The 71097-nt window shown below is 45.6% G+C and overlaps 3 protein-coding genes across 4 annotated transcripts; 1 reads left to right on the plus strand and 2 right to left on the minus strand.

Moving 5' to 3' along the window:
- Positions 1-461: 461 nt before the first annotated feature.
- LOC134407803 (very-long-chain 3-oxoacyl-CoA reductase-B-like) lies at positions 462-26313 on the minus strand. The gene is made up of 11 exons (XM_063139750.1): positions 26121-26313; positions 23192-23238; positions 20378-20453; positions 17944-18054; positions 15670-15734; positions 13327-13371; positions 11445-11479; positions 8265-8346; positions 6047-6112; positions 2899-3045; positions 462-605 (listed from the first exon to the last, which is right to left on the minus strand). Exons 1-11 carry the CDS (start codon positions 26299-26301, stop codon positions 462-464), a joined length of 999 nt encoding a protein of 332 aa, XP_062995820.1. The 5' UTR covers positions 26302-26313.
- Positions 26314-37334: 11021 nt separating this feature from the next.
- Positions 37335-38915, plus strand: BLOC1S3 (biogenesis of lysosomal organelles complex 1 subunit 3). The gene is made up of 2 exons (XM_063140225.1): positions 37335-37393; positions 38090-38915. Exon 2 carries the CDS (start codon positions 38133-38135, stop codon positions 38703-38705), a length of 573 nt encoding a protein of 190 aa, XP_062996295.1. The 5' UTR covers positions 37335-37393; positions 38090-38132; the 3' UTR covers positions 38706-38915.
- On the minus strand, positions 38916-62565 carry LOC134408119 (galectin-9-like). 2 transcript variants are annotated; one of them, XM_063140223.1, is made up of 12 exons: positions 62488-62565; positions 60122-60210; positions 51496-51691; positions 50937-51056; positions 49399-49464; positions 47977-48024; positions 44447-44470; positions 44266-44295; positions 43239-43327; positions 40710-40875; positions 39936-40044; positions 38916-39034 (listed from the first exon to the last, which is right to left on the minus strand). In XM_063140223.1, exons 1-12 carry the CDS (start codon positions 62515-62517, stop codon positions 38958-38960), a joined length of 1044 nt encoding a protein of 347 aa, XP_062996293.1. In that variant the 5' UTR covers positions 62518-62565; the 3' UTR covers positions 38916-38957. The 2 variants fall into 2 exon arrangements, with proteins under 2 accessions (XP_062996293.1, XP_062996294.1); XM_063140224.1 differs by having other exon boundaries at positions 38916-40044.
- Between the last annotated feature and the right edge of the window lie 8532 nt (positions 62566-71097).

Below are 71097 nucleotides of genomic sequence, written 5' to 3' on the forward strand. Positions count from 1 at the left end.
AATTAATGAATAAATATTTACCAAAACAACAGCTTTGGGTGTCTTGGCAAAAAAAAAAAAAAAAGGTAAAGAAATATATTCAATGAACAAATGCCCAGCTCTGTGCTGCCATCATTTCCAGAGCTGCAAATCATGTTCTGGCCAGCAAGTGAAGAAGCTCGAAGTCCTTTGCATTGCAAGTACCATTGTGACAATTCCAGACGTGAGGGTAAGAGTCCAAGCAAGGCAAACAACTGCGGAAATGTAAAGTTAAACGGTCAACGTTTCCCCAGTGTCAAGGTATTTAGTGTATTAAAAATTGCGCAAATAGCCAGTAGGTTAATCAAATTAATCCATTAACGAAGATGCATTATGATTTCACGAAGTCAGGTGGTTGCACCCCTATTTGCAGATCGTGCGACGAAGGATCAGGTTTCAAGGTGGCCGTTCACCTGCTTGCTGTGGCTCTGGTGAAGGCTCTTTCAATCCGGGAGAGGCTCCTGCTGAATCTCCAGTCGCTCAGTCTTCTTGTGATAGTCCATCATCTTGAGTAAAACCCACTGTGCGTTGAGTCCAACAGACGTTAAATGAAACCACTTTGGAAACAGCAAGTCGTAAAAGATCCACTGAAGAAAAAGAAAAGGAAGCCAAAAAAGAACAGATAAACTTTTTAAGGTGACAAGTGTGATCTCCTCTCAAACGGTTATAAAAATAGAAGTGAACTTTGGGTGCAGGGCTATACCACAGAGCGGAATCCATTTCGATCATTCCCTTTCCCTCTGGAAAACTTTGACCATTGTTGTGTGAGGGAGGCAGCGACCAGGGACCTACAAGCAGGACATGGTGCCACAGCACCCTCCTGCCCATGTTCCCCACCAACTGGTGTACAGTATATAGGCTTACTGCCTCTGATACTGGAGATCCATGCACTGTCTCAGCTGCCAAGCAATGGGGAAAAAGGTGCATGGGAGAAATGGGTTTTAGAATCACGGCATTAGATAAGGTAAGAATATAAGAGCCCTGCTGGATCAGACCAAGGGTCCATCTAGTCTAGCACTCTGCTCACACAGTGGGCAACCAGCCATCGGCCGGGGACCAACAAGCAGGACATGGTGCAACAGCACCCTCCCACCCATGTTCCCCAGCAACTGGTGCACACAGGCTTACTGCCTCAAATACTGGAGATAGCACACAACCATCAGGGGTAGTAGCCCTTGATAGCCTTCGCCTCCAGGAATTTATCCAACCCCCTTTTAAAGCCAACCAGATTGGTGGCCGTCACTACATCTTGTGGCAGTGAGTTCCATAATTTAACTCTGCACTGTGTGAAGAAGTCCTTCCTTTTATTTGTCCTGGATCTCCCACCAATCAGCTTCATGGGATGACCCCGGGTTCTAGTATTTTGAGTGTACGTTCTTCCCTGCCCTCGTCTCTTCATCCCAAGAAGCTTACACGTGTCCACCGAGAAAAACACACATGCAAATTCACATTCTTCCATGGCTACCAGAAGACAAATTGCATTAATCTGTACATTTCCGCTATTTTGACATGCTCAGAGGGTTTGTTTTCCAAGTCCTCTTGATGTGAATAATAAGCTACCTTTACAGACCATCCACCTGTAAAGGGTTGTCTGTAATAAGCATGCTTGGATCTTTTGATCAGGCCTGGGTGATGAAATCAGGTTTATAGGTGGATAATTTTGTCCTTACTATGGCAGATCCTATAAATGTCTCCTCCAATGTGGCACCTACAGGCACCTGCCTTGGCTTCCAAGGCCCCCCCTGCCCTCTTCATTTTATTTATATAATATAACATAAATATCCCACTGGACTAGGCCACTGCGAAGTAAACCGCTGGCCTCCAATCCCCCCTGCTGGTCACTTTCTTTCATATTCTTAGGAAATGTATCTGGCAGGCAGCTGAATCTTCACTGGTGCTTCTCTTAGGAGGGTACTTAGCTGCCCGCAACAAACTTTTGGACTGGGAACTTAGTGGTTCTACACTCGCTGCCGGGTAAGCAGGAGGTGGGGATGTGAATTGGGGAGCGGAAAAAGAGAGGGACATGGGTGTGCAGGCCTCCATCTATACGACAACGGGATTGCTCCTCTTTGAATATACTGTAAACCCGAATTTTCGTTGATTCAAATCTAGGGAAAGGGCGTCACACTGCAGCAGCAACAGCGATTTATGTCCTGAATTAATTTTATTTATTTTTTTGTAGTGCAGTTATAAACACGCACATGAGCATCTATGATGTTACGATGCATGGAGGAGAGACTACGGAAGCTATAAATTTTATATGCGGAGCTCCGCAGTTTCATATAACAGACAAACCGGGAGTGAGGGGGGGGAAGGAATGAGGCAGCAGAGGAGGATGAGAGAGGGGCACTGAACATGTCTCCTCCCTCTGGCTGCCTGTTCCCCCCTGTTTGTTTTAATATCGTCTCCCTGCGGAGCTCCGCAGAACCAGAGAATTCAAACTAAAAACGGTGTGAAGGAATGAGGCAGCCGATTGGTGGGAAAGCGGCCAGTCACGTTGTCCTACCCTCAAAGCTCTGCCCACATGTCAAAATGCTATTTACCTCCCCCAAGGACGCATAACCATAACGCGGTGCAAACTCGGACATTGATCCAAAAGTCGCGGTAAATCGCAAATGAGAATATGCACCTTATCGGGTTAAAAACCCGCGCAGCGGCGAATGGACGGCAGCATCATGTGTCCTAAAATGCAAATATGCGCATTTAGGTCAGGGTAAAGAGGCTGTATAGAAATGCCCCAGGTGTGCTTGTATATATGGGGTGGAATTGGCCTGACAAATAATGTGTTATTTGATAAAGGAGTTCCACATATACGTTGGTGCTGTACAATGTTTATACATTTGGGGGGGGGGGGGGAACGATGCACGTTTGTCAACTTACCTGGATGCTGTGGAAAAGGCAGCCGACGGTTCTGTTTGTGATCCCCACAGTGTTCAAGGCCTGGTGCACAAACGCCTCAGAGGTTATCATGTAGCGTTGGTTGAGCATACTCATAAGGTCGGTGGCAACAAACATGGGCAGGACACTCTGTGGAGGGAAAGAAGGCCACGGCCAGGTGAGGACTGAGAACAGCCATACCTGAATCTAGGCCTGCCGGGCGTGTCATAGAATGATAGAATCATAGAATAGCAGAGTTGGAAGGTGCCTACAAGGGCATCGAGTCCAACCTCCCTCTCAGTGCGGGAATCCACCCTAAAGCATCCCTGACAGATGGTTGTCCAGCTGTCTCTTGAAGGCCTCTAGGGTGGGAGAGCCCACCACCACCCTAGGTCACTGGTTCCATTGTCGTACTGCTCTAACAGTCAGGTCGTTTTTCCTGATGTCCAGCCAGAATCTGCCTTCCCGTCACTTGAGGCCATTATTCCGTGTCCTGCATTCTGGGATGATCGAGAAGAGATCCTGGCCTCCAGCTCAAGGTTAGGAACTGGGCCCGATCTACACTAAGCAGGATACAACACTTTCAAAACGTTTTGAAAACTGTATATGTAATGTGTCCTGGTCTTGAACAGTTGTCAAAACCATTATAAACCGTTATAAGCAGTAGTGTCGATCCTGCCCTGGAGGAGGAGGGTTAACCCTGAGGTGCAACAGGCCGATAATCAGGAAAGAGCAGAAGACTAGGCTCCTGGATATTAGTCAGGCTTGCACTGTTCTGAGGCTCCATATTGACTGTAAGTTGTTGAGGCCTGCTGTTGCACACTGCTGTTCCCTTCTGGGCCTGACGAGCGCTGCAAGGCCTGAGCGCAGGCTGCCCATGGTCACTCACTAGTAGGGTGACCATATGAAAACGAGGACAGGGCTCCTGTATCTTTAACAGTTGCATAGAAAAGGGAATTTCAGCAGGTATCATTTGTATATATGGAGAACCTGGTGAAATTCCCTCTTCTTCACAGCAGTTAAAGGTGCAGGAGCTATACTAGAGTGACCAGATTTAAAAGAGGGCAGGGCACCTGCAGCTTTAACTGTTGTGATGAAGAGGAAATTTCACCAGGTTCTCCATATATACAAATGATACTGGCTGAAATTCCCTTTTTATGGATTTCATCGTTGTGGAACTCTGTAAATTAGGGTGACCATATGAAAAGGAGGACAGGGCTCCTGTATCTTTAACAGCTGCATAGAAAAGGAAATTTCAGCAGGTATCATTTGTATATATGGAGAACCTGGTGAAATTCCCTCTTCTTCACAGCAGTTAAAGGTGCAGGAGCTATACTAGAGTGACCAGATTTAAAAGAGGGCAGGGCACCTGCAACTTTAACTGTTGTGATGAAGAGGGAATTCCACCAGGTTCCCCATATATACAAATGACCCCTGCTGAAATTTCCTTTTCTATGCAACTGTTAAAGGTACAGGAGCCCTGTCCTCCTTTTCATATGGTCACCCTACTCACTAGTCTAGGCCCCAGCCTTAGATCCAGATTTTGACAGGGAGGAAGCTTCATCCCGTTAGCAATTCCACTTTGACAGGAAAACTATGGGCATGTCTACACTATGGGCATGTCTACCTACATAAAACTATGGCCAGCTGAAGACCTTTTTATTTTCCCAGTATTTTAACACTTAATTTTAACTTAAATTTAAATTTTACTGTTTTAACTCTGTATTTTAATTTTATATCAATTTTGCTGTGTGGTTTTTATTCTGGTTGTGCTTTTTATATTGTATTGTGTATTTGTGCTTTTAACCTGTTGGTTGTCTTACTATGATTTTAATTTTTGTGAACCGCCCAGAGAGCTTCGGCTATTGGGTGGTATAGAAATGTAATAAACAAATAAATAAATAAATAAATACACCTATGGGTGTAGAGGGCTGGAGAGGGGGCGATCCCGGACTTACCTACTACTTCCGGGATCGTTGCCCTCTGTCTACACAGCCATGCGGCATCCTGGATGGGAGGAAGGATGTCACATGCGTTGTGGGCGCCATTTTTTTTTTTAAGGAGAAGGAGCTGGAGGGCACTCGCGCTCCAGCGAAAAATAAGTTAAAAAAAAAGAAAGAAAAGAAAAAACCTCGTGCTGCCCCCTACCCCAATGAGCACGGAGCTCCATGGCCCGTGCCCAGTTCCCAGTTCGCGAGGAGCCAGGACAAAAACAGGATGCCCGGCCACACCTCCTGCGGTCTCGGGATCATCCTGGGACCGCAGTAAAAAACAGGATTAAAGTGTAGGGCCATAGAATCATAGAATAGCAGAGTTGGAAGGGGCCTACAAGGCCATGGAGTCCAACCCCCTGCTCAATGCAGGAATCCACCCGGGGCATGGGAAGAATCATCCCTCCCTGCTCCCGGGATCCCCTGTGCATCATGTGGATGCACAGGGACGATCCCGGGACGATCCGCCGCCCCGTCTTCTTCCGCCGAGCTCTCCGACCCGGGTGGCTCTTTCGCCGGGGGGGGGGGGGGCGGTGTGGGAGGCAAAGAAGAACAGAATTATGAAGGTGGAGGGGCGGTGGCGGCAAGGATGCGGCCGGAGAGCCCGGAAACTTTTCGCCCCGTCCCCGCGGGGGGCGATGCGGGGCCGTCGCCGCCGCCTCTTCTGGCCAGGATCAGGATCTACACTAGGAGTTTCGGGGCGCCCTGGAGGCACACGCAAGCGCCTTCAGGGCGCCCCAACGACTCTGTGTAGATCCGCTCCCCATCAAGCCATGCCCTATGTCTAGGTTTTTCTACATGAGGTATTTAACCTGCACCTTTAATGAGGCTTCTGCTGCTGGATTTTTTGCGGGATTATGTGTGTGTGTTTTCCCCAGGGGGGTTTTCCTTCTCTGCCTTTCTATACACCATTACACCACTGTGGCGTAGCAGAATTGTGCAAATCCACCAGGTTCCATGCCAGGATCCAGAGATAATACCAGTCTTTCTTCGTTAGGGGGAGCCAAAATGGTTGCAAAGCACAGGAGAGGGTGTGGTGTGTGTGTGTGTGTGTGTGTGACAACCCGCAAACTACTGTAAGCGAGGAACCATGAGCGCACAATAAAAGCCTCATGTATATCGCCTTTTTTATTCCTTGGGATGAGCTCAATGCACGGTACCTGCACAATGATGCCTTTGGAGCCGTATTCCACGTCCAAAGCTTGCGAGAAGAAGTCAAGAGCTGCCTGAAATGGAGGCAAAAAACTATGAGAAATAGGACAAATATCTTCCAGTCAAAAAGGGTGGGTGGGTGGGGGATAGACCACCAGCTGACGAATCAGAAGTAAGGTGTTTTTATCTATCTCTCTTTTGCCAGAACAGGGGTAATAAAAGCACAGGTAGTAAGACTTATGGCGGCTGCATCAGCTGCCTCTTTCAATCCTTTCTGCCTTGTCAGCAGACCCAAGGATTTGGGTAACCGTGGATCTCTTTAGACTCTTCAGACTTCAGAACTTAAGATTTTCGGAGGTTTTGATCTGGAATTATTTCTGCAGAGGGGACTTCAGAATGATTTCTCCAGTCATTCTAGCTTCTACCTAGATTCTTCCCATGCACAGAGAAATCATGTTTTTTAGCCTGCTTTCCATATCCAAGTAATTTGCAAGAGGAGGCAAAGGGAGAGTTAACCATTTCAGTTTAGGGTCTTTCAGTTTAGCTTTCAACCGCAAGTAGTAAAGCAGGGGAAGGTTAGAAGGAGAAGCCGTAACCAGGGCTGTACAAGATTCGGATTCAGCCTCGGAAGTCCGAGGCTTTGGCGGATATTTCGGAGAGTGGCTGCCAGATCTTGCGTCCAGCCACAAAATGCTTACAACCCCCCAGGGTGCCTTGGCTGAGAGCGCGGACTTACCGGGCCCCAGGAGCGAAGGGTCACTTGTGGCTTCGCTGCTTCTGATCCTGGAGGATCGCCCACCTGGCCACTTGACCAGGGCCACATGAGGCCCTGTATCGTTGGCCGTAGGGTCCGTGAGTGCCCCCACAGGTCCCCTGAGAGCCCCATGGTCTCTGTGGGGAGCAGCAACAGCGAGGAGGAGATGCTGGCAGCTGCCGGCCACTCGCAAGCCACTTCCCTCTGCTCCTCTGATGATGCTCCTCTTCGCTGATGCCGAGGCCGCTCCTCACCAAGAGCAGGGGGCTCTCAGGGGATATGCAGGGCCTCACGCGGCTGGGTGGGCGGCCTTTTTACGATGTAACTTCCCCTTCCGACAATCACCGCTCCAGCCTGCACCAAAGGCAGCGGAGGTCACTGAGGGCTCATCGACACCAAGCAGGATATTCCGCTATAAAAGTGGTATGAAAACGGTATATAAAAGGCAGGAGCCACACTGCTGCTTTATAGCGGTATTGAAGTGCTCTGCAGGATCTACACTACTGCCTTATAGTGGTACTGAAGTGCACTGACAACTGTTGGGGCCCATGACACATCTACACCAAGCAGGATATTGCACTATGAAAGTGGTATGAAAGCAGTATATGGTAGGTGTCATGGGTCCCAACAGTTGTCAACGCACTTCAATTCCGCTATGAAGCAGTCGTGCGGCTCCTGCCTTTTATATACCGCTTTCATACCACTTTCATCGTGGAATATCTGCTTGGTGTAGATGAGCCCACAGACTCCCAAACTGCATGGAAGCTGCTGTGATGGGGAAATCCATCACAAAACTTAGGCCGTAGCTAGACCTAAGGTTTATCCCAGGATTGTCCTGGGGTCAAACCTGTTCATCTAAGTGCCACACTGGGCATCCAGCGCTCAGGCAAGGACGAACCCGGGATGATCCTGGGATAAACCTTAGGTCTAGCTACAGCCTAAGTTTGTTTAAAAAAAAAACCCACCAATGAGCTCTACTGCATGAAAATCGGCCCTTGCTAGGGAGCGGGGCACACGCAAAGTGGCACGATCGTCTTTGAGACGCAGAGGGATCCCCATGTAGGTGGACCTCTGTATGCCTCGTGTAGATGGAGAAAAATGGCAATGTCTCTTCTTGTTATTCTGTGGTTTCTTTTATTCTCCAGAATTACTCGAAGTAACAGAAATCACAGAAGCAGGAACTGACCTCTCGGTTCCAGGAGCCCAGAACCAGTGAAAGGCTGTTGCATCACGCTCCGCCTGGGAATTTTTGAGTGTCATCTCAGAGACCTTTGGTTTACTCCGTCAGGCCTGTTCTTAGGCTATGATCTGCTAGCGGGGGTCATGCACCCACTGGCTTGGCCATCTCATCCCGCCCTCTGCCTGCCAGGAGGGAGCCTTCAAAGTTCGTACTGTGTTCCTTTGCAGCAAGTAAACCATGTGAAGCTTTGTAGTCTTCCTTTAAGTTTACAAAGGAACATTATTTTCCTCACCTTGGTTGGGCTGTATATCCCATTCAGTGGCAAGGGACGGCGTCCCGCTGATGAGCTCATATTGATGACAATCCCCTTCTTCCTACAAAGAGAGCCATGATGGTGACTTAGAGGCAACATCTGCTTTTCACTTAGGAATAAAGTCCAAACCAGGATTAGACTATGATAGAAAATAGAACAGAGGAGGCCTCCAGGTCAGGCTTTTGTGCCAGCTCCAAGTGTTGAGAGCCAGTGTGGTGTAGTGGCTAAAGTGTTGGACTGGGAGTCAGGAGATCCGAGTTCTGGTCCTCACTCAACCCACTGGGTGACTTTGGGCTAGTCACAGATTCTCAGCCCAGCCTACCTCACAGGGTTTATTTATTTATTTATTTATTTATTTAAAACATTTATATCCCACTCTATATCATTAAGATCTCAGGGCGGCGTACGGATAAAAGCATACAGTATAAAACAGTAAATATACACAGCTAAAAACAAATTAAACCGTGAACCAAGTTAAAACAATATATAATTTAAAAGCAGTAAAACGATTAAAACCGTTAAAACAATGTCCCATCTTAGTGAATTTAACCATTAAAGGCTTTGTTAAAAAGCCATGTTTTCACTTGGTGCCGGAATAAAATCAGCGTTGGCACCAGTCGGGCCTCCTAGGGGAGGGCATTCCACAGTCGGGGTGCTACCACAGAGAAAGCCCTCTCCCATGACCCACCAAAACCTATGTGTTGTGCTGGTGGGATGCGGAGAAGGGCTCCTCCAACAGATCTCAAGTCTTGGGCAGGCTTATATAAGGAGAGGCGCTCCTTCTAATATCGAGGTCCCAAGCAGCTTAGGGCTTTAAACGTCATTACCAACACCTTGAATTCTGACCGGAAGCGTATAGGCAGCCATTGCAATTCCTTTAAGACCAGTGTTATGTGGTATCTGTAAGATGTACCTGCCAGCAGTCTAGCTGCTGCATTTTGCACTAGCTGCAACTTCCGAGTCGTCTTCAAGGGCAGCCCCACATAGAGTGCGTTGCATTAGTCTAATTGGGAAGTTACCAGTGCATGCGGTACTGTGGCTAGGTTGTCCCTGTCCAGGAAAAGCCGTAGCTGGCGGATCAGCCGAAGCTGACCCCCATGAGGATAAAATGTTGTTGTGAGGATAAAATGGAGAGGAGGAGGAGGATTGGGTTCCTTGGAGGAAAAAAGGCGGGATATAGATGCAATAATAAATAAATAAATAAATCATTCACACATTCCAGATGATGTTGTCATCCAGTTTTAATCCTCCCGTATTTTCCCTTGGCTTCTTTAATCTTTTTTCTTGCCAAAGAAAATCAATTAAAAAACAACAATAGCAGAGTAACAGCACAATTTCTTTACAGTTGTGTGAATAGCAGGATACATGCACTCTCCTCCCCCACCTTGTTTTCCCCTCCCCTCCCCTGCCTTGTTTTCCCCTCCCCTCCCCCGCCTTGTTTTCCCCTCCCCTGCCTTGTTTTCCCCTCCCCTCCCCTGCCTTGTTTCCCCCTCCCCTCCCCACCTCGTTTTCCCCTCCCCTGCCTTGTTTTCCCCTCCCCTCCCCTCCCCCGCCTTGTTTTCCCCTCCCCTCCCCTGCCTTGTTTCCCCTCCCCTCCCCGCCGTGTTTCCCCTCCCCTCCCCTGCCTTGTTTCCCCCTCCCCTCCCCGCCTCGTTTTCCCCTCCCCGCCTTGTTTCCCCTCCCCTCCCCCGCCTTGTTTTCCCCTCCCTTTCCCCACCTTGTTTTCCCCCTCTTCCTTCCCATACGTTTCAATTCTACTGCCAGCAGATGGCGTTGTTTTAAAGCGCCTTTTCAATTTATTACTGCATTTTCAGGTTTTTATAAAAGGGTGGATTTCCTCTTGAAAACAGCATGAGAAGCATCGGAGGTTGATGTCATGAAACAGACCTGCAAACGTCTGTGAGTGACCATTCACAGGCAGGCAATATATCACACGTGTGGAGAAGCTCATAGAGGCCTGGAGTGTGAATGGTCAAGCGCAATTCTGCTTGGAGCTAACGCTGGAAGAACAATTGTAGCCAGTCCCCACAATCTTGAGGCATCTACAAGATTTTCTTCTGCCTCCTGACAAGAAACTGCCACCCTGGTCCGAAACCTTTGTACATTTGTGGCGTTTCCTCATGCCACTCGCCATCTCCTTTTGCGAAATATGGATTGTGCATCCCTGGAACCGTAACATTTTTGTGTTCCACACAGCCCCTTTCACATTCTGGCCTTAGCTAGACTTACCGGTCTAGTGGGACGGAGGGGTGAAGATCTCACAACTTTTTTATCATGAGATCTCCCCCTCTGCTCACACGTGGCGTGTGACGACCTCAGAGGGAGAGGGGTTGCAGCCACCATTTTGTGTTTTTTTCTTAAAGGGGAAGATGTGCACGAGCGCTCGTGCGCAAATGGTAAGGGTTTTTTAAAAGAAAAATATCCCCCCCCCCCTGCCCTGCTCACCCCACCCCATGCGCGGGTCCCAGCTCCTCGCAAGGAACTGCGAAGAACCGGGACAAACCGCAACACCTGGCCACACATTCCGCAGTCACAGGCTCAAAGGGTAGGGCGAGATCCCGGGGCAAGGGAGGGATCATCCCTCCCTGATCCCGAGATCCATTGTGGATCATGTGAACGCACAGGGACAATCCCAGGGATCGCCCCAGGATTTCGACCCGTCTAGCTAAGGCCTCAATGGCATGAAATGAAATATACATAAAACATTAAACAGAAGTAGCAGTTAAGATGTTAACTCCATTCCATTGTCAATGCCCTCCTGAGGAACTCTAACAACCACACTCCCTGTGAGGGCATTTGAGAACCCTCTCCGACGATTATAATTTGGGTTCTGAAATCAAATCCAGCACACGGGTGAAACCTAGGAGCAGAACACAGCACAAACCTTTTCTATCCACCACTGGTGCATAACATCTTTCTTCAACCTGATGCCTTCCAGATGTGTTGGACTAGACTTCCCATCATCCCAATGGCTGTGCTGGTAGGGAGTGATGGGGGTTGTTGTCCAACAGACTGAATAAGGTGGAGAAGGATGGTGTGCAGCTCAACAGAAATCCAAAAGACAGCTAAAGGGAGGGCGGAGGCAGCCTTGCCCCTTGTTTTCCTCACAAGTGATTCATCCAAGCCCTCCAGGGTGAAGGACCCCCCCTCATCTCCTACCTGGCAAGCATCTGAGGTAGGACGATCTGTGTCATCTAGGAAGAGAAGATCAGGTGAAAGCGAGTCAGGGAGAGGAAACTAGGCCAAGGCCCCATCCATTTCAGTGACAAGGTTCGGACGACCATGCTTCAGCTCATTGTGGGTTATTTCAAACATGTTGACAGGTGCCATGTTGCGCATGCAACCCCCAAGCAGGACTTGTCATATCATATGAATTTGGCGAGCATGGGTTAGGCAAGGGTTGAGCAGCCCTAAAATATACCATGGGTTATTCAAGGGTTGTTTAACCCTTGCATAACCCATGCTTGCCAGATTCACACAACGCAACACCCCGAGCAGCGGATGCATATTCAACATAGGACCCACATGCATCCCACACACACTGCAGCCTCACTGCAGGTTAAACAGCCCACAGTGGGACGTTGCGTCATCTGAACAACCCCAGTGTCTGTGCGGCCATCACCAACTCCCTTCAATCACACCCTGCCATTTCCCAGACCCAAAAGGAAGCATGCCCACACAGCGGAGAATATATATTTCAAGAACGTCCTGGGCGGGGGAGATCTACACATCGTAGTCGAGGCGCCTCCTCACGCAGTTTTTTTAAAAGGCACCACAACGTAGCGCGCCACACTTATCTCTCCCTGTAGTGGTATCTGTGCCTTTACTGCATTGTATTTCGTTTCCCCGGGTCACACATCCTCCAAATCCTGTCCCCTTTCATCACAACAGGGTGTTGCGTATAGGCGGGGGGTTTTCGTCGTCACTAACGACATCCTCAAAAGTCCCCGTATTTCCTTTTTTTTTTCATGTTTAACTGTTTATGCGCATGTGCGTTTGTGCGCAGAAATTAAATTTTAAAAGAATAATAAAAAAGAAGGATTATTAAGGGAATAGTACTGATTAATCGGGAAATGAAAGGACTAACCTCAGCACAAGCATGAAAAGCAATGAATCAAAATGGCTCCAGTTCGCGCCAAAAATGTACTGAGCAGTCATTGGTTAAAAAGTTCTAACGGACAGGTAACAATATATAGTCAGCGATCAAATTAAGACGGGGCAGGGAGGAAACAGCGTGGCAGTGCGACAATGGAATCAGTTACCTAGGGAGGTGGTGGGCTCTCCCACACTAGAGGCCTTCAAGAGGCAGCTGGACAACCCTCTGTCAGGGACGCTTTAGAGTGGATTCCTGCATTGAGCAGGGGGTTGGACTTGATGGCCTTGTAGGCCCCTTCCAACTCTGCTATTCTATGATTCTATGATATACACTTTGTAAGTAGAAACGGCTTACCATCGCCTGAAGACCGGGGGGGGGGGGGGGGATCTACACTGCTGCTTTAAAGCGCTTTATAACAGTTTTGACAACTGTTGGGGCCCAGGACACACTCCATATACAGTTTTCAAAACGTTTTCAAAGTGCTTTAAAAGCAGTAGTGTAGATCCCCCCCCCAGGTAAAAACCCCCGCTCATTCAGCAGACGTGCAGTGGTTAGGAGTGCATTTAAAGAAACATTACGTGAATCAAGAGGCTTCCATGCACACTAGAGGTGCAATTACGCACCTCGACTGTGATGTGTAGATCCCCCCGCCCTGGATGTTAAACCTGTTTCTCCTGTTTCCTTGTGTCTCTTTTTAGTTCGTACGCCCCTCATGTAGGAAGCTGTCAGATCTATTCTTTGTAAATAGATTGATGATACTATACAAAAAAACAAATGCATGTACTCCCCTTCTTTCCTCAGAGATTCAGCAAAATGCCCTGTGCGTACGTGAACAAACATACTCCATGTATGAAAGAGCACACATGCGCACGCACGCGCACACACACACACGCGATCTGGGCGGTTCAGATACCCCACTCAGATAACTAAATCCATTTCACTCACCTTCACTGCCGAAAGCAAATTGCAGTTCACCAAGTTGGTTACATGCTATAAACGAGAAGGAAGAAAAGAGGGTGTTAACAGGATTAACTGGCAGTTTTGACTGGGCCGGTCACAACAACTCTGTGCCGCAGAGAACAGGGAAAACACGGTTTCACAATCTTAAGAGCTGGAACTCTTTCTGTAGCCTCTAGACTGCCACGGGAAACTTCAGCAAGTGGGAAAGGCAGAGAAACAGCAGTTTGAATTTTCAAACACAGAGTAGGAGGAGGCACAGGGCAGCGCTGAATGCTCCTTCCCTCCCAAACAGATTAGAGTCCCAAGTCCCACATGATATTTGCACGAGACAAGGGAGTCTGCATCCTGAAGTAGGAGGTGAAGATAGACTATTTCTCTGTGAGCCCCTGCCAAAGGAAGTGAGGTGCGTGGCTACTAGGAGGAGGACCTTTTCTGCTGTGGCACCTTGGCTGTGGAATGAGCACCCCAGAGAAGATCACCTGGTGCCTACACTGTACTCCGCGCATCGCCGGCTGAAGACTTCTGTATTGTCCCAGTGTTTTAGCATTTTACTATCCTAGTCCTCAGCTAGACCTACTGGGTCCAGCGTGACGGAGGGGTGAGGATCTCGCGTTATTTTTATCGTGAGATCTCCGCCTCTGTTTACACGTGGCGCGCAATGACCTCGGAGAGAGAGGACGTCAACCCGCCATTTTGTGTGTGTGTGTTTTGTTAAAGGAGCAGAGCGCAAGAACGCTCGTGCGCAAAAGGTAAGTTTTTTTTATTTTAAATCATTTTTCCTGCTCGCCCCACTCCACCCCTGATGGAGCTCTGCACCCCATGCGCGGGTCCCGGCTCCTCACGAGTAACCCAAGGAGCCAGGACAAACCGTGACAACCACCCACACATTCCGTGGTCTCAGGATCAGCAAGGGCGAGATCTCGGGGAAAAGGAGGGATCATCCCCCCCATGCTCCCGGGATCCCCTGTGTGTCATGTGGATGCACAGGGATGATCCCGGGGATTGCCCCAGGATATCGCCCCATCTAGCTATGGCCTTTGTCTCATAATTCTGCTGTTTGAAATCTGTATTTTAAATCTCTACTTTGCTGTTCGGTTTTATTCTGGTTGTACTTTTACAGCGTGGTTTTACACAGCGGCTTGAAGCTGCTACAGTATATTTTAGGCCGTGCATCAGGGTTTGCATTTTCCAAACCACCCAGACAGCTTCGCTATAGAAATGAAACGAAATCAATGAATCATACTTGCAAGGGTGGAAAGGTCTTTTCTTATGGAAGTTGAGAAACGCCCCTTTGCATCCTTGTATCAACTGTATGACATAGGTCTGGGTTTTTACAAGAAAAAGTGGGCTGTAAATAATAGGGGAGCCTCGTGTGGCGCAGAGCGGTAAAGCAGCAGTTTCTGCAGCTGAAACTCTCCCCACGGCCTGAGTTCGATCCCAGCGGAAGCTGGTTTCAGGCAGCCGGCTCAGGTCGACTCAGCCTTCCATCCTCCTGAGGTCGGTAAAATGAGGACCCAGTTAGCTGGGGGAAAGGTAATAACAGCCGGGGAAGGCAACGGCAAACCACCCCGCTGTAAGGCCTGCCAAGAAAACGTCAGCGAAAGCTGGTGTCCCTCCAAGAGTCAGTAATGACTCAGTGCTTGCATGAGAGGTTCCTTTCCTTTCCTAAATAATAGGACCGGTTGTGTGCATTATGAGCTTTGCGTGGTGAGCAGTGAAGCAGCCATGTAACTTTAGACCCTGAATGCTCTTATAAGCGCTTCTCTTTAGATGGCCGTGTGCGTTAATTCATTCGTGAAGCCCACAACAAAGTTTTCTCTTCTCCCCCACCGCCGCCCACGTCACCACTGTCCCATGCTTTACAAAAGCTTCAACCGCCTTGATAAGTTAGAACGACAATGCAACTGTTTTGACCACGCGATTTAAAGACATACTTTGAGCATGTGCAGTTTCGCATTTTAAATTCACGTAAAACAGCCTTCCTCAACCTGGAGTGCTCCAGATGTGTTGGACTGCACCTCCCAGAATACCCCAACCAGAGCTGGCTGGGGCATTCTGGGAGTTGTAGTCCAACACATCTGGAGCGCCCCAGGTTGAGGAAGGCTGACTTAAAACATAGCGCCATGACTGCTGGAACAAAATGGAGTCTGCTTTCGATGCCCTCATCGGCCGCTGTTCTCTGGGTTGTCATGTGGGGTGGGGGCTCGGCGGAACAGTCCAGACCTAGCTACACCAGCGGGGAGGAGGGCGAGTCTTTGACCTCTGTGAGCACATGCTACACCTGAGAAGACACGTCCAGCTACGTTTTACGGCTGAAACGGAAAGTACCTTGTCGACATTGGGAAAACTCAGGAAACGGCCTTGCTTGCGTTCTGCCATGCCAACGTTGTTCACTGTGGAAAGACCAAATGGTACATCAGTATATTATCAAACAATGCAAGCAGGTACTAAACATGAATGACCAAGCTCTCCTCCAGTGCCCAGATATGAATAAGCGATTTAAATCAGACTTAGGCCACAGCTAGATGGGGCGATATCCTGGGGGTGATCCCCAGGGTCATCCCTGTGCGTCCACATGACACACAGGGGATCCCGGGAGCAGGGAGGGATGATTCCCTCCCTTTTCCCAGGATATCACCTTACCCTTTCAGCCCTCTTTTTCCGTGGTCTCGGGAGGATCCTGAGACCGCAGAACATGTGGGCGGGCGTCGCGGTTTGTCCCAGCTTTTCGCGGTTACTCGCGAGGAGTTGGGAACCACGCACCCGATCGGGGAGGGGGAGCGGGAAAAATTGTTAAAAATAAAAAAAACTCAGTTTTTGTGCATGAGCACTCATGCGCTCGTCTCCTTTAAGGGGAAAAAACCAAAATGGCGGGCGCGACATCCCGTTCATCCGAGGCCGTCGCGCGCCACGTGTAAACAGAGGGGGAGATCGCGCAATAAAAATATTGCGAGATCCTAACCCCTCCATTGTGCTAGACCTGTAGGTCTAGCTGAGGCCTTAGAGCTAGGGTGACCATATGAAAAGGAGGACCGGGCTCCTGTATTTTTAACAGTTGCATAGAAAAGGGAATTTCAGCAGGTGTCATTTGTATAGATGGAGAACCTGGTGAAATTTCCTCTTCATCACAACATTTAAAACTGCAGGTGCCCTGCCCTCTTTTAAATCTGGTCACTCTAGTACAGCTCCTGCAGCTTTAAATGTTGTGATGAAGAGGGAGTTCCACCAGGTTCCCCATATATACAAATGACACCTGCTGAAATTATTTTCTATACAACTGTTAAATATATAGGAGCCCTGTCCTCCTTTTCATAGGGTCACCCTACTTAGAGCTCCATTACACATTAAAAAAAAAAAAGCCCTGCTTTTTCTCCACTTTTTTTTTACCTCCGATGCATTAGCGCATCAAGCTTATGGTCCCTTTCATTTGAATATGTTGTTCTTTGGCTTGTTGGCTCTTCCATTCCACTCCACCCTGCCCCACCCCTTCTCCTTCTCCCTCCATTGGTTGCTCCTCCCCCCCACCCCATTTCACAAGACACAAACAAGCAGGTCCTGTCAGATGAGTACTTCAGCCAGACTGTCTTTCTTCCCAGCAAAAATGGAACAACCCTTTAGTCTGGCTCTTTGGGGGCATCGAGAGAGTACAATCCTGTCTCTGCAGAGATTCGGGCGTTGTACAATTTAAAAAAATGCTTTCGAGCCTCGGATGCAAGGTTTGGGTTTTCTATTGAGGCTTCGAGCCGGCTGCTGAGAGAGATCGCTTTTCCCTGCCAGGACCAGATGCAATCCATTCAAGCCAACGGCAAGACTCCCATCACAGCACATGTCGCCAACAAAGGAAAACGTGAGAGTACAGAACCACTTGGAGGCTTAAGGGCACATTAAACGCACTTGGGGAAATAATCCCAACTTCACGCGTTCTAGGAAAAGACGGAAAAGGCTGGGGAAGAGGCGGGGTGTCACCAGGACAGGCACGGCGTCATGTGAGTTCCGTGCTGCAAATCCGCAAACCAGGCATGGCGACAGTGCTCTAAATCGCTGGTGCGATGGATCCCTCAGTCTCAAATAGTTATAAGAAGAAGCAGGTTTAGTTTGCTGGGGAGAGGCTCCAGAGTTGAACAGGTAAGAGACCTTGTGCTCTCTATGACTGCTTGCCCACTCTCCCAGTCCTCCCATTACTTTTCTCTTGCACCCATCAAGACCGTCCTGTCCCTCTCTTACCGCTACACATTTTTCTGTTTAAATTGCAAAAACTCAGTCCAGAATAAAGCATGCAAATACAAATCATGTCAATAAACAGAAACATTTGCATATTTTGAAATATTTGCATAAGAGGCTGCACAGAATCTTTATATATATATATATATATATATATATATATATATATATATATATTAAAATGTATCCCCCCACCTTTTAAACTTTGTTAAAAATGGGCCACCCTCACAAGATGTGTGATTTTTGCATGCATGTGCATTCACTTGCAGCTGATACTTTATTAGCGGAGATTTGTGTTATGAGGGTTTAAAAGTTGGAATACTCAACTACAGGCTCCAGTTCACGTCGATGTTGCTCGCGAGGACAAAGCTAAGGACTTACCGAGAATGCCAATCTCCAAACCTTGAAGAGCAGTCTGGATGGGCTCATAGATTTCTGAACCTGAGGTAAAGTCTGCCTGGATCACCCTGGTGCATCTGCCATGCAGTTGCTCTGGCAGAGAGAGAGAGAGAGAGAGAGAGAGAGGTTCCAATTCATGACGTATTTAGCAAAAAATTGTCAAATTCATTAAAAAAATTAAAAGACTGTCAAATCCAATGCAAACAAAAAACAAATATCCTCTTCTAATTATGTCAGGAACAGTGTTCTATCAAAACTACTCCTTTTATTTGCAGCATTAATTACATGAGTTTTCCATGCCTCTATGTGTAGACTCCATTTATGTATCCATTTCTAAAATATCCAGGTATATAACCCACCATTCCCAGAGTGGGGACACATAAAGTCCTTCCAGGATTTTGCCTAAATATTTTTTGGGACAATTAATACATTCATAATCAATCATTTAATGACTTCAGGATCTGCCATAAATGAGAAGTGTTATGTAAATAATGTTAAATAATAATACTTTAAATAAATTTTGTTTGCAAGTGATATCAAGATCAATAATGTTAAACAAAATTAACAAACAGGATAAACCCAAATTCCCACCCACAAACTGAGAGGTAGTACGTACAATAAAGTTTTATTTTTAATATCAAAAAATGTCAAGTATAATTAACTGCAAATTGGAGCAAAATGAAATATGAACACAAAAAGGAAGGCCTCCTCCCATATGTACCTACCCGGACCTTAAGATCATCTACAGGGGCCCTTCTCCGTGAGCCCCTGCCAAAGGAAGTGAGGCAGGTGGCTACTAGGAGGAGGGCTTTCTCCGCTGTGGCACCCCGGCTGTGGAATGAGCTCCCCAGAGAGGTCCGCCTGGCGCCTACACTGTACTCCTTTCGTCGCCAGCTGAAGACCTTTTTATTCACTCAGTATTTTAACACTTAATTTTAACTTAAATTTAAATTTTACTGTTTTAACTCTGTATTTTCATCTTATATCAATTTTGCTGCGTGGTTTTATCCTGGTTGTGCTTTTTATACTGTATTTTGTATTTGTGCTTTTAACCTGTTGGTTGTTTTATCATGGTTTTAATTTTTGTGAACCGCCCAGAGAGCTTCGGCTATTGGGCGGTATAAAAATGTAATAAATAAATAATAAATAAAAAAGTCTCTGTAAACCCTTATAAACATAGGTGCAGGCCAAAGTACAATGATATGCTCGTAACATGGACTGTAAACAAATCATGAAGGGATTAAGAGACACCTATAGTTAAAAGTAACCCAGTCAAAGTTTAGTTAAATATTTCTTTTGATTTTATTTTTCCCCATGAGCTGTATTAATGGAATCCAATTGGTGACAATAAAAAAAATACAAAGAAGAGTAATATGGAAGAGTACATGGTTAATTGTAATTAATTGCAATCCAGAGAGAGCCGAGGGTCATGGCTAGACCAGGAGGTCAGAGGGTGACGATCTCGCGATTTTATAATCGTGAGATCGTCACCCTCGTTTACATGCGGCGCACAGCATCACGGCCACCATTTTGTTTTTGTTTTTAAAGGAGAAGAAGCGCACGAGTGCTCGACTGCAAATTGTGAGTGGTGGGTTGTTGTTTTTTTAAAAAAAATCCCACTCACCCCACCCCACCCCAAGAGCTCCTGAGTTGCTCTGTGCCCTGTGCCCGGCTCCTCACAGTTACTCGCGAGAAGCCGAGACAAACTGCGACGCCAGCCCACACATTCTGCGGTCTCATCCCGAGACCGCGGAAGAACCATGAAAAATGGTAGGGCAAAGGAGGGATCATCCCTCCCCGCTCCTGGGATGCCCTGTGCGTCATGTGGACGTACAGGGACGATCCTGGGGGATCCCCAGGATATCGCCCCATCTAGCTATGCCCTAAGGGAACTTGTGTGTTCTTGGGAGGTGTTCATATGGAGCCATTCATGAGCCCTCCCTGATTGCTAAGCCAGCTATGGATCCATTTCAGTGGTACTGTGTACCCACATTTTACCATCTTATCCTCAAAGATATAATGGGAAACCTTGCGATTGCCATGTTGCTTCCAAGATAACGCTACATCCTACCCAAACTTGTAACCCTGTTATTAAAAAAGAGAGAGATGGTTTGTCAGGCATCACCTTCAATGAGGATTTTTCCAGGCCAGAAATTCCTCTCAAGAACAAACAACAGCTTAATTTTTATGGGCTTGAGCAACATTTCACAACCCAGCTGGATGGTTTTCAACATCTCCATGATGAGGCGCCACATTAGCAGAATCTACGACAATCTTTCCCAGTATTCACCCACGTCCTGCCATTCTGCAACACCCCACCCCACCCCTTTAAGAGATTCTATTGTCAGGCCTTACTCCCGAAAACTGGACTCAGCGCCCTCACCCTGGCGTAACCCAGATTCAGTTTCCTGCTTACCAATTTCAGCAGCCACTTTCATCAGTTTTTCCAGGGAGCGGCTGATGAGAACCACATTGAGACCTCTCTTGGCGAGCTGCAGGAGCGAGAGAAATGTGTTGTGAAGAGAGAAAAGCAAAGTCAGGTGCAAAAGGTTAGCAGCAGCCATAGAAAGAGTGTGCAAGGGTCATGCAACAAGGCAAATGTATCTCATGATTCACTAATGCAGGGGTCCCCAACCCCCGGGCCATGGACTGGTACCGGTCCGTAGCCTGTTAGGAACCAGGCCACGCAGGTGAGCTGCTTTCACCCACCCCCACCCCAGCAAACCTGGGCGCAAGGCGCCATCTCGCCTGCCCAGCCAAAGCAAAGCCAGGATGCTGGGGTGGGGGTGGGGGCGGCTTTGGAACAGCACGCCCAGCCAGAAGCTGCTCTGGGAGAGCGACTTCCAGGCGCGCCGTTCGGAAGCCGCCCGCCCGCCCCAGTGTCCTGGCTTCGCTTCGATCCTAGCCGAAGCGAAGCCAGGACACTGGAGTGGGGGTGGGGCGGAGGGTGGCTTCCCAAAACCTTCCCCTCAACCACCACCCCCGGTCCGTGGAAAAATGGTCTTCCACGAAACCGGTCCCTGATGCCAAAAAGGTTGGGGACCACTGCACTAATGGAATAACTAGATCAGCCTTCCTCAACCTGGGGCGCTCCAGATGTGTTGGACTACAACTCCCAGAATGCCCCAGCCAAGCTGGTTGGGGCATTCTGGGAGATGCAGTCCAACACATCTGGAGCGCCCCAGGTTGAGGAAGGCTGAACTAGATGAAGCTGCTTACCTGTGAAAGAATAATCAGTTATGCTGACATGTTTTTGAATCGGTGCCTATTCCCCCGTAAATGCTACAACTAGGTGAAACTGCTGACATGTGAAAGAATAATTGGTTATAATGACATGTTTCGGAACCGGTGCCCATTCGGCCATATTGTATGTGAAGCGTTTGTTCTTCCAACATAACACAGGTTACTGTACCTAAACTCACAAGACTGCTGAGTGTTGTTGTTGTTGTTTTGTATTTTATAAAAAACAATTAATGTTCCAAATTCGGAGAAAAACAAACAAGCAACAAATTGCATCAAATTGAAGTCTACTTATCAACAGGGGATAGTACATGATTTTTTTAAAAAAATTAATTTAATATTCTCCCCTCTCCTTTCCTTGCAGAAAAAATGTATTGGTGGAATTCATTGGCTACTTCGAGGTTTTCTTTATGGATCGTCATAACAAATTATATTCCTTCATATTGTTAATGGGATGGGGTTGGTCTGAATGATGAGCCTCGTGTGGCGCAGAGCGGTAAAGCAGCAGTTTCTGCAGCTGAAACTCTCCCCACAGCCTGAGTTCGATCCCAGCGGAAGCTGGTTTCAGGCAGCTGGCTTGGGTTTACTCAGCCTTCCATCCTCCCGAGGTCGGTAAAATGAGTACCCAGTTAGCTGGGGGAAAGGTAATAACGGCCGGGGAAGGCAACGGCAAACCACCCCGCTATAAGGCCTGCCAAGAAAACATCAGTGAAAGCTGGCGTCCCTCCAAGAGTCAGTAATGACTCAGTGCTTGCACGAGAGGTTCCTTTCCTTTCCCTGGTCTGAATGACCTTTCAGAGGTCCCTTACAACCCAGTGCCTCTGACTGCACAAAGATTCATGATCCCTTCCAATTATATAATCCTATAAAGCCTTACATGGCTTGGGACCACAATACCTGACGGAACGCCTCTCCCGACATGAACCTACCTGTACACTGCACTCAACATCTAAGGTCCTCCTCCGAGTGCCTGCTCCGAAGGAAGCTTGGAGGATGGCAACAAGGGAGAGGGCCTTTTCAGTGGTGGCCCCCCAATTATGGAATGATCTCCCCAATGTGGCTCGCCTGGCGCCAACATTGTTATCTTTTCAGCGCCAGGTCAAGATTTTCCTCTTCTCCCAGGCATTTAACAGCGTTTAACAACATAGGATAAGTTTGTTTGTCTTTTAACGGACCCCAGAAATGTTGTTTAGATGGATACTGTTGTTTTATACTGTTGTTTTTATATTTTGATGGTTTAAAATTTTGTATGCTTTTTAATGTTCACTGTTTTTAACTTTTGTAAACCACCCAGAGAGCTTCGGCTATGGGGCGGTATATAAATTTAATAAATAAATAAATTATGATGTGAAAAGGACAGATAATAGTCTGGTGATGTGTTTCAATGCTACCTAGCATGGCCCAAGAAGGTATTGGTTAAAGGCGGAGCTGAATGATTTTTCTTCCTCCTACGAGAGCCTTTCTACTTGAGGCTTTTATTGTGCACTCATGATGCCCCACTCACGGCAGTTTGCGGGTCCTTTACACAGTGTTGTCATCCTCCAGAACCTCTCCCTCGCTTTGAAACCATGATCATGTCCCCCGCCCCCTTAACAAGGAAAGTCTGGTATTTTTCTCAATGGCGTTATAGAAGTCTCATGTATTTGCGCCGTTCCATTATAACACAGTGGGTACCTAATAGTTGTCTAATGGAACGTATAGAATCATGAGAAAGAAAGAAAAACATGGGGGTGGGAGAAACATGTGTAAAAGAGACAATCTAAATCCCGCAAAGTATCTAGAAGTAGAAGCCTCAGAAAACGTGTAGGTTAAAAAAAAAACCTCATGTAGAAAAGCTCCTAGACAAAGGGAAAGCATGAGAGAAGTCTATGCCTGTAGCAGGAAGGCGGTCTGTGCTGGAACTAGGTTTGAAAAGGAGCCAGAGATCCCACATTGTACTCTGCAGTGAATCCTACGGCACTATTGGTTTCCCTGGACACAGTTTACTTACCTCATGTGCATAGATTTTTCCAATACCAGCTGTGGCTCCAGTCACCACTACAAAGACAATACAACAGAAGGCACAGGGTATGAACAAGAATTATGAATTCCACACTGATGTGTTTCATGCATAAATTCTGTGAGAAGCCTGAAGGACCTTGCTCATCTTAGGTCACTTTAAAAATTGCTTTTGCACAAAGCAAAACAACAACAACAACAACAAACAGTGTGTGACCTATATAACATCTGCACTAAGGTGCAAGAGATTATTTTGCCACAAACAGGTGGACTCGAAAACTGCTCAGTGAATGAATGAATGAGCCCCCATCTATACGACAACGGGATTGCTCCTCATTAAATATAAAGCTGAATTTTCGTAGATTCGAATCTACGCAATGAGTGTCACACTACAGCGTCAACAGTGAGCGAGGGAAAGGAACGAGCAGGGGAAAGGAACGAGTGGGGGAAAGGAACAAGCAGGGGAAAGGAACAAGCAGGGGAAAGGAACGAGGAGGGGAAAGGAATGAGGAGGGGAAAGGAACGAGGAGGGGAAAGGAACCAGCGGGGGAAAGGAACCAGTGGGGGAAAGGAACGAGGGGGGGAAAGGAACGAGGGGGGAAAGGAACGAGCGGGGAAAGGAACGAGCGGGGAAAGGAACGAGCGGGGAAAATGAACCAGTGGGGAAAACGAACCAGTGGAGGAAAGGAACCAGTGGGGAAAGGAACCAGCAGGGGAAAGGAACAAGCAGGGGAAAGGAACGAGGAGGGGAAAGGAATGAGGAGGGGAAAGGAACGAGGAGGGGAAAGGAACCAGCGGGGGAAAGGAACCAGTGGGGGAAAGGAACGAGGGGGGGAAAGGAACGAGCAGGGAAAGGAACGAGCGGGGAAAGGAACGAGCGGGGAAAGGAACGAGCGGGGAAAATGAACCAGTGGGGAAAACGAACCAGTGGAGGAAAGGAACCAGTGGGGAAAGGAACCAGCAGGGGAAAGGAACCAGCGGGGGAAAGGAACCAGCGGGGGAAAGGAACCAGCGGGGGAAAGGAACCAGCGGGGGAAAGGAACCAGCGGGGGAAAGGAAAAAGCCGGGGAAAGGAACGAGGCAGCACAGGAGGATACGAGAGTGGAGGGAAGCAGAGCATTGAAAACAACACATCTCCTGCCTCTGGCTGCCCATTTCCCCGTTTGTTTTCATATTTAATATAAGCTCTATCTGCAGAGCTCTGGAAATCATAGAATTAAAAAATGAAAGGGCGCGAAGGAACGAGGGAGCCAGAGGAGGATGTGATAGGTGGGGAGATGGAAGCTCAGCCAATCAGTTTAACTCCCCCGACGACACATCAGTTTAACATGGTGCACATTCGAACGTTGCTCAAAAGTCGCATTAAATCACAACTGTAAATATGCGCATTATCGGGTTAAAAACATGGTGCTGCTGCGAATGGACGGCAGTGTCATGTGCCCGAAAATGCGAATCTGCGCATTTGCTTTGGTGTAAAGAGCCCATGTAGATGTGCCCTGAATGAAATCTTCATTTCCAAAAGTGATAAGCCATCGCAATTTAATATAATTAGAAAGATAGAATACAAGTAAAAAGATGAGCTTGTGTAAACACAATTAACAATAACGAGTCTGTGTTTGTGGGACAAAGGAGGGGAGATGAACCAGATTGTAGAGTTGGATTGACATAAAAACTCTTGTAATGTAACTCTTGTAACTCTTGGGCCGTAGCTAGACCTAAGGTTTATCCCAGGATTGTCCTGGGGTCAAACCTGTTCATCTAAGTGCCACACAGTGCTCAGGCAGGGACGAACCCGGGATGATCCTGGGATAAACCTTAGGTCTAGCTACAGCCTTGGTCTTCCAAGCAAGTAGATACGGATTTTAAAGAGTTTTGTGCAAACTTTGAAATTCTTTGCATTAAAGAAACTTGGGTTGCCTCACCAGACTTTCCCTTCCAGGGTATGTAGTACACTGTTTTCCCTCTGTCAAATCAGATGCTCTCAGCTGATTCTAACCCAACTATCTCACAGTTAGAAGTTGGGTCTAGTAGTAATATTTTAACTCTCCAAATTGAGTTGCCCAGTGATGTGAAACTTATTTTGATCAATGTATATTGCTCCCCTCAGAACTCAAAGTAGGAAGGGGTTTTTAAATGGACTGATTTGGACCAAGTGCAGCTCACATCTCTATTTGACTGTTCACTGACCCGTTAAGCTTAATAGCCAGAGACATGAATGCTAGAGTGGGCCCAAAAAATTATAAAATGGCTGAGAAAACTGCTCAGTGAATTTGCACCGGATGTCATGCCCGCTATTACTAAATTTTAAAAAGTGTGCTGCCCAAAAGGTTTAGGGAGGGAGACTTTGCAAAGGGGGTTATTATGAAGCCGGTTTCTTGAACCTAGAACTATACAGTTTTAGCTTCTGGTGACATTCAGAGAAGGAGTGCAGGGACAAAATAGTGATTTTGTCCCGCCCCATTTTTATAAGTGCATACTCTTTAAGAACACATCTTTACTTATATTAATAACAAGTAGCATGTTTTTATTGCTGCCCAGATTGATCTGGGCATCTTCCTATTTATTAAAAGAGTTGAACTTCATTAGGTTTTAAGTTATTGACCCCGTTCAGAAGACACGTAAAGCAATGGTTTAAGGTGTCTTCTGAACAGGGCCATTAAGTGACTGAATAATGTTGCAGTCCTACTCAACGTATGTCCTGCTGTTGCGTCCCCCAAATATAAATTGTGGGAGTAGAGGGTGGGTAACTCCCCCTCCTTATTGTTTTATTATGATTTTATTAGAATGTAAGCCTATGCAGCAGGGTCTTGCTATTTACTGTTTTACTCTGTACAGCACCATGTACACTGATGGTGCTATATAAATAATAATAATAATAATAATAATAATAATAATAATAATAATAACCGCATAGCACTCACCTGCCCAGGGTCCATAATGGTTCAGATCTAGCCCTTTCCACACCTCAGAGAGCACGTAAGTCCTCACTCTGTATCCAAAACCCCAGGCAGCCTTCAGAAGAAGCCAGAGCAAAGTTAGGCCTCCCACAGCAGGCAGTGCCTGGTCCAGGATGGAAACCCCTTGGGATGCCATCTCTCTCATCCCTTCTCCTGCTTTCCCTACAATGAAGCCGTGCAAGGTTTCCACCTCTTATCACACTGGGATAAACATGCTGGGACACACCCAGGGATGTCATTTTTATGTGGGAGTGTGTGTGTGTGCTTGCTTAGTGGACGATCTGCTTCTTGCAAATTCCTGCATTTTTGAACCACGTCAAGCAATATGACTCCTGAGCCAGAATGGCCCTGGGCTGCTGGTGCTTAGCGTAAAACAGGTAATGCAGCAGCTTTTAAACTGAGCCAAGGGCAGGGAGCGGGGAGGAGAGACCGACAGGAGCTGGGAAGCATCCAGTTTGGGTTGAATTGCTAGTACATCCTGACCACTTAGTAGGGTGACCATATGACAGGAAAACCCTGGATTTGTCAGGATTTTTGGTAACAAATCCATGAAGGGGGGATTATGAAATTTGAAGAAAAATCCTGAAAAAGCCCACTCTGGACCCGAGGGTATTAAACAACTACCGCCCAGTCGCAAACACCCATTTTTAAGGGAAAGTACTTGAGAGAGTTGTGGCGGAGCAACTGCAGACACTCTTGGAGGATACTGATTATCTAGACCCATTCCAGTCTGGGTTCCGATCTGGTTACGGGGCTGAATCAGCCTTGGTCACTCTGATGGATGACCTTTATCGAGAGAGGGACAGGGGGAATGCAGCCCTGTTAATCCTCATCAGCTTTAAATACCATTGACCATGGTATCCTCCTGGATCGACTCCGTGGGATGGGCATTGGAGGCACTGTGTTAAAGTGGTTCAAGTCTTACCTACGAGGTCATTTTCAGACAGTAGCATTGGTTGACCACTCCTTGGCCCCTTGGCAATTGAGCTATGGGGTGCCACAGGGCACCATCTTGTCCCCAATGTTATTTAATATCTATATGAAGCCGTTGGGAGCAGTCATTAGGGGATTTGGAGCTAAATGCCATCAATATGCTGATGACACGCAGCTCTATCTCCCTGTGACAACTGAATCAGGTGAGGCTGAGCAGGTCCTGGACCAGTGTCTAGACTCAGTAATGGGCTGGATGAGGGCCAATAAACTGAGACTGAATCCTGGAAAGACGGAAACCCTGTGAGTGAGTGGTTCCCGAGTCCGGGAGACAGGCTCATTGCCTGTTCTGGATGGGGTTGCACTGCCTCTGAAAGAACAGGTTCATAGTTTGGGGGTACTCTTAGACCCATTTCTGTCATTGGAGGCTCAAGTAGCCACCACGGCTCGGAGTGCCTTTTACCAGCTTCGGTTGGTTCACCAACTACGGCTTCTCCTGGACAGGGACAGCTTGGCCATGGTTGTATAGGCATTGGTAACCTCAAGATTGGATTACTGCAAATATGCTTTATGTGGGGCTGCCCTTAAAACTGCTCCAGAAGATGGAGATACTGCAGAATGCTGCAGCTCGGCTGTTGTCCGGAGCTCCCCTTTCCAGCATGTAACTCCTCTGCTGAGGGAACTGTACTGGCTCCCTATTCGCTACCAGGCCAGATTTAAGGTTCTTGTACTTGTGTACAAAGCCCTAAACAACTTGGGACCAGGTTACCTGAGAGAGCGCCTTCTCCCCTACCAACCTGCCCAGTCACTGAGGTCATCTGAGGGCCTGCTCCTGGTGGTTCCACATAGACCCATCCTCTGATTGGAGTCCACCAGGGGAAGAGCCTTCAGCGTGGTGGCCCCCCTCCTATGGAATTCCCTGCCTCTGGAGGTCAGGCAGGCACCAACTTTGTATTCCTTTCAGCACCTCCTGAAAATGTCATTATTCCAGGAAGCCTTTCCTTAATGTCCAGCCACGGTTCACTGTACATTTTGCTTATTTTAAAATCTATTTTAAAGTGTTTTATTTTGTTTTTATTTTATTTTATCTTGTACACTGCTCCGAAATTTTCAATGGGGAGCGGTATAAAAATATTGTAAATAAATCAATAATTTTTTTAATTGTATTGTGAATATCAACAAACAAAACAGAAAATACATCGTGAAAACAGAAAAAAAAACATAGATTGTGTATACAGAATTATCATCACTTCCATCATATAAACTGTTAAAAAAAAAGGAAGAGAGTTATACAAAGGTTACAAGAAAAGCAGACCAAATATCCGTATATTTATCCTCTTGCAAGTTGCATCTATATAACACGCATTCAAAAGTTGATAATGTTATTCGGTCCTCAATCCATTGCATTATTGGAGGTGTAGATTTGTCCTTCCAATGTGATAATATAAGTCTTTTGGCTGTCATAAGGGCTCTGAAGATCCATCTGCGCTGTCCTTGCGTTAAATTCCAGGAAACCGGTAAATAATTTAGAAGGACATGCACATTCTTCCATATTATAGATTGTTTCAGTACAAAGTTCATCCTTATTATAACCTCCTCCCAAAAGGGGCCAACTACTGGGCATTGCCAAAACATTTGAGTTAAAGAAGCATTTGATGCATTACATCTCCAACAATTATGTAAGTTAGACAAACCCTTATTGAAACGGCATTGTGGAGACCAATAAACCGGAAACAAAACTTTTGGCTGAATAAGAGGTAGCCTAAAGATCCATAGAAGCTTCAGAAACAGATGTTAGAGCAACCGTCCATTGGTTAGGCAAGATAGGACACTCCAATTCCCTATTCTAATCCAGTCTTAAACTATGGGTATCATATTTACTTGCTGCTATTAAATATTTGTATATGTGAATTGTGGATCTATGTGTCATTTCAGCTATTGGAAGTGTTTTTAATAATGCTGGAGGCTCTGAAGGAGCAGCTGGGCCAAACCTAGATTCCAACAAGTGTTGCAATTGCAAGTACTGCCATTGAGCCGTAGCAGGTAAATTGTATTTAACACACAAATTGATCCAAAGAAAAAATCATCTTATCTGTCCGTGTCCTCCACAGAAATGTTTTCTTTCCAATTTTTAAATTTGGGTTTCCCCATATTGTCAATTTAGCATGAGAGAATGGATCAAACTGTAATTGATGTGCTATTATACGCCATGTCTCTCTAGCTCTGGGTCTGGTCAGGGTTTGGATAGGTGACCAAATTGAAAACTTTCAGCAGCGCAAAAGGTGAGGCCTGTTTTTGGCAGCCCCAGCTGTTTAGATTATTTCAAACACACCATTTAAGCCCCACTGGTTAGAGTTTTGGACTGTGAGCAGAGACCCGTGTTAATTTTCCTACATGGAGCTACAGCGACCCTTTGCTTACCAGGAAGTGAGTTTAGCACTCCTCAGCTCCTTTGCAAAAAGGGGGAAATGTAAAAAAAAAAATCATAAAAAATCAATGGATGACCCAATTCAATTCAAATTTGGTATGCTGTCCCTGTATCTTGCTGTTGCAATTCCATATATAGGGCAAGCATTTGTCTATGTGCAAAGCTTTCTTGCATATGTTTTATAAACGCCATTAAACAAGGTAAACAACATGGTACTACTAAACAAGCTATTAGCATTACAGCGATTACCATAACAATTCCGTGTAGCCATCTAATATTTGGCAACCAAGATGTTAACCAACCTGTGTCCCATCCTTCCTATGTTTGCACAGGAACATGGGCAACTTCTTCTATTTCGTCAGCAAACACTCTTACAGCATCCCCGTTGTCAGAAATATTGAAGCAACATTGTCCTGGGCCAGTCCAATTCATGGCCCTACATAAGACATCTTCCTTTGCCAATACATAGTCAAGCCCTAGTTTTAATTGAAGGATGGCATTTCGGCTTTCATCTAATTGTTGGGCTGTCTCAAGGCTTGTGCAGTCCTGTTTGTTACAATTTCTACAACAGCTTGCAACCGAATTATGCGATTTAAATTATAGATAGGTCCTCGAGCTCCATTACCTCATGCTTATTCCATGAAGCAGAGCCATAGTGCTCGATGATTCTCTCAGGGGGCTAGTCATTTGTATTTCTCCATGACTGAGCTGACCCCCTGCAATTTTCTCAATTTCTCTTTTCTTACACTCTATTTTGGGCTCTTCAGCTATCCACACGGGGGGTATCAAGGTTCCTAAATAACAACTTCTACTCTATCTCCAGGATAGGTGTTTATACGCATACTTTCTGCATATCTACTAAAGAAAATTAGGCCCATAAGCTATATATCTGCGGTTTTCAAGTACTTGAATAGTCAAGCTATATTTCTTAGGGAGCCCTATCAAGTTTTTGTTATAGTCACAGTGAGTACCATTCCATCCTGTGCTGCTAGAAACATTCCAAACTTTCTTCCAGGGATTGGACAGCCCTTTTGAGCACAAACATTTTCCAAAGCTGGCTTCACTTTCATTTCCACATATCCATTTCCCATATAAATTTACAACTTTAATCTCCCATGTTTCTTCACACGTTGATTTTCCCACACGTGATATATTGTAACCGGTCCCTGCTGATAGGGTTTGCTTTATACATAGATGCCCTTGAGTAGGCACCACTCGGATACCTTGAGATCCATGATACAGGGGGGGCCAGGCTGTTAATTCAGCCTTGGTAAAGCCTACGTTAGTCCAAGCCCCGGTGGCGTTCAGGAGTATTGGCAAAAATGGCATTCCTCCAGTGGCGTCAAAGGGAGGCAATGTACACACGAAGCACTTGGTTTTATTCCAAGCTTTAGCTACATCTTCAGCCAACTCTGCCCACTGGTTCTTTGTTTTACCCCCGGATGGGCCCAAAATGAATATGGCCCACCCTATTGTTAACATTCTAAGGAAAGGAAAGGAAAGGAACCTCTTGCGCAAGCACTGAGTCATTACTGACTCTTGGAGGGACGCCAGCTTTCGCTGACGTTTTCTTGGCAGGCCTTATAGCGGGGTGGTTTGCCGTTGCCTTCCCCGGCCGTGATTACCTTTCCCCCAGCTAGCTGGGTACTCATTTTACCGACCTCAGGAGGATGGAAGGCTGAGTCGACCTGAGCCAGCTGCCTGAAACCAGCTTCCGCTGGGATCGAACTCAGGCCGTGGGGAGAGTTTCAGCTGCAGAAACTGCTGCTTTACTGCTCTGCCCACAGATATTTCATCTTTCACTCAAGTAGTTGATACCACTACAGTATAAATGCTGCTACTCTAATTCCAATCAACAACAGAACAGCTACTACTTCTTGCTGGTCCTGTTCAGATATTAGCTATGTGTATTTAGCTATTTTTATTCGGGCCTTGCCTAAGTGTTGTGACTCATAACATACAGGCGATTGTGGCTCCTTGCTGGATTCTTCCCCCGTGTCCAAGGCGGCTTCCGGTGCACCAAGGAGCAAGGGTGTCTTCAAACCTGTGTCCTCCTGTGCTTGGGTTACAGGAGGAGGCAGAGGTCCTCTGTATTTTTTTTTTAAAGTCTACTGCAATGTGTCCATTTAGATGAACCCACCAATTTCATACAAGAATGGCTCACTAGCCTCACAATATGTGGTCTCTCTCAACTAGCTTTTAATGTCTCTTTATTCCACTTTCTCAGGAACACCTCATTTCCGGGCTGGAAGGGATGGATGGGTGCGTCCAATGGAACTTGCTGCTGGGGCACAGTATACACAAGGAGATGCAAAAGAATAAGCTGTAGGGCAGTTAATCGCTCCTTCAACATTTGATCTCCTATTCCCATTTTCTTCTTCTCTTCTGGAGTATATAACTCTTGGGGGAAACCCAAACATCAATTCAAAGGGAGACACTTTCAAAAAAAAATTCGAGGCATCCTTCTAACTTTGGATAGTGCATCTACCCATCTTAAACTAGTTTCTATACTGATTTTTGTCATTGTTTCCTTCAAAGTCCGATTTATTCGCTCAACCTGCCCAGAGGCCTGTGGGCGCCAGGGGGCATGCAAGTGCCAAGTGACGCCTAATATTTTACAAAGATTTTGGGTCACACTAGCAACAAAATGAGGCCCCATATCTGATTCGATGACCTCTGGCATAGAATATCTTGGCACTATCTCTTGCATTATTTTACACACCACAACTTTAGCTTGACATGTTCGACACAGAAATGCTTCTACCCATCCAGTAGCTTGACATACAAAAACAAGGAGGTAATTATACGCTTTGCAAGGTGGCATGTCTGCAAAGTCGATTTGCACCCGCTGGAAGGGGAAATAAGCCCATGGTCTCCCTCCCATTGGTGCGGGGGGGTCTACGGGGAGCATTTACCTTTTGACATGTCTCACAAGATGCCACAATTCGCTGGGCTTCCACTGGAAGTCCTGGACACACAAACAACTTTTGACAGTAGTCTATCTGTTTCCTTCTTTTACATAGCTAGAGCTATCTACATACACATCTTCTGCATCACTCAAGGGCTCATCTTCAAGGTCCTGTCTAGATTTAGTGTCCAGATCAAGTACTTCCAGGTAATCATGCTTTATTCTCTCTTTGGCTTGTTCATCAACAGGCAGGAAGGCCGCCAAATTAAATGAGGGACATGGCCTAAAAGTCAGGTTCTCATTCAGGAGAAGAGCAATCTCATATCTCGAATGTCGAGCTGGATTCAAGAATTTCGTACCTCCTCCAGATCCCAGGATCTGGGGGACTCCATGAGGGACCCATATTTCTGTGGGTGCTCCTAAAAGCCATTTTCTCAGCCTCTTCTTCTAAGAAGGCTATGGCTACCACTGTCTGCAAGCAGGCAGGCCACCCTTTGGCTACTGGATCTAAAACTTTAGAATAATATCCAATTGGTCTCCAGGAGGGGCCACATTTCTGGCACAACACTCCTGATGCCACTCCTTTCTGCTCATGGACATAGAGTCGGAAGGGCTTACATGGATCTGATAAAGCAAAAGCAGGTGGACTTACAAGAGCAGCTTTAAGAGTCAGAAAAGCTTTATTCATCTCTTTTGTCCACTTCTATTCCTTTCTTCTCTCCTTCTGGAGGCTTTCATAAAGGGGTTTGGCAACTTCTCTATACTGAGGTATCTATAATCGACAGAAGCCTGTTAACTTCACAAAAAAAAAAACATCTTCAGGGCTCCAGGGTTTGAACCCTTGAGGCAATACACATCAGGCTAGTTGAGTCTTTTCCCCTGTGCAGGGGTCATCCTACTCAAAGGCAAACAGTTGTTGGCCTTTCTCATCCAACGGGATGGAGGAAAAGGCATCCCTTATATCTCGAACAGTGAACCAACCGTGCCTCCCATTTTCAGCTCAGATGTCCTGATTCACAGTATTTAGCAATAGTTCTTCTTAAGAGGTTCCTTTTCTCATCAAACACTGCTGCAATGAAGCGTGCCTGCCTCCTGGTGGCCGCTTTTTCATAACTTGAACAATTTCTAAAATTCCACTGATGCACGTCTTCTACACTCTATCTATTTGCTTTCGTTGCAATTTCAATGAGTCTCTCAATTTTTTAGCTCATGACACTTCTAACTTTCTGCAACTTTGGCAAATTCACAATCTTCTGAATACACTTTCTCGTCTTTTTAACAATCAAATGCGTGTGTGCCAAATGATTTCCCTCCAATATCTGGCTGTGCCCTCTCTATGAACCGGTTCACTATCACTTCCCGGCCGGCACCATCCGAGGGATCCACGCCAGAACACACTCTAAAAACATCCGTCAGCCGCTCTAAAAAGGCGGAAGGGCTTCCAGCCCCTCTCCTGTCTGATCTCAAAAACTCTAGACAGGTTCACCGGTCTACCAAACAATCCATCTTAAACCTGCCACAATACAGCTGCAATGGGCGGTGACGCCCCCCCCCCCTCCTCTCAGCTCCTCCTGGGGCACAAGTTGAATTACTCAAACATCCGCTGAGCCCCTGCGAGCTCTTATAGATTCGAACAGACTTGTCAACTTCTCTGGGTCTAAATGAGGGGTTCTGATTCTTCTAATTATACAGACTGACGTGGAGAAGGGAGAGTAAGCAAATGGAGCGGCATTATTCATGACGGGGCAAACGCTCCCTCCTCTTAATCGGAGTCAGAGGAGGGGGGGAGGGGCTTTGTTAACTTCTCTCTCATTTTAATCTTAACAACTGCAAGCGACGCCCTGCCAACTGGCTTCATTTCAGTGCCAGGTTAGGGAAAAAGGAAAGGAACCTCTCGTGCAAGCACTGAGTTATTACTGACTCTTGGAGGGACGCCAGCTTTCACTTACATTTTCTTGGCAGGCCTTATAGCGGGGTGGTTTGCCGTTGCCTTCCCCGGCCGTTATTCCCTTTCCCCCAGCTAACTGGGTACTCATTTTACCGACCTCGGGAGGATGGAAGGCTGAGTCGACCCAAGCCGGCTGCCTGAAACCAGCTTCCGCTGGGATCGAACTCAGGCCGTGGGGAGAGTTTCAGCTGTAGAAACTGCTGCTTTACCACTCTGTGCCACACGAGGCTCATGCCAGGTTAAGACATGTTTTAATAAATAAATATAAATAAATAAGTTTTATTTATTTATTGCATTTTTATACTGCCCAATAGCTGAAGCTCTCTGGGCGGTTTACAAAAATTAAACCCATGAAAACCAATTCAAAATCTAAAACAAACAGTATAAAAGCACAATATAAAATGCAATACAAAAACAACCAGGATAAAACTGAGCAGCAATGCAGAGATTAATAGAGATTTAAAATACAAATTTCAAACAGCAAAGGAAGTTGACAGACTGTTAAAATACTGAGAAAGTAAAAAGGTCTTCACCTGGCATCTAAAAGAGTATAATGTAGGTGCCAGGCAAACCTCTCTAGGAAACTCATTCCACAGACGGAGTGCCATAGCAGAGAAGGCCCTCCTCCTGGTAGCCACCTGCCTTACTTCCTCATGGAGAAGGACCCCTGAGGATGATCTTAGGGTCCGGGCAGGTGCTCCTAGGTAGGGTGACCCTATGAAAAGGAGGACAGGGCTCCTGTATCTTTAACAGTTGCATTGAAAAGGCAATTTCAGCAGGTGTCATTTGTATATATGGAGAACCTGGTGAAATTTCCTCTTCAACACAACAGTTAAAACTGCAGGTGCCCTGCCCTTTTTTAAATCTGGTGACATTATAGCTGCAGTACAGCTCCTGCAGCTTTAACTGTTGTGATGAAGAGGAAATTTCACCAGGTGTGACATGCATACAAATGTCACCTGCTGAAATTCCATTTTCTGTATACTGTTAAAGATACAGGAGCCCTGTCCTCCTTTTCATATGGTCACCCTACTCCTAGGTCACTTTACAAAAGTAAAATTTTAGAATGTTTGTAAACCGCCCAGAGAGCCCTGGCTATGGGAGCGGTATAGAAGTGCAATAAAAAAATAAAAAAAATAAATTTATACATGACAATTGCTTCTGCATAAACCACAAGGAAGATTGCCCCCATGTAACACAGGAACTAAGGTACAAGAGTGCAATTTGTCACTGAAAAGGTGGATTTGGCACCAGCTGAGTGAATTTGCACTAGAGTGCATGCCCATTCCTGCTAAATTTTAGGAGATGCACTGAAGCCAGGTTCTTGAACCTGGAAGTAAACAAATATAACTTCTAATGAAATCAGAGAAAGAGTGAAAGTGAATGATGATGCAAATGCAGCGTTAAATTAAAAAACAACTCACAGAACAAGGATGTCATAACGTGGGAGGGAGGGAAGGAAGGAGAAGGGACAGTGGGAGTTAGAAAGGAAAGTGTGTCCTAATTAATTGCAAGTAGGCACGTATCTCTTCATCTGCTGGTCTTAATTAGATTGAAACTTGAAACATATTGAAACCAACTTGTTTAGCAATCACACCTTTTAGGCGTGGAGTCTAGAAGGTTACAACAACTGGGATCGTTTAGCTTGGAAAAAAAGAGTCTATGGGGAGACATAATAGAGGTGTACAACATGATCCATGGTGTAGAGAATGTGGATAGGGAGAAATTTTTCTCCCACGCCCAAAATACTACAAGCCAACGGGGTCATCCCATGAAGCTGATGGGGGAAGATTCAGGACAGATAAAAGGAAGGACTTCTTCACACAGTGCAGAGTTAATTTCTGGAATTCACTACCACAAGATGTAGTGATGGCAACCAATTTGGATGGCTTTAAAAGGGGTGTGTGGATAAATTCCTGGAGGTGAAGGCTATCAATGGCTACTAACCCTGATAATTGTTTGCTATCTCCAGTATTCAAGGCAGGAAGCCGGTGTGCACAGTTGCTGGGGAACATGGGTGGGAGGCTGCTGTTGCACCATCATCATCATCATCATTTAGATAAAACTGAATTAAGAACGTAATATACATTGTTAAAACATCCTAATAGCATCCTAAAATTCCACTGAATAGGCCTGCCAGAAGAGATCAGTCTTGATAGCTTTCTTGAATGCTACTAGACTGTCAAGTTGACGAGTCTCCTCCGGCATGCCATCCACAGTCTGGGAGCAGCAGAAGAGAAGGTCCTCTGGGTAATGGTTGTCAGCCTAATTTTGGCAGACTGAAGTAGATCCTTCGCAGAGGACCTGAGTGTGCGGGGCGGATTGTACGGGAGAAGGCGATCCCGCATGTAGCCTGGACCCAAGCCATGTAGGGCTTTAAAGGTGATAACCAAAATGTAATAAATTTTATTACATTTAAAATTATATAAAATATGTTTTATATAATATAATGTAATATATTTTATTACATTTAAAATTATATAAAAAGGTATAAAAATGTAATAAATAAATAAATAAACCAACAATGTAATTAAATAAATAAATAAATAAATAAATTGTATTTTGTATTCATGTTTTTTAAATTGTTGGTTGTTTTCTGCTTTTCATGGTTTTAATGTTTGTGAACCACCCAGAGAGCTTCTCAGCTACTGGGCGGTATAAAAATGTAATAAATAAATAAATAAATAAAATAAAATAAAATAAATAATGGGTTGTGGGTGTGTTTTTTTTTTAAAAAAAGACCACCCACAAATCTGATGGACCACAAATGAACCACAAAGCCGGTGCGGGGCAGCTTCAGATCTGCAATGACCTGAGCGCGTGCGCGTGAGAGAGAGAAAGGAGCTGAAGGCCGGAGGCGCGTTTCTCTTTGTTGCCAGGTGGCAGCAAGCCGGCAAGGCGCATGCGCCACCAAAGGCTGCGGGAGCCGGGATGCTTGCTGATCACGTGATCTAGCGGTGTCATGTGACTCAGGGAGGCGGAAGCTCTCCTTCCTGGATAAGACGGGGTGAGCTGAGTTTTAGGTATGTGCCTGAGAAAGAGGAGACGGGGCTAGTTGGAGGCAATATTTATTGCTGTTGTTGTTATTATTATTATGCAAATCTGTGTATGCTTTCTGGGTTGCAGGGCTCTATTGACAGCAGTGGCTCTTACGGTCAGGCTGTGTGAGCAGGATTTGGGAAAGGGAGCTGGCGTGGGGCGGGTGTTGGGGCCGCTCTGGAAAGGAATGGCAAGGGGGGGTGTTTTGTATGGGGGGGGCATGAGAGGGTCCCCCCCATACAAGAGCAGCCTTCCCCAACCTTCTGCCTTCGGGATATTTTGGACCACCAGTCCCATCAGCCGCAGCCGGTATGGCCAATCATCAGGGATGATGGGAGTTGTAAGCTAAAAAAAATATCTAGGCTGGGAAAGACTGGGTTAGGCAGAAGCCCCTGCAAAGGGCACCAGGAGGGTTTTGCGGAGAGAGAGACGTCTCCTCTTGTGGGTTTTCATTGGCTCTAGTTTAAACAGACACTGTCTTTGAACAGGGAGGATTCATGGAGAGGTTCCCTGATGCTTATTGATAGATCTGCCCTCTGGGTGCCCAATATTGGGAAGGCAGGATGCTGATCTTGAAGCAGTTCTTGTTTTTTAACAACACTGCCTGGACATGTTTTACTTCTTTAGAATGTAAGGATTTCTCATTTGAGTTTATTCTCGCCTCTCTCTTTTCTTTCCAGATTCTCAGCTATAAACTACCTCCTCCTTCAAGGTGATGGGATAATGACGGCCCCAGGGTATAAAACTGTAGTCCAGGGAGAAGCTTCAGAGACTGATTCAGAGGAAGAGGTTTACCTGTCCTCTGTGCCTCAGGGTTCATTCCCCAGCCTTTATGGGGTGAAAGTCGCTGGAGAAGCTTCTGAAACAGACGAAGAAGATGCAAGTCCCCTTGGGCCAAAAGCAACATCTACATTGATCAGTCCAGATTTGCCTCCACTGGTAGTTTTCAGGAATGACGATCTGGGCTCTCCTACAGCGGTTGAAGAGAAGCCCGCCCTTCGTATCCGACACCGCGGTCGCTACAGCACCCTGCTGCAGCAGAAGCTGATTGAGAGTAATGCCCGCTTATACTATGATGTCAGCAGCACTGTCAAGCAAGTGTACCAGACAGCCATCAAAGAGATTGGAGCCATTACCGGGCAGCTCAATAATTCTCAAAACGGCATCATCAACGCCTCGCATAACATCCGGCTTGTCCTGGAGGATTTGCGAGGCGTCGCAGACAAGATAGACATCATTACCAGCTGTAACCTGCTGCCCGATATCCAGATAGAACTACCTCCAGTACACACCTAGCTGGAACAGCCAATAGGCCCACCAGGTGCTTTTTACACACAGTAGCTCAAGCAGTGTTGGGACTGCGGAGACCCTGGCTGTAAGGTGCAGTAAGAAACTGAAATGGAGCTGGCTTTTGTCACCTGGTGTTTAGATCACAGCACTTGCATATCCTGTAATGATCAGGCCTCACTCTTTCAGTACGGCAGAATAAAACAAAACAAAACCGCACTTGATCTATATGTTTATTCCACTTCAAGGTGTACTGCATTCTCAAAGCCTATGCTTACCACATTGGCATCTTACACGTTTACTTCGATTTCGGTGCCTGCAGCATTTGTGTGATGTGCCTGCAATACCAATGTTACGTTAGCCTTGTGAGGAAGTTATCAGAAGAATCTAGTCCACCAGCCCACATGTACCTTTGTTGTTCATTTGTGGCACAAGGATGGTTGGTGTGAATGGGGGGAAAAGAACTAATACCCTTCCAGTTAAGAAAAAAATCCCTGTCTGGTCACCCGGAGACATCTTTTATTCCCTAGAGGTGACCAAGCAAATGGTTATTTAAAAGCCTATTATATTTGATGTTGGTAGAAGAGAGTTTGTTTGAAGTGAGTGATGTCTTTCCTAACATGCAATCATCTGAAAATAGACGGCTGGGCATTTGTGGCATTTAGTGGGAGAGTGACTATTAATTGCATCTCTTTATTTATGCACCTTTCTTTTATGGCTGATTATAAAGTGTGTTCAGACTGAAATTGTGCAATACAGTGTACTATTGAAGATGGCGGTTTCAACTGTCATTCCATCTTTATTTTGATTGGAATGTACTTTATTTCCCACCATAGAGGCAAACGGGGCATTATTGACATAACTGTATCAATTGTGACCAAGAGAAAGGGTGTGAGAAGGAACTAAAATGTTTGAGTTTGAGTAAGAAATGATTATCCATTGCCTGGCTACTTTACACTACAAATTTAAATCAAGTTTAAACAAGTTTAGCAGAAGATGGCTGCAATTTTTCTGAAATTCAGAAGTATAATTCCCAGGGTTCATTGTGAAGAAGCCACAATCAATTTTAGATTTTGCAAGTCAGCTGTGCATGACAGATGCTTTGAAGTAGCAGTGATCCAGAGGCATCTGTAGACATGCCTTTGGTATTCTCTCTCCACAAGAGGCTTGAATAAAAATGGCATGTAAGAACAGTGGAGATTTGTCAGTATTGTACACAAGAAAGGGTCACATCTCCACCTATTTCCAGTTGGTCCACTTGTCCTGGAGGGATTCGATGGACATAATCGAATATCACCATCCCGTTCACCATCACCTGGTAGCTATTTTTCTGGCTGGCGATCTCCATCTAGTGGCAGAAAACAAAAGATTTTTGTTTTACTTGGAGTTCTTAATCCATACTGATCCACCCCCTGCAAGAGACATAGAGACCTAGACTACACAAATTGTATCAGTTTTATACTAATTTAACTCTCTTGATCTCCCAAAAAACAAATTCTGGAAACCAGTTTGGTTGGTAAGGGTGCTGAAAATGCTTTGATGCCTAGCCCCATAGTTTTTGGGGAAGAGTGAAAGATTATTCATAAGCTTTGGTCTCTGGTATGTGTTCCAAGAAAAATCCAGCCTCTGTCTCTTCTTAGCTACGTACGAGTCTCTGTTTGAGGTGATGCTTAAATAGATGGCCTTAAATGTTTGCCAGTAACCCTGTTGTGACAACATAAAAATACCCCTCCTGGATCAGACCAAAGGTCTATTTACTCTCTCTTCCAGCTGTTCTTGCCTGCAGTTGAAGAACAGGGGAAAGCAGCCAGGGTCAGAACAAGAAGATAGGTGCTGGGAGCAATTTGTTTATCTCTGCCAAAAAAAAGCAGGAGGCAAGGAGAAGGCTGGAAAACAGCTCTCCTGGGAGAGAGATTGGCACAGAGACTCTTGTAAGAGGCTTCTGTGTATATGGAATCTCATGCAGGGGCTACCTAAGCTTGTAAACACTCATTTTACCAAGTTGTGTCTTACATGGAAGGCCTGGCCAGGGAAGAAAGGCATGGCAGACATGTGTCTCTCCTCAGACCCCCAAGCACTGTTGCTAAACGTGTTCCGGACAAGCGCTCCCTCCTTCAGTCGGGGGTTGATATGCAAGGCGATGTTGCCAGTCATGGTGTTTCTCAGGTTCACATGGAAGCTGGAAGAGAAAGGAAACCCCGAATAACGAGTGAGCAAAAAAGCCAAAAGGTAAGGCACGGAACTAGGAGCTGTGTGTCCCAAAGGATTTATTATTGCCGATGCGTTTCGGACTAATTCGAGTCCTTTATCAAGGCAATCTAAAGGAAATTTTAAAAAGATACAGTTTTACAAACGTAGGGAATTGTACAATCATAAATGCTCATACAACATACCTTAAAACATTGTCCCACCACAATGAATTCTAGAAAACTGTTTTAAGGTATATTATATGAGTGTTTATGATTGTACTTTTACAAACCCTACTTTTAAAAAACTATCTTCTTAAAATTTCCTTTAGATTGCCTTGATGAAGGACTCAAATTAGTCCGAAACGCGTCGGCAATAATAAATCCTTTGGGACACACCTGGTTGCATCCCTTGCCTTTTGGCTTTTTTGCTCACTCACATGGAAGCTGGACAGAAGGAGGTGACACTACTGATGCCGGTGGGGTTCAAAGCAGCCCAAGAGTACTTCTAACCCAGCATAGATCTTAGAGACTCAAGCCCGCCTGCCCGCCCACCCCTGCCATCTCCTTGCCATAGTTTATTTTTAAGTGGCTTTTGAATAGGTAGGAAAGGAACCTCTCGTGCAAGCACTGAGTCATTACTGACTCTTGGAGGGACGCCAGCTTTCGCTGACGTTTTCTTGGCAGGCCTTAGAGCAGGGTGGTTTGCCGTTGCCTTCCCCGACCGTTATTACCTTTCCCCCAGCTAGCTGGGTACTCATTTTACCGACCTCAGGAGGATGGAAGGCTGAGTCGACCCGAGCCGCCTGCCTGAAACCAGCTTCCGCTGGGATCAAACTCAGGCCATGGGGAGAGTTTCAGCTGCAGAAACTGCTGCTTTACCACTCTGCGCCACACGAGGCTCTTTTGAATAGGTACCCTGGAAGAACTCATCAAATTCCGCTCCACCTGCGTCTGTGTCATCCCCATCAGCCATTCCAACGGGATGTACACAGGATGATCAGAAGGGTAGTGGAGCCGTTTCACAAGCCCTGATGACTTTATTTTTTCCTCTTCCCTTCCCATCCTTTTTTTCCTTGCCTGTGGTGTCTTTTTAGATTGTAAGTCTTCAGACTGTAAGGGGCTATCTTGGTTGACTGACTGCATGGCAGCTGCTCCAAGAGCCAGGATCGCAAACCTGTGTTAGTTCTTGGATTATGATTCGTGGTTTGTTTGGAAGCAACAACCCAGGATCCAGGGACTGAATGTCCTAGAAAGCTTTCTACTTCTGTTTTAGCTGCTCACACTAGCAGGAGCAAATGGCTGCAGGCGTGAGCGTGCTGCAGCTTGTTCACGGTAAGCCAAGATTTTTCTTAACATGGTCGCTGGCTCAGCATCAGCCAGTGGGCTTCATGGTTGAATAGTGATTTGAACTCTGCTCTCTCCAATGCCAGGACAATCCTTGATCCTTTTCGCCACAGGGTCAACTTGCAGAAGAATTAATGTCCTGCAAGGAGCTGTAGCTTGACCTAGGCAGGGATGGACAATTTTTGGCACTCCAGATGTTTCGGCCTAGAACTCCCCTCCATCCTTAACCAGCACAGCCAATGATGACGGATCATGGTAGTTGCCAAAACGGCTGGAGGACCACACGCTGAGCATCCTGGACCTGCAGACATAGAATCATAGAATAGCAGAGTTGGAAGGGGCCTACAAGGCCATCGAGTCCAACCCCCTGCTCAATGCAGGAATCCACCCTAAAGCATCCCTGACAGATGCTTGTCCAGCTGCCTCTTGAAGGCCTCTAGTGTGGGAGAGCCCACAACCTCACCAGGCAACTGATTCCATTGTCGTACTGTTCTAACAGTCAGGAAGTTTTTCCTGACGCCCAGCTGGAATCTGGCTTCCTTTAACTTGAGTCTGTTATTCCATGTCCTGCACTCTGGGAGGATCGAGAAGAGATCCTGGCCCTCCTCTGTGTGCCAACCTTTTAAGTATTTGAAGGGTGCTCTCATGTCTCCCCTCAGTCTTCTCTTCTCCAGGCTAAACACGCCCAGTTCTTTCAGTCTCTCTTCATAGGACTTTGTTTCCAGACCCTTGATCATCCTGGTTGCCCTCCTCTGAACACACTCCAGCTTGTCTGCGTCCTTCTTGAATTGTGGAGCCCAGAACTGGACACAATACTCTAGATGAGGCCTAACCAGGGCCGAATAGAGGGGAACCAGTACCTCACGTGATTTGGAAGCTATACTTCTATTAATGCAGCCCAAAATAGCATTGGCCTTTCTTGCAGCCATATTTCCTGATAAGTTTGATCTTCGTAAGATAACTGAATGTAGAAAGGTTTTGCAGAATCGTGTTTTCTCTGGAAACGCACCTTTTGGCTTTGAGAGACACATTCCCCACAATCATGATCTTGCGAAATGGAGTGAAGTTTCCTGGGATAGCAACCTGGAATGGCACAGCCTGGAAATAACAATGCAAAAGGGATACGGTCCATCAGGAGAAGCCGCTAGGCCTGAGGCAGGCCACTTGGTGCCCGTGGGTACCCTCAGACACCCTTCCTGGCACCCACCAAGATGACCTATCCTATTTATTTTTACCACTTTAAAATAACAAAAGTTTCTTACTGGCAGTTGGGATCATTTCGAAGCAAAGGGAGGGCCCTTGCTGCTCCCATCTTCTTTTCCTATGACTTCCCCTGGGCTAACCGCAAAGAAGCTTAGAGACATTCTTAGGAAATGAAGGTAGGTGGCTGAAGCCCAATGCGTTCATCTGCAATGCGGCCATTTTGTGGTGGTGCCCAGGACATTTTCTCAAACTGCCAAATGTGCTCAAGGGCCAAAAATCATTGCCTCCCCCTGAGCTAGACAAAGGAAGATTAATACACACACACACACACACACACGCCCCAACGTTGAAGTCATCTAGGATGAAGATAAGAAAAGAAAAATCCAGGAAACTGGAGGGCTTCTGATTTGACCACTTCTGCGTTAAGAACCCGGGGCAAGTGCTCCTGCAACAGTGATTGATGTGTTCAGGGAGTCCACCCAGCAAAGAAATTCATGACAATTCTGAGAGGGAGAGCTCAAATCTTTTTCAAGGTGCTCCACAGTTCTGACTGAAACCCGGAGTGGATTCAACGCCCACTGACATCCAAGCCACCAGCCTCCCCTGCATTGAACCAGCTTCTATCAGAGTGGGAGAATGGACGCACTGATGTTAACACAAATGTCTGTGTCACCTGAACAAAGCTGGAAGTGTGTGTGTGTGTGTGTGTGTGTGTGTGTGTGTGTGTGTGTGTATAAGCATCCTTCCTCTAAATATGGCCAACAAGACCAGTTTCTAAATTGTCCAGTGATGGAGACATAAGAGACATAACAACAGGACAGAAAGATACTCACAGGATTGGTCAAGGTCATTCCAGTATAGCCCTGAGAAGAGATGAAAACGCAGAGAGGGCTCTTGTTATATCTTAGATCACAGAACCGAGCACCAAAATGCAGTCCAGACCAGATCCCTGCCGGTCTGCCTTATCTAAATTAGGTGGGCTACAATATTGCCCCCAAATTTTAACCCACACACCTGGACGTTCTTGTTCTTCTTCATCTGCAAAGAAAGAATGAAAAGGAAAGCAATAATTTAATGTGCAAAGAACTATAGCCCTTATTATTTAATTACTTCGGAGAGAGAGTGTTGGCCACGATGAATGAGAAACATGGAATAAATGAACTGAACACTTCTCCTCAGGTCTGTCAACTAACTAGAGGATTTTTAGCTCTTATTTATTTATTTATTTATTTATTTATTTATTATACCGCCCAATAGCCGAAGCTCTCTGGGCGGTTCACAAAAATTAAAACCATAATGAAACAACCAACAGGTTAAAATCTTTCAGTTCAAAGCCAAATGACTAATCATTTGGCTTTGAACTGATCAGTTGATTTAAATAAGTTTGCATATTACCAAAGCATAGATCTGAGTACCTCTGAGATGCTGAAGGGGGGATTAAGCACAATTGAAGATTTATTTATTATTTCATTTATTTCAGCATTTTTATCCCGTCTTTTTAGCCGAAAAGGCTCCCAAGACAACTTGCAAAGATATTTCTTAAGGCAGTCCCTGCTCATCAGTTTACAATCTAAAAAAAAAAAAAACCCCGCCAAAAACCTAAAGGAAAGGGAATTGGGTGAGTGGGAGGGAGGGAGGGAGGGACGGGGTGGGAAAAACACATTTTGGACACAGTGGGAGGGCTGTGGCTTCCTCTCCTTCTAATACCCTCATCCAGATCCAGGCATGATGGGAGGGATACCTGCCTGCTGCTGCCTTTCCCTCAGACGGACACAGCAGTAGGGGTGAGCGAAATTACCTGTGCCTGCCTCTGTGGACTGTGACCCATTGCTACTGTGGTCTGCCCCCACAATGAGCCTCTTCTGTGGCTCAGCTGGCCCTGACGAGCCCTCAGCACTGCCCACACTGGCTGCCGAAACCACACATTTCCCCCTCTGTGTTAATGGCGACCGCGAAGGTCCCGTTAATTTCTTTATTTATTTATTTATTTATTTATTTATTTTATTACATTTATATACCGCCCCACAGCCGAAGCTCTGTGGGTGGTTTACAACAATTAAAAATAGTAAACATTAAAAGTATACAAAATTTAAAAACATAAAAACAGTACAAAAACAACAGTATCCATTTAAAAACAACAGTTCTGGGCTCCATTAAAAACAAACTTAACGTTGTTAAATGCTGTTAAAATGCCTGGGAGAAGAGAAAAGTCTTGACCTGGCGCCGAAAAGATAACAACGTTGGCGCCAGGCGAGCCTCGTCGGGGAGATCGTTCCACAGTTGGGGGGGCCACCACTGAAAAGGCCCTCTCCCTTGTTGCCATCCTCCGAGCTTCCCTCGGAGTAGGCACTCGGAGCAGGACCTTAGATGTTGAGTGCAGTGTTAATGCAACAGCAAATGCTTTACCCTTGTGTTAATGGGGCCTTTACGGCCACTATTAATGCAGATAGGGAAATGCGCAATTTCAGCAGCCAGGGCAGGCAGCTACCGAGCGACCGGGGATGGGGGGAGCTGGTGAGCACTTGGGCGAGGCTCTGCGCCGAGTGCGCCTGCGATGTCCCACTCAGCAGTGACAGTCGGTAGCCAGGAGAGAAGGGGGCTCTCCGCTGGAACTGGATCCAGGCATGAGGGATCTGAGGCGATTGTTGTCAGGCCATTCTCTGATGCTGCTCACATCAACAAAAATCTTTCAGGAACAAATATTATTTATTTATTTATTTATTTATTTATTTAGAGTATTTTTATCCCGCCCCTCAGCCAAAAGGCTCTCGGAGCGGCTTACAATGTATCAATAAAGAAGACAGTCCCTACCCTCAGGCTTACATTCTTAAAAAAAAAAAAAGACATGACACACAAGGAAAAGTGTATGGGGAGGGAAGAGGGAGAAATATGTGCTCCTCTCTACAAAGGGAGAGGGCCTTTTCGGTGGTGGCCCCCCAATTCTGGAATGATCTCCCCGATGAGGCTCGCCTGGCGCCAACATTGTTATCTTTTCGGCGCCAGGTCAAGACTTTTTCTCTTCTCCCAGGCATTTAAGAGCATTTAACAGTACAAAGTTTGCTTCTTTTTTAACAGACCCCAGAACTGTTGTTTTTAAATGGATACTGTTGCTTTTATACTGTTGTTTTTATGTTTTTGATGGTTTTAAATTTTGTATACTTTTTAATGTTCACTGTTTTTAACTTTTGTAAACCGCCCAGAGAGCTTTGGCTATGGGGCGGTGTATAAATTTAATAAAATAAATAAATAAATAAAAAGGCCAGTAAGCCCAAAACTGTCCACCCAACCAACCCTGCTTCCCTTCCACAAGTGTTTCCAGACAAGGCTTGTACTGGGCTGTTACCCTGCCTCATTCATGGAATTTTATGAGGGGGCCCAGAGCACTCCATCTTCCGCTTGGAGCCCTCCTGCGTTCTCCGCACTTTGCCAGGGAGCGAGGCTGCCCTTCCACGGCGCTACGGACTTCCCACTTGCTGCTGTTTGGGCAACCAGAGCAAGCCACCATTTAAGCCTTCTTTCCTCTAGACCAGTGGTTCCCAAAGTGGGCGGTATTGCCCCCTTGGGGGCGGTGGGATTGCATAGGAGGGCGCTAAGAGGCAAAGGGGCAGCAGGGGGGCGCTCAAGGTGGTCTTTTCTGAGAAGCGCCTCTCTAGAAGGTCTTAACTGCGCTCAACATCTAAGGTTCTCCTCCGAGTGCCTACTCCGAGGGAAGCTCGGAGGATGACAACAAGGGAGAGTGCCTTCTCAGTGGTTGCCCCCCGACTGTGGAATGATCTTCCCGATAAGGCTCGCCTGGCGCCAACGTTGTTATCTTTTTGGCGCCAGGTCAAGACCTTTCTCTTCTCCCAGGCATTTTAAGCAGCATTTAATAATGTTAAGTTTGTTTTTAATGGCCCCCAGAATTGTTGTTTTAAATGGATACTGTTGTTGTTTTTATACTGTTTTTATGTTTTTTAAAAATTTTGTGTACTTTTAATGTTTACTATTTTTAATTGTTGTAAACCGCCCAAAGAGCTTCGGCTGGGGGGCGGTATATAAATGTAATAAAATAAATAAAATAAATAAATAACACCCAGGGACATTTTTATGAGAGAAGGTAGTTTGGTCCCAAACCATATAGGGGAAGAATCCGCACATGTATTAGTACTGTTTAAGAAGAGTCCTTTAGACGGTGAATTGAAATGTTTCAAAAGCACCAAAACGCTAATGAAGAGACATACCCTGCTTGGTATGCCCCGTCACGCTGGCTGCAAAACAGAGGCATTCGCTCTCTTTTCCTTCCCTCGGCAAGCCTGCAGTGGGTGCTTTGGATTTTGAATAAATATTCAATTAATTGTTACTGTTTTGAATTTTGTTGTTATTATCTTCCTTAGTGGCTCGTTGAAAACCGCTATTCTGAATAATGATTTTTATAGTGTAGGGTAGGGGGCGCTGGGCATGAGTTTGTGGAACCAAGGGGGCGGTGACCTGAAAAAGTTTGGGAACCACTGCTCTAGACCTAGAAGCTCTGGGGAGTTTCCACAAAGCCGCAGAGAGATACTCACAGAAACCTTATGCCGCGCAAGGCCTGGCTGGGAAAACATCATGCCGACCTGCAAGGGCAGAGAGATTCGTCTTTTAGAGGACATGGACACTTGCAATGATCTCAGAATATTTCGCTCCAGACTGTAGTTCAGTGTTGGCTGCTGAAGGCAGAGGGACGGAGACCCGGGGCTGAGAAGAGATGCGTTGCCTGAGTCCAGTTCACAAGCTCATGGTTGAAGTCATGCTCTCAATCAGTACGCAGCTAATGTGGTTTGAAGCTGCGTTATTAAAACCTTAGAGCGTCATCAGCATATTTAGAGGCCCCTCGTGACATCAGGGCCAAAGCCATGGTTTACTTGGCTTGCTTCTAAATCCGGCACTGACACTAGGAGAAACTTCTTAGTGGCAATACAAGACATTATTTGGGTGTTGAGGAGGGCTCTCCCTCACTGGAGGTCTTCAAGCCTACATACATCTATTGGGGATGCTAGATGTGCTACAGTTGCTGGGGAACATGGGCAGGGTGCTGCTTTTGCACCTGTGTCCTGCTTGGGGGTTCCTGGTCGAGAGCTGGATGGCCACTGTGTGAACAGAGTGCTGGACTAGATGGACCCTAGGCCTGATCCAGCTCTTCTGACGTTCTTAAGCTTCTATGGAGCTCAGTGGATGACCTTGAACAAGTCACTTATCTGAAAAATAAGGAAGTTGGTGACCTCCTTTGCAGTGTATCGTGAAAGTGAATGCAGTAAAGCACGTGATACATTAGGAGCTTTATCACACCAGCGTTATACTGTGCAGTCACTGTGAATTGCCTGCAAAGGACTCCGAAGTTTTCCAGCTTATAATCTGCTTTTATTGTGAAGGACTCTGAAGTTTTCCAGTTTATAATCTGCTTTGTCTGTGAAGTACTCCCATGCATCCTGCTTTAATTGTGCTTCAAAGGCAAAAGAACCGACCGATTTTGGTGCTACTTTTGGAGCGAATCACTTGTTGTTTTCCGAGCAGCCACTGGGGGGCGCAGGAGCAGGATTTGATATGTTTAAAGAAAAATTAAACAAATGCTTACGTCTGCGTAAGTTGTAAAGATAGAGACATCAAAATTGGCACAGTAAGAGATATTAAGGAGAGCTTTAAGCATACCAAATTTGAATCGGATTGGGTCATCCATTTTTTTTAAATGATTTTTTACATTCCCGCCCCCCAAACCCATTTCCAGGTATGCAAAGGATCTTAGGAGCGCTGCCGCCCAGGGTGTGATTTAACTAGCAATAACAACAACGACAGCTAAACACTGTAGGGGGTAATTCGAGGGAAACAGGTACGTGGGATGAAGCTATAAAGCTACTACACAAGGTAGCCAACGCTAATAAACTCTGCCACTCCCAACGCTTCCTGGTTTTGAAAACAAAAGGGAGGCAAAGAAACACAGAGGTTCTACTTACATTGGTGGCTGCGATGGCCGTGTAAGCAGGAGGGATGCTAGCGGAAGGGGTGTACGGAGGTGGCGCCTGAAACACAAGAGAAATATATCTAGAAATGAGGTTTTTTTTAAAAAAAAAATGCACACCTGCCCCTCTAGAACTGCCTGCTTTTTCAGTTTGGGAAGGAAAAAAAACCTGGGCGCACTATTGACCCAAAAGCTATAAATTAATAAATTCTATTAATTAATAATAGAAAAGGGAATTTCAGCAGGTGTCATTTGTATGCATGCAGCATCTGATGAAATTCCCTCTTCATCACAATAGTGAAAACTGCAGGAGCCCTGCCCTCTTTAGTATCTGGTCACTCTAGTACAACTCCTGCAGCTTTAACTGTTGTGATGAAGAGGGAATTTCACCAGGGGCTGCATGCATACAAATGACACCTGCTGAAATTCCCTTTTCTATGCCACTGTTAAAGTTACAAGAGCCCAGTCCTCCTTTTCAGGTGGTCAGCCTAACATCAGCAGCTTGCATTAAGTCCCTTGATGAGCCATTGGGCCTGTTTAGACAACACGCTAAGCCATGGTTAGGCTGCTAAGCATAGAATCATAGAATCATAGAATAGCAGAGTTGGAAGGGGCCTACAAGGCCATCGAGTCCAACCCCTTGCTCAATGCAGGAATCCATCCTAAAGCATACTTGACAGATGGTTGTCCATCTGCCTCTTTGAATGCCTCCAGTGTGGGAGAGCCCACAACCTCCCTAGGTCATGGGTTCCATTGTCATACTGCTCTAGCAGTCAGGAAGTTTTTCCTGATGTCCAGCTGGAATCTGGCTTCCTGTCACTTGAGCCCGTTATTCCATGTCCTGCACTCTGGGAGGATCGAGAAGAAATCCTGGCCCTCTTCTGTGTGCCAGCCTTTTAAGTATTTGAAGAGTGCTATCATGTCTCCCCTCAATCTTCTCTTGTCCAGGCTAAACATGCCCATTTCTTTCAGTCTCTCTTCATAGGGCTTTGTTTCCAGACCCCTGATCATTCTGGTTGCCCTCCTCTGAACACGCTCCTTTTGCAGCACATGATTAGTGAGCGTGCTTAAACCGTGGTTGTGCCGCCACCATGGTTAGGAATTCTTCACATGACATACTAAGTCATGGTTCACATGACACGCTAAACCATAATGTGTTTAGCTCAAAATGCTTAACCATTGTGGCTCAGGATGTCATTTGAACAGGGTCACTGTAGCTTCTACAGTAGTCATCCCCAAATTGGGATCCTCTAGATGAATTGGACCACAACTCCCATAATCCCACAGCCAGCTGGCGGAACTGAAGTCTTACCCATCTGGAGGGAGCCAAGTTGGGGAAGAATGAAGATGAAACAAAGTCCTATGGTGAAAAGGCCTGTCCAAAAGTTGCCAAGTCGCCTCATTGTAAAATTAGATTGCCATGTTTTCAAGAAGTTTCATTTGATTTATAAATGGCTGCTTTCCACATGATAAGCTACAAAATCCATCTTAAATTTCAATTGGCACTGAGCGAGACGAAAACGCACAACTTACAGAAGTTCCACCAAAGCTGATGGAGTTCAAGGAGATATTCCCGCTGACCTGCAACATCTGGACTAGCTGGAAAGAGACACGGTGCCTGTATTCCACAAAATGATTGCCATTGACCGATACCTAGAGAAAGAATCGAACCGGGAGGTGAAGAAAACTCTTGAAAAAACAAGAGGTTCCAACCACTAGATGACAGCTATCAAACAAAAAGTTGTGAAGCCTTAAAAACTAACCAATTTAGGGTGCGGTCCTACAGCGAGTTGTAGGGCTTTTTTCTGTCTATACATGGATTGCGCCCTAATCAAAGCATAAACTTTCATGAAGCAGAGCCAACTCATGAAGCATTTCTTCTGTATTTTCAGAAAATTAAAAATTAAAAGTTTAGACCTCAAGGCCAAACAAAACCTACTATATTTTCTCCACAGCTCTGCCCTCTTTTCCATACAAAGCAAAGGTCCGGTGGTTGGTTCTTTACATGAGGAGGAGCGTGGAGGGAAGAAGAGAATGAATCCTACTCCCACACACACACACTTTTTTTTTTTTAACCTTACCTACACCTCACCTGATAGCAGTGGCCCTTGACGCTGATGATCATCTCGAAGTAGCAACCTGGCTGGAAGGGCATATTAAAGGCCCGCTCCTCAGATCCCCAGCGGTGGTTTTGCTGTGTGTTGCATACGACGACCCGGCCTTCATCAAACCGTGGGTTGAAGTGGAAGGCAATGTCGCCGTTCAAGCACACGAGATTAACTGCGAAACTGAAATGTGAGGGGGACATTAGGGCCGAAGCCAGTCAGCAGAAGGAGATGGTGTTGGGGAGGAGGTTGACCGTAGTGGAGACCCCCATTATGCAGGAAGAGTGGATTGGTTTGGAAAGAGCAGCGACGAAGACGCACGGAGGTTGCCCGGAGGGCATAAACAGAGAAGGCAGTGGTTGATATAAACAAGATACAAACAAAAGGTGCACAAGGCACGCAACTACTATAGTATAAGAAAATACAATCAAAGAAGGGGTGAACAGTTATAACAAACACAAGTTTTATAACAGGAACAAAAATACAACACAAGCAATCACAGCAGATAACAAGAGAGTTATACACAAATGCAAAGTTATACCATTGTAATAATAATCTACAGGGTGGAGACACGAAAAAGTCTCATCAGTGTTTAAACCTAATAAACAAAACAATGTGATGTGGTGACGGTATAAATCGGTAGCGTTAAGACACAAAATAGCCTCATCAATGGTTTTTAATCCTTTAACAGGCTACCGGTTTTTAAAAAATCCTGTTCTCCCAAATTGCTTCATCAGAGACACTGAAAATAAATCATGATAGATAAAAGTTTTAAAATCCCCCCAAAGCAAATTGAAAAACCAATCATGATATTATTGGTGGTGCGAGACGTATTCCGTTTGGTGTAAGAAACTTGTATTTGTTATAACTGTTCACCCCTTCTTTGATTGTATTTTCTTACACTATAGCAGTTGTGTGGCTTGTGCACCTTTTGGTTATACCTTGGAGGTTTTCCGGAGGGGGCACCGATGGTTAGTGAGGTGCCCTGAGCAAAGGAGACATGAGGAACTGCAATTGTGCAAATTCCATTTCAGCAGGCACCTGCTTTTAGACGAACTGGAATCATAGAATCATAGAATAGCAGAGTTGGAAGGGACTTACAAGGCCATCGAGTCCAACCCCCTGCTCAGTGCAGGAATCCACCCTAAAGCATCCCTGACAGATGGTTGTCCAGCTGCCTCTTGAAGGCCTCCAGTGTGGGAGAGCCCACAACCTCCCTAGGTAACTGGTTCCATTGTCGTACTGCTCTAACAGTCAGGAAGTTTTTCTTGATGTCCAGCTGGAATCTGTCTTCCTTTAACTTGAGCCTATTATTCCATGTCCTGCACTTTGGGAGGATCGAGAAGAAATCCTGGCCCTCCTCTGTGTGCTAACCTTTTAAGTATTTGAAGAGTGCTATCATGTCTCCCCTCAGTCTTCTCTTCTCCAGGCTAAACATGCCCAATTCTTTCAGTCTCTCTTCATAGGGCTTTGTTTCCAGACCCCTGATCATCCTGGTTGCCCTCCTCCGGACACGCTCCAGCTTGTCTGCATCCTTCTTGAATTGTGGAACCCAGAACTGGACGCAATACTCTAGATGAGGCCTAATCAGGGCTAAATAGAGAGGAACCAGTACCTCACGTGATCTGGAAGCTATACTTCTATTAATGCAGCCCAAAATAGCATTTGCCTTTCGTGCAGCCACATCGCACTGTCGGCTCATATTCAGCTTGTGATCTACAACAATTCCAAGATCCTTCTCGTTTGTAGTATTGCTGAGCCAAGTATCCCCCATCTTGTAACTGTTCATTTGGTTTCTATTTCCTAAATGTAGAACTTGGCATTTATCCCTATTAAATTTCATTCTGTTGTTTTCAGCCCAGCACTCCAGCCATTCAAGATCACTTTGAAGTTTGTTTCTGTCTTCCAGGATATTAGCTATCCCACCCAATTTTGTGTCACCTGCAGATTTGATCAGCGTTCCCTGCACCTCCTCATCCAAAACATTAATAAAAATGTTGAAGAGCACTGGGCCCAGGACTGAGCCCTGCGGTACCCAACTCGTTGCCTCTCCCCAGTTTGAGAAGGTTCCATTGATAAGTACTCTTTGAGTCCGATTCTGTAGCCGACTGTGAATCCACCTAATAGTTGTTCCATCTAGCCCACTTTTAGCTACTTTGTTAATCAGAATGTCATGTGGCACTTTGTCAAAAGCTTAGCTGAAGTCAAGATATATGACTTCCACAGCATTCCCACAGTCCACAAGGGAGGTTACCCGATCAAATTAGTCTGACAGGATTTGTTCCTGACAAATCCATGTTGGCTTCTAGTAATCACTGCATTGATTTCAAGGTGTTTACAGATTGACTTCTTTATAATCTGCTCCAGAATTTTCCCAGGGATGGATGTCAGACTGACTGGTCTGCAGTTCCCAGGTTCCTCCTTTTTGCCCTTTTTGAAGATAGGGACAACGTTAGCCCTCCTCCAGTCGTCTGGCACCTCACCCGTCTTCCATGATTTTGCAAAGATAATAGACAAGGGTTTTGAGAGTTCTTCTGCTAGCTCCTTCATTACTCTAGGATGCAGTTCATCGGGCCCTGGAGATTTGAACTCATTCAAGGAAATTAGGTGTTCTTTGACCATTTCTTTATCAATCTCAAACCGCAATCCTTCCCCCTCAACTTCTGCTTCACTTTTTCCAGGGGGGGTCATAGACCTGCTTTTGGGAGAAGACTGAGGCAAAGTAGCAATTGAGCACTTCAGCCTTTTCTTTGTCATCTGTTATCAATTTGCCATCCTCATTAAGCAGTTGAACCACCATTTCTTTCCTCTATCTTTTACTACTCACGTATCTGAAGAAAGCCTTTTTAATACTTTTAGCATCCCTCGCTAATCTCAGCTCATTCTCAGCTTTAGCCTTCCTGACGCCATTTCAGCACTTCTATGCCACCTGTCTGTACTCTTCTTTTGTAGCCTGGCCTTCCTTCCACTTCCTATATGTATCCTTTTTTGTTTTCAGGTCATCTCTAAGCTTTTTGTGAAGCCACATGGGTTTCCTCCGTTGTCTTCTATCTTTTCTCCTTGTTGGAATTTTTTGTAATTGTGCCCTTAAAATTTCCTTTTTAAAATATTCCCACCCATCCTGCACTCCTTTTCTCGTTAGGCTCACTTGCCAGGGGACCTTACTTATCGTAGTTCTGAGTTTATTAAAATCAGCTTTCCTAAAATCCAGAGTACGTGTATGGCTACACTCAGCTTTTGTCTCCTTTGTAATCAAGAATTCAAGTATGACGTGGTCACTTTGCCCCAGAGTTCCCGTAACTGCCGCTTTATCCACTAAGTCATCCCTATTGGTCAATATCAAGTCAAGGATTGCCGATCCTCCTTTGTCTCATGCAAATGCGAAAATAAAGTTGGGCGTGTATCTACTGATAACCAGAATACGTTATCAGTCCAAGCCACACAGGGTTATGCGCAAGATAAATTCTGAAAAGGGCACAATGTAACTCACCTTTAGACTTTGGGATAGAGCAGTTTAAGCTCATTAAATAATTCTTCTAAGTTACCCTGAGGAAATGGCACTGGTTTATCATTGTCATGTTTTTAATTATTAAGTTATATTTTTCTTACACTGTTTTTGGACAGTGTTATATATGTATTAAGAGCCTCGTGTGGCACAGAGCGGTAAAGCAGCAGTTTCTGCAGCTGAAACTCTCCCCATGGCCTGAGTTCGATCCCAGCAGAAGCTGGTTTCAGGCAGCCGGCTCAGGTCGACTCAGCCTTCCATCCTTCCGAGGTTGGTAAAATGAGTACCCAGTTAGCTGGGGGAAAGGTAATAACGGCCGGGGAAGGCAACGGCAAACCACCCCGCTATAAGGCCTGTCAAGAAAACGTCAGCGAAAGCTGGCATCCCTCCAAAAGTCAGTAATGACTCAGTGCTTGCACGAGAGGTTCCTTTCCTTTCCTATATATGTACTGGGAACCGCTTAGAGATTTTAGGATATGAAGTGATATATACATAGCATACATAAACCATTTCAAGGAATGTTATGAGCTGCTTACGTTAGATGGTTGCAATTTGCCCCCTCACTTCTTAGCTGTGTCACCAACGCCATTTCTGTGCATACACATACCTGCTAACTAAGTCATTGCATTTGGAAACGGCTGAGTAATATTATCCGCAGCCAAATGCAAAACAAAGTCAGGGCTCTTGTCGTTTTAACAGTTGTGTGGAAGACATGTGGCTTGTCATTCACGGGTGAGGAAAATGGCGCCTGCTTTGTGAACTGCAAAACTAGAGACACACTCAGGCGCTGGTAAAAATTCTTATCTTTAATAATTTCTTCAGCAAAGTAGAAAACAATAAAACTGTTAAAACAACAATAATAATTTCTTCAATAGGCTCAACGTTTCAGATAAAAATCCTTCCTCAAGAGTTGAAAAAAGACGTGAGCTACTATAAAATAATAATAATAATAATAATAATAATAATAATAATAATAATAATAATAATAATAATAGAAAAGTCCTTGACTTTTTCTTTCTCTTTTGGGAGTCCCCGCCCAGAGCTGTATTATCTACGGAGCTCTCAGTGGGGACGACCCAAAAGAGAAAGAAAAAGTCAAGGACTTTTCAATTATATTATTATTTTAGATTATAGTAGCTCGCGTCTTTCTTCAGCCCCTGAGGAAGGATTTTTATCCGAAACGTTGAGCCTACTGAGGAAATTATTAAAGATAAGAATTTTTACCAGCATCTGGGCATGTCTCTATTTTTGCAGTTGATTTGCGGTGCTTCCCCCGCTCTTCTCTACACCTGCTTTGTGAACCCAGGGACTCCCTCCATGTTTGCAACTAGCCACGCTATCATTTATTTTTCTTATATTTCAGAAGTGCATATGCCTCTCTGTGGCTTATTGCCCTCATTGCAGCTCACAACCTCTTTTTAAAAAATGATTTTAAAAAGTAACCATTTGGATTGGGATTGAAAACTACTTTTGGCATACCTCAAAGTTTGGGGGTGCCTAATAGAAATCAAATGCACAGTTACAAGATGGGGGATACTTGGCTCAGCAATACTACAAACAAGAAGGATCTTGGAATTGTTGTAGATCACAAGCTGAATATGAGCCAACAGTGCGATATGGCTGCAAGAAAGGCAAATGCTATTTTGGGCTGCATTAATAGAAGTATAGCTTCCAAATCACGGGAGGTACTGGTTCCTCTCTATTCGGCCCTGGTTAGGCCTCATCTAGAGTATTGCGTCCAGTTCTGGGTTCCACAATTCAAGGATGCAGACAAGCTGGAGAGTGTTCAGAGGAGGGCAACCAGGGTGATCAGGGGTCTAGAAACAAAGCCCTATGAAGAGAGACTGAAAGAACTGGGCATGTTTAGCCTGGAGAAGAGAAGACTGAGGGGAGACATGATAGCACTCTTCAAATACTTAAAGGCTGTCACACAGAGGAGGGCCAGGATCTCTTCTTGATCATCCCAGAGTGCAGGACAAGGAATAACGGGCTCAAGTTACAGGAAGCCAGATTCCAGCTGGACATCAGGAAAAACTTCCTGACGGTTAGAGCAGTACGACAATGGAACCAGTGACCTAGGGAGGTTGTGGGCTCTCCCACACTGGAGGCCTTCAAGAGGCAGCTGGACAACCCTCTGTCAGGGATGCTAAGGTGGATTCCTGCATTGAGCAGGGGGTTGGACTCGATGGCCTTGTAGGCCCCTTCCAACTCTGCTATTCTATGATTCTATAATTCTATGATGGCTTAGCGTGTTGTCTAAACAGGCCCAATGGCTCATCAAGGGACTTAATGCAAGCTGCTGATGTTAGGCTGACCATCTGAAAAGAAGGACTGGGCTCTTGTAACTTTAACAGTGACATAGAATACGCTCTTGTAACTTTAACAGTGGCATAGAAAAGGGAATTTCAGCAGGTGTCATTTGTATGCATGTAGCACCTGGTGAAATTCCCTCTTCATCTGGCACTGAGGAGGAAAGGTGCTGTTCAAGAAGCAAAGTCCTCTTTGGTACACGGAACTAGCTGCTCACTTCTTATAGACCTAGGCTATAAGCATGAACAGTTAAAACCATAAAATAATCAAACCAAGAATAAATATTGCATGGAAGGCAAGCGGTAAAATAAGCCTCACACCAGCACACAGAGGGGGAGAAAAGCTTTTTGAAATTTCCAGTATCTTGAAAGCCAACACCGAATTATGAGGTACTATTTTTATGTATGTGATGAGTGTGAGGTAAATTACCACAAATTTATTTATTACATTTTTATACCGCCCAATAGCCGAAGCTCTCTGGGCGGTTCACAAAAATTAAAACCATAATAAAACAACCAACAGGTTAAAAGCACAATTTCAAAATACAGTATAAAAAGCACAACCAGGATTAAACCACGCAGCAAAATTGATATAAGATTAAAATACAGAGTTAGAACAGTAAAATTAAAATTAAAATTAAGTGTTAAAATACTGAGAGAAAAGGTCTTCAGATGGCGACGAAAGGAGTACAGTGTAGGCGCCAGGCGGACCTCTCTGGGGAGCTCATTCCACAACCGGGGTGCCACAGCGGAGAAAGCCCTCCTTCTAGTAGCCACCTGCCTCTCTTCCTTTGGCAGGGGCTCACGAAGAACGGCCCCTGTAGGTGATCTTAAGGTCCGGGCAGGTACATATGGGAGGAGGCGTTCCTTCAAATAACCTGGCCCCAAACCGTTTAGGGCTTTAAATGTCAATACCAGCACTTTGAATCGGGCCCAGACCTGGACTGGCAGCCAATGAAGTTGTAAAAGGACTGGCGTAATGTGATCTCACCGGCCAGTTCCTGTTAGTAAACAAATGCCTTTAGAACATTCTGTGGTCTCCTGGCTCAGGCGGAGGTGGACATAAGGCATGGTGGCATCCTCCATTGGCAACTGTTTCCCCTGCCAACACTGGAGCTTCCGTCCTTCACGTTCATTTATATGTACGGGTGCAAATTTAGACAAATGCATTATAATTTAAATAGTAATGCAGAGCGTCTCACCACAGCGCAGAAGACTATGGGCAGGCAACCTGCTTGCCTGCCTCTTCCTCCGGCCGCCCAGGTGTTGCGGACGGACCACCGTTCTTGTGGCTCTTTCTCTTTAAATCAGAATTGGATAGGCCACCAAATAGAGGACTGTTCTCTGTAAAAGAGGACACACAGCCACCCTACCTGGTGGGCTTACGCAGCTGGAGCAGCATCATTGCAAGCAACAGGGCTCTAGTCGCACGAGTGACGTGAAGTCAGGGGAATTGAGGTAAATTGAAAAGATGGCTAGATCCGGCTCTGGGGCCAGGAAACAGAAATTACGAGAGCGCAGGGCAGGGCAGGGGCGGCATTTGCAGTGGGTCCCTGTAGCTATGCCAGCTTGCCAAGGAGGCCCAAAACTTATGCTAGCTTCAAAGTTTGTTAAACCTGGCTGGAGCATAATGTGTAGAACTGCTGTCGGAATCAAGAATTCCGGTTTCTGCGTGTGGCTTGGTGCAAATCCGTCTGGGTTGAAGGCACACAAGCACAGCAATTTGGGGCAGAATCTAGCACAGAATTTATTATTTATTGATTGATTGATTGATTGATTGATTGATTGCATTTATATCCCGCCTTCTTTCCTCCTCAAGGAACCCAAGGCGGCGAACATAATCCTTCTCCTCTCCACTTTATCCTCACAGCAACAATTATTATTATTATTATTATTATTTATTTATTTATTTATATAGCACCATCAATGTACATGGTGCTGTACAGAGTAAAACAGTAAATAGCAAGACCCTGCCGCATAGGCTTACATTCTAATAAAATCATAATAAAACAATAAGGAGGGGAAGAGAATGCAAACAGGCACAGGGTAGGGTAAACAGGCACTGGGTAGGGTAAAACTAACAGTATAAAGTCAGAACAAAATCAAGTTTTAACCTTGTAAGGTAGGTTAGGCTGAGAGTCCGTGACTGGCCCAAAGTCACCCAGTGAGCTTCTATGGCTGAGTGGGGCCTAGAACCCGGATCTCCCAGTCCAACACTCTAGCCACTACCCCACATTGGCACAAGCCGCTTATTCACTTGAGTAGGTTAAAAAAAATGGCAAAGGAGGTGGAACAGCCATAACACTGAATTTCCAGCAGGTGGTCCAAGCTATATACCATCTAGGACAGCCTTCCTCAACCTGGGGCGCTCCAGATGTGTTGGACTGCATCTCCCAGAATGCCCCAGCCAGCTGGCTGGGGCATTCTGGGAGATGCAGTCCAACACATCTGGAGCGCCCCAGGTTGAGGAAGGCTGGGCTAAGGTGTTGGACTGGGAGTCAGGAGATCCGGGTTCTAGTCCCCACTGGCTGGGGCATTCTGGGAGATGCAGTCCAACACATCTGGAGTGCCCCAGGTTGAGGAAGGCTGATCTAGGATGTGCTTTGTGGTTTTGTTTTTCTGGTTCATTTGTAATGATAGTAATGTCTAATTTGGGAGAACAACGGAAAGCCAGTGAACAGAGAGGGTGAAGAAGGACTACAGTCACTGAAGGCAGCTCAGGTATGATGGGAAAGGATCGAAAAAGGCAAGAGGATTATTGAAAGACTGAATGTGATGCAAAGTAGAGGCAGGGCAAACCTTTTCGCAGGAGCCTGGACCTGGCCTTGGATTATAATCATCTTCCCCTCACTCAGGCCCCCAAAAATGGGGCCGGTAAACGGTATGAACTGTGGGACGAAAAATAAAGGTCATTGTTTCCTTGTTCTGTACTCAAACATAATTACCCCCAACCGTTATAAATCTTTGAATATTGCAGGTATTATCATGAGAGTGTCAACTGTAACTGCTGAACTTTGCAACTAAGATTGTAGTGCCTGAATTTGCTTTCCTTTCCCCCCCTCCTCCTCCTCCTCCCTCCCAATCCCCTTTCCTTTTGTGTCATGTCTTTTAGATTGTAAGCCTGTGGGCAGGGACTGTCAAGAAATACTTTTGTAAGCCGCCGTGAGAGCCTTTTTTGGCTGAATGGCGGTATAAAAATCGTTAAATAAAAATAAAATAAAAAAATAGTGGTTTCAGTTTGAAAAATCAGCATCCTGTTTTTAAAAATATGCACTTTTGGCCTCAAGGCCCTGGATTTGGCAAGAAGAGACCCTGGAAAGAGAGACTCAACTCAGATTTGGAGTACAGGAAGGAATGAAGAAGCACAGAGGCTATATCGGCTGGCTGGGGTAGGTTATTATTATTATTATTATTTATTTATTTATTTATTTATATAGCACCATCAGTGTACATGGTGCTGTACAGAGTAAAACAGTAAATAGCAAGACCCTGCCGCATAGGCTTACAATCTAATAAAATCATAGTAAAACAATAAGGAGGGGAAGAGAATGCAAACAGGCACAGGGTAGGGTAAGCAGGCACAGGGTAGGGTAAAACTAACAGTAGAAAGTAACAGTAGAAGTCTGCACAACATCAAGTTTTAAAAGCTTTAGGAAAAAGAAAAGTTTTTAGTTGAGCTTTAAAAGCTGCGGTTGAACTTGTAGTTCTCAAATGTTCTGGAAGAGCGTTCCAGGCGTAAGGGGCAGCAGAAGAGAATGGACGAAGCCGAGCAAGGGAAGTAGAGGCCCTTGGGCAGGCGAGAAACATGGCATCAGAGGAGCGAAGAGCACGAGCGGGGCAATAGTGTGAGATGAGAGAGGAGAGATAGGAAGGAGCTAGACCGTGAAAAGCTTTGAAGGTTAACAGGAGAAGTTTATATTGGATTCTGAAGTGAATTGGAAGCCAATGAAGAGATTTCAGAAGCGGAGTAACATGGTCGGAGCGGCGAGCCAAGAAGATGATCTTTGCGGCAGAGTGAGTTGCCTATCCCTGTTATAGAAGGTCCCCATTCAACCTACTAGCTGTGGGAACGCATATAAAACATTTGCAGTAACAAGACATGGAAAGGGTTGTAGTGTAGATAAGAACATAAGAAAAACCTTGATGGATCAAACCAAGGCTCCATCTAGTCCAGCATTTGACCAGGGACCCACAAGCAGGACACGGTGCAACAGCACCCTCCTGCCCATATTGCCTCCAATACTGGAGGTAGCATATAGCCATCAGGACTAATAGCCGATAGCCTTCTCTTCCAGGAATTTATCCAACCTTCTTTGAAAGCCATCCAAATTGGTGGCCATCACTACATCTTGTGGTAGTGAATTCCATCGTTTTAACTCTGCACTGTGTGAAGGAGTCCTTCCTTTTATCTGTCCTGAATCTCCCACCCATCAGCTTCATGGGATGACCCCGGGTTCTAGTATTATGAGAGAGGGAGAACAAGGTCTCCCTCTCCACATTCTCCGCACCACACATAATTTTGTACAGCTCTATCAGGTCTCCCCTTAGCTTCCCTTTTTCCAAGCTAAACCATCCCGGCTGTTGTAACCTTCCCCATAAGGAAGATGCTGCAGTCCCTTAATCAATTTAGTTTCTCTTTTCTGCAATTCTTGGCAACACTCCCTTATGGGCGGCTCGCCTTCCATTTTGAGAGGCATGTAAGAGAAAAGAAGGAAGAAGCCGTGGGAAAAACACAGGAGGATTACTAGTTGAGGATGACGACATCTAGATCCCCCGACCCCAGAAGTCCATGAATGAGACAGGGCAGTAGTGTCCTAAAAGCCTCCTCTGGAAGCACCCCAAAGCTCTGGGTCTATAGAGGCTAGGTATTGCACGAACACCATCATATTGGAAATATATGTCCATCCTTTCATATACCACCACGAAAGGTTTTGCAGGAAGAGCTGCAGCTGTAAGTTGAGCCTTACACGCAGAAGGTCCAAGTTTCAACGTTTTACATGCAAAAAGTCTAAATTTCGATCCCCATCCTGTCCAGGTAGGACTAGGAAAGAATCCTGCCCAAACCCTGGACAGCAGCCAGCACTGACAACACTGGGGTAGATTTTGGCATATCATGCAGCTTCCTGAGCCCCACTCAGCCAGCCATCCTTTCTCTCTGCACTCACCGGATTCAAAATAGGCTGCTGCAAAGCCATCTTAATGCCTGCAGGTGCAGACCGCCCAGCCCTTTTCTTCTTATGCCCTCCAGGAACTATTGCAACAGCTTGCTGGAGCAGATCTTTGGAGTGCTTTGAGTTTCATTTCCTGAAAAAGTGGGTGGGGTGGAAAGCAAACAGCTCTTGTGTTTTCTTTTAACAGACAAGCCAGGAGAGAGAGAGAAAGAGAGAGAGAGAGAGCCACTAGGGTGAGCACTCAGCCTGCTCCTAGAACACTGGCTGCCATGGTGTGGGGAGAAGGCTCAGCCTGCTGAATTTCTGCCTGTCGTGAAGAAGGATGGCATCACAAGCTTAATTTGACTTGTCATTCCCCCTCTTTGGGGAACCCTGAGGACGAGGGGGGGGGGGCGTTCAGGATTCTCTGTGGAAACTTGTCTAGCAAGGGTGAAAAGAAGAATTGGAACCTGCCAAATTCTCCCTACTATTGGTCCCCCTAGTTTCAATGATTTCATTGGAAAGCCACAGTGGGCCTCTGAGGAATATAAACCCTTGGTGTTAGAGTGACCACGTGGCCTCCTTTACAGGGGACAGTCCTCTATTTCAAGGGCTGCCAGAGAACCATTCTCAATTTGAAGGCACTCCTCTGTTTGAAGAACACGCCAGTCCAGTGGGGCTGTGAATCCATTCTGTTTGGGGCCTTGGATAGCTCCTTTGGCTGGTTTGGGCAAACCCCCAGAATAGATTTACTGCTCCACCAGAATCAGAGTCACCAGCCGCCACTAGTCCAGTCCAAGCCCAGTTTAAAGTGAAAAAAACCTGTTGCTCATCCAAAGATAGCACTTGGACAGCAGACTGAACAGGTAGGCATACAGGTTACCTGGTCACAATACGACAAGACATTATTTCTGCATGAATTATAGTAATTAATCCTAAATTTACATCTATACATATAAATCAGCATATGCAAATTTTATGCAAATACATCTCTTTTGTCCTCTTTTTTCTGGTGATGTGTAAGCAGAATGGGGATGCAGAATAAGCCTCTTGTTTTCTGAAGGCAATGATTTGCCAACCGACCCATTTTCAAGTGAAAAAGCCAACTTCAGCTGCCAGTCCAGGTCCGGGCCCCGATTCAAAGTGATGTTATTAACATTTAAAGCCCTAAACGGCTTGGGGCCAGGCTATCTGAAGGAACACCTCCTCCCATATGTACCTGCCCAGACCCTAAGGTCATCCTCAGGGGTCCTTCTCCGCGAGCCCCTGCCAAAGGAAGTGAGGCAGGTGGCTACCAGGAGGAGGGCCTTCTCTGCTGTGGCACCCCAGCTGTGGAATGAGCTCCCTAAGGAGGTTCACCTGGCACCTACACTATAATCTTCAGACGCCAGGTGAAGACCTTTTTATTCTCTCAGTATTTTAACAGTCTATAAATTAATTTTAACTTTGCTGTTTTAAATTTGTATTTTAAATTTCTTTTTCTGCACTGCTGCTGATTTTATTCTGGTTGTGCTTTTATATTGTATTTTATATCATGGTTTTATATTGTTGTTTTATACTTTGAATGGTTTTAATTTTTGTGAACTGCCCAGAGAGCTTCGGCTATTGGGCGTTATACAAATGCAATATTTTTTTTTTTTTTAAACCATTTTTCCTTTCCAGCTCACCTTCTATGCCAGTTCATTTTATTTATTTATTTATTACATTTTTATATTGCCCATCAGCCAAAGCTCTCTGGGCAGCACACAACCAAAAACCATAAAATGTAACAAGTACAAATTTAAAACATTAAAAAGTTTAAAAGGCAATATAAAACCAGCTACGTTAAAAACCAGGGAAAGCCTGTGTAAGAATGTATGTCTTTAAGAGGTATTTAAAAGATATGACATTTCCCACTTCCTGAACTGCACGAGGGAGGGTTCTCCAGAGGGTGGGTGCCACCACAGAGAAGGCCCGACACCGAGGTTCTTCATTTTGAATATTTATTTATTTATTTATTTATTACATTTCTATACCGCCCAATAGCCGAAGCTCTCTGGGCGGTTCACAAAAATTAAAAAAATTCGAAGTATAAAACAACAGTATAAAACTATAGTACAAAATGCAATATAAAAAGCACAACCAGAATAAAAACCACACAGCAACATTAATATAAAATTAAAATACAGAGTTAAAACAGTAAAATTTAAATTTAAGTTAAAATTAAGTGTTAAAATACTGAGAGAATAAAAAGGTCTTCAGCTGGCAACGAAAGGAGTAGTGTAGGTGCCAGGCGGACCTCTCTGGGGAGCTCATTCTACAACCGGGGTGCCACAGCGGAGAAAGCCCTCCTCCTAGTAGCCACCTGCCTCACTTCCTTTGGCAGGGGCTCACGGAAAAGGGCCCCTGTAGAGGATCTTAAGGTCCGGGCAGGTACATATGGGAGGAGGCGTTCCTTCAAATAACCTGGCCCCAAACCGTTTAGGGCTTTAAATGTCAATACCAGCACTTTGAATCGGGCCCGGACCTGGACTGGCAGCCAATGAAGCTGGAAAAGGACTGGCGTAATGTGATCTCGCCAGCCAGTCCCTGTTAGTAAACGGGCTGCCCTGTTTTGTACCAGCTGAAGCTTCCGGACCATTTTCAAAGGCAGCCCCACGTATAACGCATTGCAGTAATCCAAACGAGAGGTTATCAGAGCATGGATTATGCTCTGATGGTTATCAGAGCATACTTATGTGCATATGCATGTTCCTTATCTATTCCACCTAACCAGGCAAATACCATCAATCCTACACTAACTATTTAAAACGTTTCCAAAGGGTAGCTGGGTGAGTCTCTTGCAGCCAAAGGAACGAAGACTCTTATGGCACCTTAAAGACAAACACATTTATTCTGGCAAAAACTTTCATACCTATTAAACGTACAGCTCCTATTGAACTTTACCCGTTAAATAAAATGACTCTATTTCCTCATCGTAACTCTTAAGCAATATTTATGAAGCATACAATACTATTTAAATCATATGTCTTTAACAATACAGTACTAATTATCCTGCTACACTATGTATAAAACAGGATGCTGCGAATCTACATTCCCTATTCAAATGCACCTTTTTAATAGCAGAGTACCTGCGTTATCATAGATGACAGGTGTGTGTAAGGAATTTCTACCTATCAGCGGTACAGCTGGACCAGCCAAATGTAAACACAATCAAAACTGGAGCTGCCACAGAATCATAGAATCATAGAATAGCAGAGTTGGAAGGGGCCTACAAGGCCATCTAGTCCAACCCCATGCCAATGCAGGAAATCCACTACTACAGCATCCTTGATAGATGGCCTCTCATAGAATCATAGAATAGCAGAGTTGGAAGGGGCCTACAAGGCCATCGAGTCCAACCCCCTGCTCAATGCAGGAATAGCAATAAAATAATAGCAGTAAAATAGTAACCTCAAGACTGGGTTACTGCAATGCGCTCTATGTGGGGCTGCCCTTAAAGCTGCTCCAGAAGCTGGAGCTAGTGCAGAATGCAGCAGCTCGGCTGTTGTCGGGAGCTGCCCCTTTTCAGTATATAACTCTTTTGTTGAGGGAACTGCACTGACTGCCTACTTGCTACTGGGCCAGGTTTAAGGGACCAGGAGAGAGCGCCTTCTCCCTCATCAATCTGCCCGGTCACTGAAGTCATCTGCGGACATGTTCCTGGTGGTTCCACATGGACCTATGGTCCGACTGGAGTCCACCAGGAGAAGAGCCTTCAGTGTGGTGGCCCCCTTCCTATGGAATTCTCTGCCTTTGGAGGTCAGGCGGACACCAACAGTGTATTGCTTCTGGTGCCTCCTGAAAGCGTTGTTGTTCCAGGAAGCTTTCCGTGAATGTTGTTCTTTTATTCTATTTGTTCTTCACCGCTCCAAAATCTTTGGATGGGGAACGAACAATGTATAATATTGTCAAAAAACAACAACCAATGAGTAAATAAAATTGAGGTGCAGAACTTTTAGCCCGAGGGCCAAATTCCATTTCAGAGAAGCTCAGGGGTGGGGTGGGGTGGGGATTCTAAAAGTGGGAGGGGCCAAATGCAAAAGAGCCAAACTACCAACCAAAAAAACCAGCCCAAACTGTCTATTTTAGCTTAAAACTCTTAATTGCCAGTAACTAAGCCTTACAAGAGGCATTTCCACTTTTCAGAATGGGGATGGGGGTAGGATTGCGGAAAAGCCAGGAAACCATCAAACGTGAAGCCAAGGGAAGGAGGAGGCCTTCCAGAGTCCCCTGGGGGATCAGATTTTGCCCCTGGAACTGAGGTTCTGAAGCCCTGTGATACAGGTGGAACCTAGGGAGGTGCTGGGCTCTCCCATTCAAGAGGCAGCTGGTCAGCCATCTGTCAGGGATGCTTTAAGGTGGATTCCTGCATTGAGCAGGGGGTTGGACTCGATGGCCTCACAGGCCCCTTCCAACTCAACTATTCTATGATTCTATGAAATAAACAATAATAGTAACAACATAGGGCTTCTGCTGCCTTTATCCTGGATGCTGCTGTCTGTGCTACAGCTGCTGCCATCAATAGTACATACAGGGGGCCGACAGGAGGTGGAAGAGAAACAACTCCAGATGGCAACCTCGGCTGCCCCACGAAAGCTAGATTCCGTGGCAAGCAGTGGGGGCTGGTGGCTCAGACGTCAGTGGGACGGTGAATCTGCTCTGGGTTTCAGTCTGAACTGCAAAGCACCTATCCAAGGTGCTTCCTAATGGCCTCCACTGACTCCTCACCTTGAAGAGCTCCTTTAGCGTTCCGACTGGTTCTGGCTGAAACCCGGACCAGAGACACCGCCCCACTGACATCGGAGCTACCAGCCTCCCCTGGTGAGACGAGAGCAAAGCTCAGCAGTAGAACATGGTCCCAGGTTCAATTCCTGCCATCTCCCGTTTTGAAGAGGCTCCAGTAGCAGGACCTCTTTCTGCCCCACGCCCTGGAAAGCCCCTGCACTGGGTTGGGGAAGAAGGAGTTGTTTGTGGGAAAGGAAAACCACGTCGGTTCGAGCTTTCCCTCCTGAATGCGAATATGTACAAAAATTGTGAGAAATGGTGTTTAATGAGATAAAAGAAATTGTTGGAATGGAGATTGAAGAGACACCTAGTGTGGCATTACTACCATTATATGGAGATTTAAAGTGTAATAAAGAAATTAAAGAATTGATAACAAATTTGCTGACAGCAGCGAGATTAATTGTATCTAGGAACTGGAAGGTTCAAGGAGATTATCGTATTGAAGAATGGTATAAGGAAATTTGGGATATTGCCATTAATGATAAATTGACATGTAATATAAAAGTAAGAAGAGGCATAACAAATACGAATGAATTTGAGGGAATTTGGAAACAGTTCCTGGTATATGTGTTCTCTAAGGGAAGTGGAAAACCACCACCAGAAGGAGTAATGAGATTTTGGAAACAGGAATAGATCCCAAAGGGTGAAGGGGAGCAATTGTATTGTTTGATTATGAATAATGATAAATTACAAATGTTAACAGTTGAGCAAATCTATGTAATATTTTTTTCTCTTTTTTTTCTTTTTCTTTTTGATTGATTGTTTTAATGTGATGTTGATGTATTTTAATTTGTGTTAATAAAAATTATACATATATATATATAGAGAGAGAGAGAGAGAGAGAGCTTTCCCTCCTTCCTTTTAACAAATCCAGCTTCCTGCCCCCCCTTCACTGCCCCCCCCCCCCAGTTTACTCAGCCACAGAAGAGAAACAGGCTTTCCCCAATCCCAAACAGGAGAGCCACGAGGCTTGAAAGAAAAGCTACAATGACTCAGAAAACCATTTAAGATCGCTAGGGATAATCTAAGAAGTTACCAATCCAGCAATGCCCCATGCCAAGCAAGACCGCATGCAATTCCCAGCCGGATGAACCGAGTTGAGAGAGCATAGTTTAAAAACAACAAGAAACCACCTGCTTCTTTTTTTCCACTGCACAGAAGCAAAGTCAAACCATTCATTACAGATTGTGGTGTGTGTGAGTGGGTGTGGGTGTGCACAAATTATTCAGCTCAGGAGTTTTACTGAGTTCCAGCTTCAAGATTTGCCCATGGAGGTGGGCAGAAACCTGGGCAAAGGACCTTCAGTGTGGGTGTCATATGCAAAGTCCCGCTCATCCCTAAGTCGGGATAGCATGAATTACCTTGATTCATACTGTAATGTGGCACCTTGGGAGTTTTCACCTCTTCTACCAGCTATGAAGAATGACATAATCTCCAATTATTTAACAGATAACTACACCTAACTACACCTGTAAAGAAATGGATAAAATATGCTAAATGTACTACCTTCTGCCAGTAGTCAACACTGAAAACTGTTTGAATGTTTTTGTTTTTCTATGTATTTTGAAAATTAATAATTAACAATAAAAAAGGAACCTCTTTAGCCAGCAAGAGGTTGCAAACTGGAATTCACTCGCATCCTTCATTCTGCCCCATTTTGCTTCTTGGGACACGAGCGTTATGTCTTCATCTCATCATTGTCATTGTTGTCATTATGATGTAATGACTCGTTCTTCTACTGTAGAATAAAAACAAGCCTAGTTGTTAGGAATTCAAACGGAAGGCGAAACACTAATGGAATTCAAGTGGATTGGATAACTGGAGAGGAAATTACTCTCTGTGTAAACAACGGTGCTGAGGGACTGCAGAGACCAACTTCTTTATTGTGCCATATCGTTTTGTAATCATAAACTAATTGATTGAATAAATCTGTTAATATTTGAGATGCCAGACGGCGCCTCGCCATTCGTGATGCAACAGGCTGACCTCATACGTTGGGCGTGGGGGAAATCCAGCCCTCCAAATGCTGGTGAATTTCAACTCCCATCACCCCCCCCCAACTAATGGTCATGCTGACTGGGGCTGATGGGTGTTAGAGTCCGAGAACAGCTGGAGGGCCACAGTCCCCCCACCCCTGATGTAGGTGAAACCAATCACTTTTCCTGGTCCAGATTCAAGATTCCAAGCCTTATCAAAGAAATTGGGGGGAAATACAAAGCAGGTGTGGCAAACTGAAATCACTTCAATTGGTATTTGCTTACAATCAATATTATTTATTTATTTCATTTTATTTATTACATTTTTATACCGCCCAATAGCCGAAGCTCTCTGGGGCAGGATCTACACTTCTGCTTCTAACGGTTTATAATGGTTTTGACAACTGTTCAAGCCCAGGACACATTACATATACAGTTTTCAAAATGTTTTTAAAGTGTTGTATCCTGCTGAGTGTAGATCAGGCCTGGGTGGTTAATACTCATTAACACTGTGCACATTCCATTCTATTCAGGCAGATTGCATCTTAACAAGCCTACACCACAAGGAAGACGAATGAACAATAGGTGTTGCAGGCTTGTGCCTGTCTGTTATACGTGCCAAAAATAAAGGAGCATTAAAGTAAGATGGCCATATGTCCTGCTTCACAGAGGCAGAAGACGGTCCTCTGTTTGAAAGACTGTCGGAGGGCAGTCCTCTATGTGAGGTCCTACTCCAGTTTGAAGATAAAGACCCATAAAAACAGGAGAGCCCCAAGGAGTCAAAACTAAGGAAAGTTCTGAGGCCAATCCTCAAAGCTTTATTGCAAACAATTAACACTTCTGTAACACAAACTAGGCACCTTTATGGAAAAATTCCCCCAAGGCAATGCTATGCAGACTAAGCAAAACAATTGACCGTTCAAAGGAAAGAAAAGACTTTTCAAATGTCCCAAGCTTCAAGGTGGAGGAGGAGGCATGGACGCCTTCTCACGCAATCTCTCCGACTGTCTCTTTGCTGCTAATCTCGCTGAATGTTTTAACTTGCAGCGATTCCTAGCATTTAGTAATGTTTTGGAATGTTCACCCCCAGAAGATGACTCCCTCTCTCCTAAGAGCATAAGATCTGGCCTTGGGGAGACAGACTCTGGGAGGGGCGCATTTGCAGCTGGAGGCTCTCCCGTGTGAACTCCCCCCCCCCCCACTGGCTTGGCATCTTCTGAATCAGAATCTGTTTCTGATTGATTTCCTGGGTCACCTGCTCCCAACACGGGAGCAGTAGGGGCATACATGACAGTTAACCAGTGAAGGCTGGTGGTTCTGATTTGACTGGGGCTGTGAATCCATTCTGGGTTTTAGTCAGAAACACTTAGGGCTCCATCACACCAGCGTTTTATTGCACTCTCATCATGCCTAGTTTGCCGTTTTGCAGCACGGTACTCTCAAGACGCCGTGCCTGTCCTGCAGTCAACCCGCCTCTTCCCCTCCATTTTCTGTGTTTTCCTAGAGTGGGGAAGTCCGGTTTATTTTCTCCATGTAGGAGGATTAAAGCGCCCTTCCGCCCCCGTGTATTGCCATCCTCACTCTATGACCTTTGTTGGGCGCATGTGCTTTGAAGGGAGGCCTTGCTGATGAAAGAGGAGGGTGGGGCGGTTCTCCTCCAGCACGAATAAATGGGCTTGTGCTGACCCAGTTGAATGGACTTTTGCTGCTCCAATCCCACTCTCATTGCCCGCAGAAACAGCCGATGAAACATTAAATTCATCAACATTGGATTCCTGCACTGAGCGGGGGGTTGGACTCGATGGCTTATAGGCCCCTTCCAACTCTACTATTCTATGATTCT

This window comes from Elgaria multicarinata, chromosome 13 (genome assembly GCF_023053635.1).
Source record: "Elgaria multicarinata webbii isolate HBS135686 ecotype San Diego chromosome 13, rElgMul1.1.pri, whole genome shotgun sequence".
In the NCBI taxonomy this organism is placed as follows: domain Eukaryota; kingdom Metazoa; phylum Chordata; class Lepidosauria; order Squamata; family Anguidae; genus Elgaria; species Elgaria multicarinata.

Coding starts and splice junctions, on each gene's coding strand:
- LOC134407803 (XM_063139750.1), bottom strand. CDS start 26,301: ATGAGAGAGATGGCATCCCAAGGGGTTTCCATCCTGGACCAGGCACTG. Junction 13,372..15,669: donor GTTTTCCCAATGTCGACAAG/GTACTTTCCGTT, acceptor TCTCGTTTATAG/CATGTAACCAACTTGGTGAA. Junction 606..2,898: donor GCCTTTTCCACAGCATCCAG/GTAAGTTGACAA, acceptor CTTTTTCTTCAG/TGGATCTTTTACGACTTGCT.
- BLOC1S3 (XM_063140225.1), top strand. CDS start 38,133: ATGACGGCCCCAGGGTATAAAACTGTAGTCCAGGGAGAAGCTTCAGAG.
- LOC134408119 (XM_063140223.1), bottom strand. CDS start 62,517: ATGGCTTTGCAGCAGCCTATTTTGAATCCG. Junction 43,328..44,265: donor GAATGACCTTGACCAATCCT/GTGAGTATCTTT, acceptor TGTTATTTCCAG/GCTGTGCCATTCCAGGTTGC. Junction 40,045..40,709: donor TCCCTGGCCAGGCCTTCCAT/GTAAGACACAAC, acceptor TTCTGCCACTAG/ATGGAGATCGCCAGCCAGAA.